This window comes from Pangasianodon hypophthalmus, chromosome 1 (genome assembly GCF_027358585.1).
Source record: "Pangasianodon hypophthalmus isolate fPanHyp1 chromosome 1, fPanHyp1.pri, whole genome shotgun sequence".
Classification (NCBI taxonomy): Eukaryota; Metazoa; Chordata; class Actinopteri; order Siluriformes; family Pangasiidae; genus Pangasianodon; species Pangasianodon hypophthalmus.
The window spans coordinates 21,303,129-21,374,616 of record NC_069710.1 but is presented as its reverse complement, the minus strand read 5'-3'; the positions used below and the strand labels follow the sequence as shown (position 1 = coordinate 21,374,616).

Here is a 71,488-nt window from a genome sequence, read left to right as displayed (position 1 = left end):
AAAAAATTACACTTTTGGCAATTTCATTTATTTTCCATCACGGTGTTTAAAATTGCATTAGGTAAGATTAGTTAATTTTTTTTCAAGATTACCTCTCTAATAGTCAAGTAGATGAGTTAGACATTTGAAAGATATATATATATATATATATATATATATATATATATATAAATTTTTTTTTAAAATCTTCCCTGAGCTGTCCTACGCTTCTTTATTATGTTCTACAAGCAGGTTATTTGTACAAGTAAGAAAAAAAAAAAAAAAAAAAATCAACTACTGCACCTTTAAATCAGGGAGCTTGAAAGTAGTTAAATTGTTTTAGTAGTGGGTTTTCTTAAGTCATATTATATATGTAAATTTAAATAATACTTTTTTTAAATTATATGAATAAGCATATTTAAGGCACATCTTATTATTTATTTTTTTTAAATCATTTTTAAAGAATGCCTTTCTCTCTTTAACTTCCAGCCATTTTCACTGATCCCTCCCCCCAAAAATGAATATTTATAAGGCAGAACCAAGGTGTTCATTAATATTCATTAGTAGAATTGAGTACCTGAGGGCATATGCCAGTATAGCGTGCTCATTGAGGAGAGAAGCATTTTGCTTGTCATTAGACCCAGTTGATGTCTTTGCCCATTATCAGTGTAGGAAAACAGATTCATTATTTATTGTCAGAAACCCAGAGCTAATTCAGCTGCATGTAGTCATATTGACCTGTGTGTTCTGAACACTGTCCTGAGAGAAAGTTCCCAGCTATAAAAAGATGAGAGCGCAGTTGGAGGATCAGAGAAAATGAAAACTTTTGTCGTGGGAGAATAAGTGAATGAATTTATTTGCAGCAGAAATAGCACACTAAACTAAAGGGGTTGGAAATAGGGCAGGACGATATGACAATATCAATATTGTGATAAATCATTTCACAGTATGCTTTTCTGAGATATCGTAGATATTGTGATATCTTTGTTTTTGTTTTTTTTTAAATTAAAAAACTGACTGGAAACAGATGATTTTGTTGTTAGAATTTTGTAATAAAAATGAATTTTTAAATATAAAAATTAATATAATAAATTTTGCATACATTAAATAAGGTATCATCAAACAGTTTTTTTAATGCAATGTTACTGTATTGCTAGGAAATTGTTTGCTAATCTGCAAGGCCAATTCTTTTGTTTGTGCTATACACTGGACAGATTTAGGTTTGAGATCAAAAGATGAATATGAGGTGATTATGATTGGAATTTCAGCTTTCATTTCCTAATATTTACATCTAGATGTGTTAAACAACTTAGAACATGGCACCTTTTGTTGGAAGTGATCAGAAATATGACATGTGACTGACAGGTGTTTCTTGTTGCCCAGGTATACCCTGTTAGACTGACTGTTTAAATAATTAATAGCTCTGAATGTCTCCTCTTGGTTTGACCCCTGGGTTTTTCCTGTGAAGACTGGATTTGTTGTTAAAAAGGATAAACATGAAGATCAGAAAGCTATCTATGGGAGAAAAGCAAGCCATTTTGTATCTGAGAAAAGATGGAAAATCAGTCAGAGCCTTTGCACAAGCATTGGGCATAGCCAAAACAACAATTTGGAATGTGGTGATAATGAAAGAAACCACTGGCGTACTAACAACCAGACATTGAACAGGTTGGCCAAGGAAACCACCAGCAGTTGATGACAAACATTGTGAGAGCTGTGAAGGGAAAAACCCACAAACAATAGTCAGTGACGATAAGGTATCACAATCCACCATTTGAAGAAGACTTCGAGAGCAGAAATATAGAAGCCATACCACAAGATGCAAACCACTCATCAGCAGTAAGAATCTGAAGGCCAGATTGGAATTCAAAAACAAATACAGAGATGAGCCACAAAAATTCTGGAACCAAGATTAACCTCTACCATAGTGATAGAAAGGCCAAAGTGTAGAGAAAGAAAGAATCTGCTCATGATCCAAAACATACAAACTCATGGGTCAAGCACGGTGAAGGTAGTGTCATGGCTTGGGCTTGCATGGCTGCTTCTGGAATGGGCTCACTAATCTTTACTTTGGCAGCAGAATGAATTCAGAAGTCTACAGAAACATTCTGTCTTATTTAAAGAGAAATGCATCCAATCTAATTCTCATTCAGCAAGATAATATGCCAAAACACACTGCTAACACAACAAAGGACTTCATCAGTGGGGAAAAAGTGGAAGGTGTTAGACTGACCAAGCCAATCAGTCAACCAGTCTTTAACCCAACTGAGCATGCATTTCACCTCCTGATGGGGAGACTGAAAGGAGAAACATCCAAAACAAACAACAAATGAAATAAATGAAGGTACAAACCTGGAAAAGCATCACAAAAGAAGAACGCAACAGTTTGGTGATGTCAGTGGGTTGTCGGCTTGATGCAGTTATTGCAAGCAAAGGATATGCAACCAAATATCGTTATTTACTTTGACTATTTGTTCTAATAATTTTGCTCTGCCACCAAAGGTGCCATGTTCTAAATTGTTTAACACATGATGTAACTGTCAGGAAATGAAAGCTGAATTTCTGATCTCTTGTATCACATTCATCTTTTGATCTCAAACTCAAATGTCTTCGGTGTATAGCAAAAACAAAAGAATTGGCCTTGCTGTTCCAATTCTTTCAGAGGGGACTGATATTTCTGTCATATCTCAGACCCCTAGTTGGATATATTTTTCCGATTGCATACTTGCATACTAAATAGTATGAAACTTAGTGCACCACCAGATGTTTCATATAGTGTAGTAGTATACTGTTAGGAATGATAGAATGCTGTTTGGGAGCCTGTGTTTCATATGTGTTGACTTGGAAGTGCCAGTGAGTTATTCAGATGCATAGCTCATGTGACGCTCTTGCTTTTATGTTAATTACAGACATGGGCCACTCATCGTGAGTGTTCACATAAATCTCTAGCTTCATGCTAGAGATTAATAAGTCTAAATTCACCAGAGATACCACTAAGCTGAAGATACATACATATATATATATATATATATACACACACATACACACTGGCTGGAAATAAATTCTCATTGAACATTTTGCTTCAAGATAGAAATGTAATGTGTGCACATGGAGAGAGGCCTATCCAGTCTCCACGCCACTCCTTTGGAGATGCAAGGAGACTGCAGAAAGTGACTCATTCTATAAAGTTCATTTCCCACCCACAGACTGACTCCTGGGGTCTAAACACACACAAAATACATGTACACATGTTTCATACATGCTTTCTGTTTGTTCTCTGCCTCTCAGCTAAATATGACCCACGTTCTTTGAGCTCCTCAGCCACTTTTTACGATGCAGCCCCAGCAGATTAATGAAGATTTATGTTTTCAGTCTCTTTCCTACTGCACTGTGATTAAAGCTGTCCATGCTTAAACTGACTGTTCTGTATTGTATTTAGGAACACCATGCTGCAATCTCTCTATTAACTCCTAATCTGAAATGCCGCCTGTGCAGACCTTCTGACATAAGCTGCAGTATCTCTAGACCAACAAGGGAATGAGTCCAAGGCTGCTCGCTCAGTTTTAAACCTTTCACGTCCACTTTGAGGGAGGTTACAGATTAATGGAAATAGTAAATCACAGTTTTTGGACTGTCACAGATATGCATGAGCCTCTGTTCTGTTTTCATCTTTGGCTACAAATATGTTAGACACCTGCAGTGACAGGCATAGGCCACAACAGCACTTCTAATCCACTCTCAGCATGCACAGGCATCAGTGCATACACAAATAAAATATACATTTTTAAATAATCCTGGCAGTTACTGTAGTACAACCTTCCTTTCCTATAGGCTTGGTTGAATTGCAATAGCTACCTCATGTTCTAAGACAGCCGGTTCTTATACTGAGCCAGCACCCACTCTGTGCTTTATGGCCCTTTTAATCAGGAAGTTGTTGCCTCTGGCTTTTCGGCACGTAAACAACAGCACGCTACTAGTTTTCTTTCCTTAAATTGTTGCCTCTCCCGACAAGACTGCGTCAGCATGGTTTGGCATGGGCGCCGCTGAAACGGCTTTTGGGTGCGAAACAGTCATAAGAATTCCACAAACCTGCTCGGTCTCTGTACTTAGCCCCTCCAGTAGACATTATTCTCAGCTCTACTCTTGTGCCTGTGAACCGGCCGTAATGAAAAGTGAGCCACAACAAAACTGAGCATGACGTCACTTTTGTCCGTGTGTGAAAGTAGATGGAACTGCACTGCTATAATTATAGAACTTTTTCCTGCCTGTATAATTAAGGCCCTGAGATGGAGTCAAAGTAAAGAGCCACACAAGCTCTCAGCCTCTTTATTCTTATCATGTTTCTTTTTATTTATTTATTTGCATACTGTACCATTAATGTTCATTGGACCTGCAGTGGCATCTACAGATTGGAATTTGCAGGTCTTTTAAAGTTGTATGAAGAGGTGTATTTTTTTTGTTTAGCTTAACATGCATTATTTTATTTCTTTGCTGGCAGCTTTCTTTGGAAAGACACTTGACTCAAAGTTACCAGTGCTAAGAGTTGGCTTCATTTGCTGAAATTAAAAGCCTGGTTGAAACAGGCACCCTTCACTCACTCACTGGGTTTTACATTATGCATGCAGCCATGTTATACAAATTTATTTAGCAGTGCTCTGCTACATCTAACCCATCATATAAAGGGCTTTGCTGGGTATTTTAGTGAGGAAACAGCAAACATTAATAGCCTGATTTAAGTATCTCTGTGGTAATATTAATACTGCACTCATACATGACCACTATAATACATTTACTCATCTCAGAAGTTAATTGTAATGCCCTTTACAAGCTCAGCTAGGTATGGCCTAATTAGGTACCACCTTCAGAAAGCAGTTTTCTGATTGGCGCAGGTGTTGGAGCCGCCACTTCTGGTAAGCTGACCTTCATGGTTGGAGGAGCGGAGGAGGAATTCACAGCAGCCAAGGAGTTACTAAGCTGCATGGGAGCCAATGTAGTGTACTGCGGTCAGGTTGGCACAGGACAGGTATGCCTCTGACTCTGCATTTTTTGTTGCTCTTTTACTTTTCTGTGTCAGAAACTATGAGTTATGTTGTATTTGTGTAACACTGTTTTTCTCTTCAAAGGCTGCTAAGATCTGTAACAACATGCTGTTGGCAATAGGAATGATTGGCACTGCTGAGACCATGAACTTAGGCATCAGGTATAGTTGGCCAATCTTAGATTTTATTGAAGGTGAGAGAGTAAAATATGACAGTGAAAATCCTCTATATCACTCTTACTCCACATGTGCATTCTGGTCAGATTTGGCCAAGTTATTTTATTATTACTTTTTATTTGCATATTTGTAGACACTGTTGATCTCTGTCACACTCAGTGTTGTAATTAGTCTCTGTTTTGGTCTCCTCTGACAGGCTGGGGCTCGATCCCAAACTACTGGCAAAAATACTCAACATGAGCTCAGGCCGCTGCTGGTCCAGTGATACCTATAATCCTGTTCCAGGAGTAATGGAGGGAGTGCCCTCAGCCAACAACTATCAAGGGGGCTTTGGAACCACACTAATGGCTAAAGTAGGATTTGTCTGTTTTGTTTCGCTGTTTTCTTTCTGTCTCCCTCTCTCTTGCTCTCATTCACACTCTCCCAGCTAACTTACACCCTCCAAAAAACCTTGATTCTCTCTTTTCTTAAAAGAAAATCTTGTGTTAAATTCATATGCAGTGTGAACACCAATAGTACTTTAAATGTTTAGCTTGTTCCAGTGACTAGATCTCTGACATCATTTTGGTTAAATAAGGTTTAACAAGCAATGATGTAAAATAATTCAATAAAATAAAATCATGTTTTACTGCAGGATCTGGGACTTGCACAGAACACGGCGACAAACACGAAGACTCCTGTTCCACTGGGTTCACTGGCTCATCAGGTCTATCGAATGATGTGTGCACGTGGTTATGCCAACAAGGACTTCTCCTCTGTCTTCCAGTTCCTGCGTGAGGAGGAGGGTCAGTAGGGGGTGACACTCACTACTGTGGCCTAATTCCACTCTCTTGCCTCACCAAGACCTGGCCAGAGTAATGGTTGCACATAGTGCAACACTGACCTGTGTGATCTCAAAGACAAGTCTATGAATGAAGGAGTAGAACAGAGGATGTGAATGTATATATTTAAAGATATTCAGTCCTAAAGAGTTCAGTCCTTCTTTTTGGAATCATGTTACCTGTTTGGGCCTGCCCTGTACAAACCATGTTCCCATGTTTAACTCTTGACACTGTCAACCTGAGGCAGTGGTTGCTTTTGTTTCTTTATCAGATTCTGTGGTGTTGTGTCCTGTAGACCGACTTTCAATTATATGTGTGGTCATGTTGGAATTGCTCTTATGGTTTCAGCTGAAGGAACTGGCAGCGGCTGCAATGAGGAAGTGACCCGTTTAGACTCTACTAAATATAAACACTCCTTTGCCTGAGCTAACTGCGACACAGCACACCTTATCTTACAGTTCTGTAGCACTTGTTACTTTTTTTCTCCTTTTTTCATTGGTAATGGGTTTTTTCTAGTTTTATTTTCAGAGTTATTGCTGTCATGTCTAACAGGTTTGCAGTGGTGTCATGTCATAAATCTTATGTCTCTACTCTGAAATTAAAGCAGAAAAAAAAATCTGACAATGAAAGCTGGTTTCCTCCAGGTGATGCTTAAATTCCTGGCTAACACACTCACTGATGAGCTCCAAATGATCTTTTTCTCTTTTCTCGTTTTCCTTTCGGTGCGGTTTGTGTAGGCAGGTAAGAACACAGCAATCGCACTGCGGGATTTCAGTCCGGTTCGTAGAAAGTGATGCGACTCTGAATCGACTCAGCTGCAGAAAGTGAATCAAACATGCCGTGTGTAATGGGGTGCGTGCTGAAGGACTGAGCTGAGCAGAAATGCGATGTGTTTTTGGATATTTCGACCGAGGAACCGAAAAGAAAAAGTGGATGTGATGCACAAAATGGTTTTAAACAGTTATTTATATAATTCTCGAATACTTTATTCAGCGCCGGCTCTGTCTCTGTATTTCAGACCAGTTAATGAAAACGTTTTACAAATCCGTTTACAGCCCTATATGTCCATCACCCAAAGCTGATTTGTTTATTATTGGTTTGTTTAATTATATGCAGTGTGAAACCGAACCAAACACATCAATTTCGTTTGATTCGGATTAGACAAATAGACTAAAGAGTGAACGCGCCCTCACATTATATGGTCTGTAATGGCACTGTCCTAAAATCAGGAATTTAAGGCATGACATGCCGCAGTCCTGAGATTAGAAATATGAAAACCAGAGAAGCCAGGAAATGCACAAAAAATAAGCAACAATTATCAATTGGCTTACGATTATTGCTGCAAATATAAACACTGGTTATTTTACATGTTTATTTCTTCTTCACCTATATGATGATCTTGAAAATTAAATGAAGTAAGCCTAAAGATTAAAACCCCTTCATTACTGAGCAGCCTGAGCATTGGGGTTCCAAGTGGCAGATAAACAGGCCTGCATTTTCCCCTGTAACACTGTTAGGGAATGTGGGGAAGATCAAGATGACTAAATTGTAACTGTGCAGACACTATAATTATAACTGTCTTCAACTATTTATAACCCTTTTTTTTTTTTGCTGTCGGGTTTTTTTTTTTTTTTTTAAGTGTCATGATAAATTTTACATGACAAATTAAAGTCAAGGCAAAAGTAGTATGCCATTAACTGTCATGCAGTTTACACAAACTTAACCATTCTTCCTGCACCCTCTCATTTGATGAGTTTCACTCACTTCTCTCATCAGAAGTATTAAATATTTAGATATTTAATATTGTAATATTATATATATAAAACAAAAATGTTACAATGTGCTTTTTAAAAAACGATTAAAATGGTTATATATATATATATATATATATATATATATATATATATATATATATATATATATATATATATATAACAATTTTGATATAAACAATAATTAAATCGTTTTTTAAAAAGCACACTAACATTTTTGTTGTAATAGGCTGCCAAATAAGAGCAGAATAAAAACCCTCTCGTGTTTGTATTTGAATAGAGTGAATCAGAGAAAATAATCACCCGTCTTAATTTATTTACCTAAACAAGAAAAAAAAAATACAGTAAGACACAAATATCATAAAACTGAAACAAATACATATTAAACACTAATTGTGTACAAAAATTCGGAGTTATTTTGCAACTCACTGGGTTTACCTTTGGGTCAGTGTGCGACAGAAAACAAATGACCTGCAGACTGCAAGAAAGTTATGTTTTGTTCTCATTAAACTTAATTTGCATCTTAGCTGAATCGATTTAAATGAGATTTCTCTAGACATTATGTAAGCAATACCGTTCTTTTAAGCCAATTAGCCAAATAACGCTGAAAAGAAGCCTAACGTTATTTGGGGGAAATATGACTGAAGTTAAGAAAAGTGTAAACATTAGATTAAATTCATACGCAGTTACATTTATGGTTAACATTGAGTATTTTTAGCTAGTTCTCTGTTACATTATCTCGCATTCAAGTTATTTTTAATCCTACATTTGATATTTAGTCATGATTTCAGTATGTACTCGGATATAATATTGAATTATTATGTTTCAGTCGGGTAAAGCTTCTTTCACACCAGGGGTTTTTGTACAGAAATGAGTTGTCTGATGTTTCTTTTGTGCTGATATGGGGATTGGGTTGTGTGTGTGTGTGTGTGTGTGTGTGTGTGTGTGTGTGTGTGTGTGTGTGTGTGTGTGTGTGTGTGTGAGGGGGGAGGGGGGGTTAGATGGGGAGCTGCTCACGCGACGCGCACACGGTTGGACTTATTTGGATTAGTCCATATTGCACCCATGGTTTCCAATCTGCCCCAATTTTCGGGTATAAATACATTATTAACTATACAGATTGAGCTATAATTAGCCTATATAAACAAGCAGCTTATACAAGTGGATATACTACAAAACAAGAATCCTGCACATTTACGTAAACGTTTATTTCACCCTGGTCGTAAATCAAACCAATGCAGATGAAAACGACAGAGCGCGCGCATGGAGGGCGCACTGCACTGAGACTGGCATTTCCATCATATTTTGTAGATGACATAACCATGTTTCCACTGAGTTTTGGGATGGAAAAGAGAATCCATCTGTGCGAGGAGCTGGCGTGTATTTATGCTTAACATTTTGGTCTGAGAAAGTTCTATAGAGCAAGTGCACTGTCAAGATAGGAATGAGAAACCCAAACAGGCTTAACGGGAACTCCTACTCTCCTTTCATTTTCTCACCTTTGCACTCCTTGCATACCACCAGTGTGCCACACACAAAGACAGACAGACAGGAGAGAGAGAGAGAGAGAGAGAGAGAGAGTTTTGTTGGAGCAACAATGAAGACTGACATAAACAAAATTACCTTTCATTCAATCGACTGCACAAACTGTGAACATATTTGTACAGGCACCAAAACATTTTCTACAAACTACAATAATAGATGAAATTAAGATGAGTGGCAACTAGTTATTTCTGCTTTGTTGTTTCGATTTTTTTTTTCACTTTTATACTCATTTCATCCATTTTTTAGATGCCCTTACAGAAAGGTCACATGGACTTCGCATTTGAATAATCACAAGATTCATTATGTGAATTTTACACATAAATCATGTTTCATACATTTCCACACTTCACAGATAGTGTCTGTATTTTTCTCACATTTCTGCATGGAATAAAGGAATGAAGTTTTATTTTTTCTTTTTAAGAAAACGTTTCCTTTTTAAGTTTCTTTTCACATTATTTTTTCACATGTTGGACATGAGGTTTTATTTTTCACTTGTGATCAAGTTACCATTTTCATGTCACGTTTTTCATGTTATTATTCACATGTCACGTGTTTCGCATGCGCAGTTTTAGGGCGTAAAATGGAGAAATGCACCTTAACACCTTTTTCACATATGATCTTGCATAATCATATGTAAAAATTATGATCGCATGTGAAATATGTGTATATGATTTTCCATAAAGGTGAGCACAAAAACGAGGATTTATTATTATTATTATTATTATTATTATTATTATGATTATCATCATCATCATCATCATCATCATCGTCGTCGTCGTCTTTGTTAGTTAGATAGTTAGTTAGTTTGTTATAATGCCAGTAGAAATTAGCAAGCCAGCTAGCCTTGCCACTATTTCCAGCATTTCCAGACAAAGTGTATGCTTCTAATTTTTGTCCCTTTCACACTGTCACCTTTGTCTCACATTGTGGAGCTTTCTCTTCACTTTTTTCCACAAAATGTTGGCCAGGCTCTCAGACCTCTAAAAGGATTGTAGTGGGGCTGGAAGGTTCCTTTTTTTTAGTGTTTAAGGTGGGCCTTCCTCTGGTTACTGCTCTTGTCCCCTTCCCAACACAGCAGCCATGGAATAACAAGTTCATTGGTCTGACTGTGGATAAAACAAGACAAACAAAATTGAAGCGACATTTACATCACACAGTACAAGTCTAGCCTTTTACTTTTTGCAAGACATTTCCAAATGAATCACTGACTGGAGCTCTGAATGGATTAAACAGTTTTTCTCCCGCATAGTGACTGTGACTGTGACAGTAGTGATGTTGGGTGAATTCAGTCGGTTGCAGGCTTGATGTAGATACTGTATGTAAAGGCTTAATGATTCGTTTCAAAATAATGTACTACTTATTCTGACAAATTGTAATTTAAAAAGTGGGGGTGTACTTTTGCCTTGAATTAATTTCAAATGAACGAGTTTAACTGATTAGTTAATTTGTTTAATTTAGATGCATAAACCCAATACTTATAGCAGATACCTCTTTACAAACACTGTACTTAGTAGGCTACCTGGCAACTTAGCTGTTTCAACTAGATTACTCTAATAAAGCACAAATAACTAGTTCCCACCTATCTCAATTCCACCAGTTTACGGGTGTGAGGGAAAAATGTTTTGGTACATGCAAAGACTCACAGTTTGTGCAATCGAAAGTTTTCAGTGTGATTTCGTTTATAAAGTCGAACTTCACTACTGCACTAACTAAACAAAACTCTCTCTCTCTCTCTCTCACACACACACACACACACACACACACACACATACACACACAATCTCTCTCTCTCTCTCTCTCTCTCTCTGTCTCTCTCTCTATCTCTCTCTCTCTCTCTCTCACACACACACACACACACACACTCACAATCTCTCTCTCTCTCTCTCTCAGGAAAAAGAACAGGAACATAAGTATCGGTGTGCTTAAGATCTAAGCCTGTAGAGAACCACACAGAGGTTCTAATGCCAGATGTCACATGATCACAAGGCAAACCCATAAAAAGTCCATTAAGCTAGGAGGCCTAAGTGCTGCCTTATCTAGCTGACAGTTCTTCCAAACAGAGCTTTGTGCTGGGGTTCGCCTACACTCAGCCTGCTTAACCACTGTTCACTTGAATTGCTTTACTTTACTTAATACTTTATGGTTAGCTTGTTTCTATATGACCTTCTTCATGCCATTCAGCATTGCCTATAGTATTTCAGCCCTCAGTGCTTTGATTCAGATAGGCCTATGAAATTAAATTCTCCAGAGGAATTCAAACGGAAAGGATAAAAAATGTCTGATGTTATCTAATCTCTTATCTTTAGGGCTCCTTTATGTTTGTCACTCAAAGCCACTTCATAATAACCAGCTTTGTAGAGGATTGGTAATTTTGCTGGGAATTTTGCTAAAACCCGAAAATCATGTTACTGAAATGCAATGTCATGTGCTGAGGATGATTAATCTCCATCCTCTCAAAAAGGCCAAACAAACAATACTACAATAAAAGGAATACATTTGAATCAATCTTGCTGTTGTTTACAATAATCACAGCTTTGCAATAACTTGATTCTTTTATAGAGTATTCGAGTCTGTAATGAAAAATGTCTTTTAGGACGAAATTATTTATTACTCTATTTCGATGATTGGTCAGATTTCAAGAAAATCGAACTAAATTAGACTAAAATGTGGGATGACAGTTGTGTACTTTTATAAAACTTTGATTATTTAGGAACTCCATTATTATTTTTTGCTTCGAGGGAGTGGATAGTAGTGAAAATGCCCCACGCATGTAGTGACATTAACACTGTAATCTTCCTCTTTTCTAATGTCTAGTCTAATATTCTGGCAACACTAACGAGTCTGAAAAACGAGGCGTAAATACGTATCATTTTTGTGCGTAAATGCATTTAATTTGTGCGGATGGACCAGTGTCCATGCTAAGCAGCTCTTCTTTAACGGTGTGTATTTTACCCACAGCTCAGGCTGCACGTGCACTAATAACTTGTGTGAATTATTGAGCTCTAGCTGCAGCTCGCTGGATTTAACTATTTTGCCGGAAAGTTCCACGTTATGTATTTTTATAGAGTAAAAATACGCATTCAGGGCAATCTTTTATTAATTGGTTGGCATACATGTTAGCAATTATTAACGAATGTTTTTTTCCACGAGAATACCCAGTTAAAGCGTCGTTGTGCTGGAATACAGCAGACACATTACTATCACGTTTAACCCTTAAAAGGGAAACTCAAGTAATTTAATGTTGAGTATATATACTTAACCTACTCTAAATATTTCCAGCGAATTATTTGGCCTAGGACCAATAACAAAAACTTACTGAGCATTTAGGCAATTGTTTGATAAACCTAAAAATCTAAACTCCAAGTTCATAATATCTTCCAATATTTATTAAACAAAAACCAGTGAGAACCCTCAGGTTACGGATAATTACCATTTTTGCACTGCATAATGTATCATATAGATTAATGCATTTATGATTATTAATATCAGTGTGCCATGTGCTTTGAGGGTGGTTGTAAATAGTGCATCAATAATGCTGGTGTTCTGTTCAGCTACTAGTTCACTTTCTCCTGTAGCTGATCATAAAACGCAAATAGTTGAATATACCTATTATTTAATAGTATAAGGTGTATAAGGTTCTCTCCGGGTTATAAATGAAATAGAAGCTTGTAATACTAAGGCCACGAAAAGGAGCTATTATTTGTTAATCAGTAATTCTTGTCACAGTTAATTCAGTATGAGCCCTAATTCATTTTCTGGTCTTAATAATCAAAGTCAGAAGAGTCTAGTATGGGCAAAGACGTATTTAGGATGTTTTCAGGAAAGATAAAAAATCATAAGCTATTGGAAATGCTTTAAATGCCTTTTTTCAGACAAAGAGAAAATGACTACAACGACAAATGTTAAACAAACAAATTAAAACAAGCTGTAATGTTTGATTTAGTACAGGTGCTGTTGCTCATAAATAACCTATTTCATAATAATAATAATAATAATAATAATAATAATAATAATTATTATTATTATTATTATTATTTTCTTTTTACTATTTATTATTATTATTATTATTATTATTATTATTTTCTTTTTACTATTTATTATTATTATTATTATTATTATTATTATTATTAGTAGTAGTAGTAGTAGTAGTAGTAGTAGTATTTTTGAAGTTTTGACTAATATAAGATTCTTAAGCACTACATTTACTCTGAGAGCTGCTGTGGATTTATCTGACCAAACATTATGCATTCAAATCTCTATCTATCTATCTATCTATCTATCTATCTTTAAAGAGAAAATATTGCTTAGTTGTTCATATTCATGCACACGGCAGCTCAAGAAAGTAAACTCGAAAAATGGCCTACTAGGAAAACTGTTTCCTTAAAACTATTTTCCATTACAATGTGTACTATAACAGTCTGCAAAGGGAATGGTCTCATTTGCAGGAGAAATTAGTAATGTCGTTAAAAAAAAGCAGGCTATAGGCCTACTAATCCGACTTAGACAAACGCAACCCTCGTCCTAAATGTAAAAGAAAATACCATTAATGTTATTAACCTGATTGCCTTAATTTTGAATTATTATATATTTGCCTTATTATTGTCATCTGACAGCAGGATTGCTGAAGCTATATGATGACGTCACAAAAAAGGAAACGTTATGACGAAACGTCTAAATCGTTTTATATTAGTATATATACTCAAGATTATATCAAGCTTTAGGAATAAAACCTGTCTAGTTTTCATTAGAGAGACAATAATTCCTCTGTTTTCTGGCTTTTAAACTTCTTTCAAAATCTATCATAAAGTCACCCAGTTATTTTTCCTCCATGTAGTAGCTTACACGCCTCTTCATGTTCATGCTGAGATGTCCTACAGTGTCTGCCCTTAAAGACAGATAAGTCATTGCTCCAATTTAATCGTTTCATTAAGAGTGTCTGACTATGACATCTATAGAAAAATGATCGAAATTTCGCTAACCCAAATCTATTACCTCTACAAATCTATCAAATCTACCCCAAATACATTACCATTATCTACTACTCTGGGTTACTTATAACTAACTGTACACACCTAACCAGAAGCAGAAGTAAAGTAACTCCTGAAGGCTTCAGTGCACATGTAGATCACGCCACGTCGAAACCCAAATGTTCTGAGGTGAATGCATGAGCTTACTTATTTGTAATACAGCAAATTAAAATTTCTCACTCTTGCTGTATTATATGAGAAAGACAGTGAAACATAAATGGAGTAAAAACCATATGACGTCTGTGTTCCAGATCGGGGTGGTCAGGAAAGTGTGGGCTTTGCCAACAAAACGGCTCTTAGCTCATGTTAAGAACAGCTTGAAAAAACGGAACCAGGGTTTTTATTATTTTTTTTACTCATAACTCTAAATAGGTTTATGGTCCAAACAGTATTCGGCCAATTCTGCAGCACATTTTAGGAGGCAAAGAAGTGCAATGTATATTCTGGCTTTAATATGTAATCTTTCGAAGTATTATTATTATTATTATTATTATTATTATTATTATTATTATTATTATTATTATTATTGTTAACAGTAGTAGCACGACAATTCCTGCTTTAATAATAATAATAATAATAATAATAATAATAATAATAATAATAATAATAATAATAATAATAATAGCTGTTAATTAGTAGGCCTGCATATGCTATGCTAAAATGGGAATTTAATTGAATTGTGTTCTTAGCACTGCTCGTATTCAATCTCGTAACAAATATTACAGTGTAGTTTCAGTGAAAGTGTTACAGGGTAACTTACTGTAATCCTCTTCTCTTCAGTTTCTCTTCAAAGTTCTGATAAAGAACGAGAGTGGCAGTCGTGAACTTGATGTCTGTGTGCTTCTGATAAATAAGTCTTTTCTTTTTGTTACATTTACCTTGGAACACCAACAGACTGTTTCACTTACAGCTGGCTTCAAAATAAAATTATTTGTTCATTTGCGTCGATTTGCTTTCAGGCGACTGTAATTAAACTGCTATTTATCAGACCCAGACTGAACCTCGTCTCCTGTGTCTCGCTGCAATTGCTATAGTGCTTCTGACACCTCAACAAAGTTGGCTCATTGGTCAGAATAGAAAAAAATCCAGTAAAGAAAACCAAACACATCAGTACCTGTTTTCATCCTCCTGTTTTTTTTTTTTTTTTTTTTTTTACAATGCTGAGAGAGATGTGTGGTCGTTTCCTGTCAGACGGTCAAAGGCTTCAGTGACACGGAAAGTGCCTTGGCTAGACTGCAACTTTCAACTTGACCTTGGCCTCCAGCCGTGCCTAAACTCTTACAGAGTCTGGCCCTGCCAAATTCTGGCCAGAATACCGCAGATTCTTACAACGCACACTTCACTAGGTGAGTATGATTTGCTGTAGCCTATGTGACAATTTTATGGAGGGCTTCGTCGCTTTCTTTGATTCGCTGTCACTGGCCATATCTTTTCTGCCCCAAACTTCGACTCATCATAGTGGGATTAACTGGAACCCGCTTTAGGTGGCCATTATAATTTTCATTAGTAGATATCAAGTTTCATCCCTGCATTTCAAAGGAAATTATCCCATGGACTTCTTAAAAACTAGGCGTATAACAAAGTGCAAAATGTATAACAGTGGTGTAAATTTGTCATCCACCAGCATTTAATGCTGCAAGACTTAAAAGTCGTCAACATTTTTCTTTATTGACTGAAAGTACATTAGCATCTAACCGTCAGTGCGCTGAAGAAACAACGAAAATCCGACTTTACCCATGAACCTGCACTGCTGCTCATTTGTACAGGTTCAGGAGGTCTAGGTTTCAGAAATAATTTTCACAAATAGAAATAGCCAAAATTTAATTCACTAAAAATATCTTTCATATTTGTTTGATTTATTCTGGCTGTCAATCAATAAGAGAAATTAGTTTTGAATTGTAACAGAACTCCACTTTGTTCCCAATCAAACCCTAAACTCTACAGATAATTAATCTCTCTTCTTTATCTCAGTTCAGTGGTGAAAAAAAAAATCTTGCCCGTGCTTTGCATTATCTTCTGCCTTGCACGCTTATCGTCTTATTTTGCATATCACGTGCTTCCCTTCGTCCAATAAGCGTTCGCGTTTAGTCTGCACGGGCGCGTGAGCGTCGCTTTACCCTCTCAAGTTCACTGTCGCATTTTTTCAGTCGTGGGGATTCCTGAAAGAGCTGGAAAAGGCTCAATGTTGGTCGTGCTATGACAGCGTCTCTGCTCCTCCATTCCCGCTGGATCGAGCCGGTGATGTTTCTCTGTGACAGCGGCTGCTCAGACGACGTGAGCAAGAACATGGAGGGATTCGCGGGAGGCAATTTCTCCGCCAACCAGTGCCGGAATCTCGTGGCCCACCCGACTTCTCTCGCTCCCGGTGCGCCCTATGGATCGAGTGAAGTGCCCGTGTCTGGCGTGACGGAACCTGTCAAGCAGTGCAGCCCGTGCTCGGCGGCGCAGAACTCCCCCGGTGCTGCTTCTTTGCCCTATGGATATTTCGGTAGTGGCTATTATCCGTGCCGAGTGTCACATCACGGCGCAGTCAAGTCCTGCGCGCAGCCTGCCGCTTACGCAGACAAGTACATGGAGACGTCTGTCTCCGGAGAGGAGTTCTCTTCTCGAGCTAAGGAGTTCACTTTCTATCAGGGCTACTCGTCCGGACCTTACCAACCCGTCCCCAGTTATCTGGACGTGCCAGTCGTGCCTGCTCTGAGCTCTGCTCCGGAACCCAGACACGAGTCAATTTTGCCCGTGGAAACTTACCACCAGCCTTGGGCCATCACGAACAGCTGGAACAGCCCTGTGTACTGCCCGAAGGAGCAGACTCAGTCCAGTCATCTCTGGAAATCGTCTCTTCAAGGTATTAGGCCTGCGGAGCTAGTGCATCCATTTAACCTGTCGTTCATCACTGTAACATTTCTGCGTAAAATGTGGTGACCAGTGAATCAATATTTATCAGTATTCTGGGAATATGGGCAAAATATTATTAACCTACCTACCTTAATTATATACAGTGTTTTTGCAAGGTTAGGGTTAAACTATATATCAGATAAAGCTTTTATGGCTCAATACGCAATCTGATTTAGATAAATATATTTTACACATCAATTTATTCATACATATTTATCAGCTCAACTTGACCTCGACTTCTATCTTCTTTACTCCATTTGTAATATTTTATATGTATGTTCTTTGGATGAGTTAACGAATACTTGCAGATAAGATGTTATCTGGATGATAATCCACAGTAAATATTTTCCTATGAATTTCTGTCATCGATTTAACCATGATTGTGTGTGTGTGTTTTTTTTTTTTTTATTTCTTTCTCGGCCCCTAGACAATGTGTCAGGAAGTGATGGCGCTTCCATTCGCCGCGGGAGGAAGAAGCGCGTCCCTTATACCAAAGTCCAGCTGAAAGAACTGGAGCGCGAATATGCGGCCAATAAGTTCATCACGAAGGATAAACGGAGACGGATATCTGCTCACACAAACCTGACCGAGCGCCAGGTCACCATCTGGTTTCAGAACAGGAGGGTAAAGGAGAAGAAGGTGGTCAACAAATTCAAGAGCATCACTTAAGGGGGGACAGAATTTGAGACGGACAGAGAGAAGGAGCCACTTGGTTATTTATTATGTTCCTCTGGGAGTGACTGTGCTGAGATGTGTAACCTATAGCTTCCATGCAAGAAAAAAATACATTCTGCTTAACTCTGAAGGCCGTATATGTTACACGGTGATCGTGATGAGGGGGCAAATAAACTGGCAAAACATTCGTATACACACTTTTTTTTTGTTTTTGTTTTTGTGGCAGTGCTTCCCGCCACATAAACCCTGTTTCTTACTGAAACACCAAACCATTGTGTTAATTGTAATTGCGCGGGAGACAAATGCTGTGTCTAGGTTCAGTAACATGAAGCTACAATTTACCCAATGATGCAAGAACACGCTGTTAAGGCTACAGACCAGAGGTCATCTGCTCCAGTCCTGGAGGTCCGGAGTCCAGCTCAGTTTGGTGATTTTCAGGCTCAGAGACACCTGATTCAACTTGCATCCAATACTGCAACTGATGACCCCAGCTACAGACCGCCATTACATTACTACTTTATGTAAATAAATAAACATCCTCTTAGATATGACTACATGGTATCTTAAAGATTTTAGATAGAAAATAGAATTATTCACAGTTTGTTCAATGTTTGTACCCCGCTAGGTCTCTAGTCCAGGTTGTTTATGGAGCAAGCTCCTATTTGTTACTGCAAACAATATTCCAATAAAACTCCCAAATTTAATATTTCCAGTAAGGACTGAAAAATGCTCGTCGCTATGCCTAGATTGTTTGAGCATTGTAAAGGTGGTTTTTTTTTCTCGATATATACCTATATTCAAAATACAGGTAGAAAAAAATAGACAAAAAGACGGCATTTAGGTGACAATGTTACAAGCAGGGTTAAAAAAAAGGAAACTTGAATGAACACCACAATGTTGCCATCTAGTGGTAGAGTTGAGTCGTTGCATCTGTGTAGGCAGAATAGGGAGAAACATGGAGCTTCCAGGATTAAGGTGAAATCTAAAATGAAAAGACAACACGGGGACTTTGTACACAGGACAAGGTGTACATGGAGTGCAGATAGTACGATAAGTGTAATATCAGAGCCGTGTACGAAAGTACATTTTAAGTACAACGACATGCGCAACACAATAGAATAAATGAGCAGGTATTACACACAACAGGATAAGACTCAGGACAAACCAGACAAACGGGGAATTACACAAATTACTATTATTGTAGAATTTTTTTTTTTTTCTGTAGAACACGTAAATTGCACTTTTACCAGCAGACACTGTGTGTGTGTGTTGGGAGGGAGATGCATAATGAATAATGTTCGGCATCCCTCAAAGTAGGGAACAAAAGCTGGTTTTACAGAACATTTTCACTCCAGTGTTGAGGCAGATAATTCTTGCATACTGCGAATATCATATTAAAGTCAATTAGTTACACTTAGGAGTGGTTGCGTTGTCATTTTGCGAGGCCCTGAAGTCTTTGTAATGGCGTAGAGATTTACTAAGTGCTCGATTTGGTTATTTAATTATAGATGACTATATTTCAGCAATAAAGAAATGATTAGTGTGTGAAAAAATGCGTAACATGAGTTGATGGGCCTACCAACGTCAGTAATATAAATCAGCCAGTCTTTTTTTGATATCTCGTGAAATAAATGCGCTAAATGAAAATGTATTACGTGATTAGCTTCCCGTATTGGCCTGGAAAAGCACGTGGACCTGGGAAAATATTATAACCAGCTAGGCGATCACGCTTTTACAAAACATAACATTATTTTCGACTTTTTAACTAAACGTATTTTAAGAGAGTTTCTGCACAAACTCCACAGTCAGTTGCTGTTTCTTAAGCTTTTAATATTTCTAACAGTGAAAAGAAATTTGAAAGGGATGAGTAAGATAAAAGCCAGCCAGATACATAAAACTAAACAAGATTAAGATTTGCTTTAAAATAAAATGGTATAATTAAAATCATTATTAATCATTTTTAAATCATTAAAAAATTTTCAATCCTTTTTTTAAATTCAATATAAAATCATTTATCTGCAATATTATCACCAAAGAGAAGAGAAATTTCAGAGACTGTCAAACATGTATATGTGTAATTTTTGTAAGGAAATTCCTATGATTACCTGCTAAATTTATTAATAAATTAATTTTTGAGAACTTGCACCTTGGTCTTACCATATAACACATATTTCCAAATAAATTTTTTTTTTAAAGACTAAAATCTTAATCGAAATCATAAGATATCTAGTACCTGACAATTCCATTTTAAGATCTTTATTAAAGCTGTGACGTTTTGACCCTCAATAATTTTGATACGAATTTTAAACTTTATATCTGTATATATTCAGGCAAGATTTTGTTTGTTTAAAACTTCTTATTTTTATTCTGTGACATTGACTAAAGTCTCAGTTCCAGGGGCACGAAATGTAAGCCAGAAACTAATTATAGAACAGTAAGATGAAGATGAATCAACATTTACAAGGCACTGAATATGAAACATGGTTTAGAGGAAAGCAGTTATGTGGCAGAGAGTAATCTAGTCTCTTAAGTCGGAAGTGAATGTGGTTAAACAAAAAAATAATAATAATAAAATAAAACTATGGGCAAGCAGGGCGAAGATGACAACATTACATTTTTATTCATTATTTTACTCCTTGTATTACATTTTACAAAAATCGTAAAACTGCTCAAAGTAACGTAGAACCTTCAAACACATAGACGCAGGAAATAAAAAAAAAAGAAATTGGGGCCGTATGTTTTCATGGTAACTTAAATGAACGTGGGCAGCTTTTGAAGTGGTGAATAAAAAGCGACTTAAAAGCCAAAACACTGCAAAAAAAAATTCCCACACTTGTCTACTCAAATATATGTGTGCCAAATGTACCTATTTATACTCGGCAATTCCCACAGTGGGTTAAACAGTGTGTATTATATGATCCCGTCAGTGATGTGTCATCAGAACTACAATTCAATATACAGCTATATATAACTACATCTATATATAATAAATATATCAGATGATGGAAAATTTCGAGTGCATTTAGTGCAAAAAACCAAAACGAAAAACCAAAACACACCAAAATGCGTTTCAGTTGTAAGCCAGCAAGCAAATATTGCAAGAGGAAAATAAGTTCACTGTCATTTTTTTTTTTTTTACTCTTCTAGAGATTTATTCCATGGGGCTCCAAGTGTGCACATAAGTTTCTTCTCCAAGCTGTTTGTCACAAAGCTACTGTATGTCTTAATCTAAAAGTTTAATCAACCTAAACTGGGGACGCTAAAGATAGAAACATTCCTCATTGATCCGATGTTGCACATGAGCTCTCAGTGAAAACACGCGGATGTTCCCCTCCATGGCCCCCGCACTGCAGCAGGAACAGAGCACAGAAAATGAGCCAATAAGCAATGCTGCAGGAAAGTACCCGGATGGACAGAAACAGGGCGTTTGCTGCCACCCAAAGGCGGAATGAAAAACAGCATTGTAAAAGAGTAACCGTGCAGCTGTCCTTAACTGACTGTTAGACATTTCTTTTAGGGTGATTAAAATAATAAAATAAATAATATAAGCTGATCTTCTATTATCAACTTTATTAAGAAGACAGAAAACAAACACATCCAACATTAAGGAATTATTGATCTATATGCGTGCATAACTATTTGAGCTACTCAGAGAATTCCCCATTCTGTTATTCATTGCACATCGTTTATTTCTAACAGTTTGACAGTACGCTTAATTATGTTGCTTCTTCTCCTGCCTGTAGCACATCAGCATCTTCTTCTGTAATACTCCTCCCATTAAATCCCTACCAATAACTATTATTAGTCTACTACTTCATAGTTTACTAAAAATATGCTGTCGTGACAAGAAGGTACACTTTGACGCCAGACTCCTGAGAAAATGGTAAAATTGTTAAATGAAACTATCAGCACCTGATATGACCTCATCACACATAATTTAAAATATTTCAGATGTAATGTAAAAAAAGGTTTTTTAGAAGTTAAATTAAACGTTGTTACATGTTGTCCTATAAAATAAAATGGTATTAGTTGAAGTCGGTTTTTACACTTCTCACACTTTTTTTTACACTTGGCATTAAATAGTGGCATATTTATAATCTTTAATCTAATTATTTTATATGATAATCAGACGCAGCAAAGCAAAGAAGAAAAAAAAAAACATTAGCGAACCAACATTCAGACAAAATCCAAACTATTTGAATGTAATATGAATAGAATCAAATAATGAACCTTTAACCAGTATATCAGTAAACTCATATAATATTATATAATATATAATATATTAATCAGTAAACCCATATAATATTAGTAAATAGTTTTACTTGATATACTTTATATATACTTGATATACTTAATTTTTTTTTTTTTACAAAGTTTTTGTTACTGGATGTTTGGTTGGCACCTGTTGTACAAATGTCTTTGAATTGTAGCTGATACGATGATTATTAATGCTTTTATAATGCGACATTATTTCTTCTGCATTTGTTAACCCATTTAGAAATAACTAATTCTGTGAGAGCCCTAAGCGTATGAACATGTTATTTATAGTTTTGCCCAAAATAATAACAGTAATAATAATAGTAAATTATTACTGTACTATATATATATACATATATATATATATATACACACAAAGACAAACAAGGGCATATATTCCAGCGCGCGTTCTTTTCAAACCAAGTAATTATGGAATTACAAGAAATATTCCCAAAACTGGGAGACTGATCTATCACATCCATGCAGCTCCTGACACCTTGCACATGAGAAGACAATAAATTGATATCTTACATACACTCAGGATCCGGTTTGAATGATTTCAGGTATTCCTAAATGGATTTGCAGACACAAAGATGCGCACAGAAACTGGTGGAGACATTTAACTAATTCAGTCGGTATGCTGAAAGTGTTACTCATGCGCACTATCGGTATATTCTGAACATTAATCATTGTGTTGATAATTCTATTAGGTTTGAAAATTTGAGAAAACTTCAGTGTGCAGTATTTGTGCATATTTTGCGACGTGTTCAGAATCATGTAAGAGTGCGTTTTTGGTGCATATGGTATAATATGTTTTTATTCTGCTTTCCTGCAATACAGAACAGTCTAACAGTTCACGCGTATTGAATGCGCTTCACGTTTATTATAAGAACATGAATTGTTTTATCGTTGCGCAGGCTGATCATCGCAGCTGACGACGTGGTCACCTGCAGAGAAAAATAAAAAAGTAACAGAAACAGATGTATTTGTTATAAAGATATCAACTTTGAAAATATTAGTCGTCAGAATTAGTAGGTTGTCTACCAACTGGAGCGGGAACAAGTGCAAGGCAAAGGTTGGCTTTGGGTTCAGACAGTGCCCATGGCCCCCAAACCCACCACTAACATCAGCAAAAGCCCCACTCCACTGCTGCACACACTACACGAGCCATCGCAGGGCAGTCTGGCTGAAAGGTTTAAAACCTTCGTTTGATTACACATTTAAATACTTGTTTTGATCTTTGATGATTAGTATTCAAATTGTGCATGGCAAAGTTTTTCCCCCCTGATTAAACACTGTTTCTGTCATGAGAATTAAAATAATAAATAAAGCGAATAAATGAATAAATAAATAATAAATACTAAACTGCACTGCACCGTTCAATCCCCAGAAATATAACGCCATTTAATAATCAAAAGGAAATACACACGCGTCTGAGCTTTTCCTTTAACGAATATAAGGAAACAATCGCATTTTTATTAAAAAATTAATTTTACATTTTACATTACATTTTTTAATTTACATTTTTATTTATATTTGTATGTTTGAATCTATCTACAATTAAACTATACCAAAAACAAAAATATTTAACAAATCCAGTTCAAATATTATTAATTCAATCAGTGCAAAAATTGTGAAAAATGAACAGCTTCAAATATGAAAAATTAACCCCAAAAAAATAAATAAATAAATAAAGAAAGAAGGAAGTAATAACAAAGAAGTAATCGTTTGTTATTTAAATCCTTTGAAAAAATATTTGCATAATTATCAAATAAATTTCAGTCACCTCTGCCTGACTATATGACTGACTTTTATTATTCCATTTTTGTGAAAGGTTGTACATGTTTATACATGAATATATACATGTTTATAGGCTAAGTATTTTTTTCTTGCGTGTGTGTGTGTAAGCGCATACGTTAACTATTTTAATCACACACACTACAGGACATGCAAACAGTCTAGTACAAAGAAATATAGTATATAGTGTAATATAAAAGTAATGAAGCATCTACATGAAATAGTCGATTGAAGAAATAAGTAGGCGTATTCGAGCGCCCCTGGCGTATGTCTTTGGTGATGGGCGCTTTGAAAATGTAGACTACTTCTTCGATCTTCATTTCCTTGAACCGAGGACAAATTAGTCTGGACTATAGAGAATGCCAATTAGTATAGACCATTCAAAAATACTGCTCCATTAGGCTTAAACAAAAATGCGCACAATTAAAGTAGCTATAATAAGAAGAAACAACAACGAGTCGGCAGGCTATTTTTTTTTCCAGAGAGAGAGAATGGCTCTTTCTAGTGTAAACATGTGCTTTATTCCGCGCACAGGACATTTCTAGGCTCCGTCTACTTCAGTTTCACAGCGGAACATGAGTTATTCCCATATCAACATGAACATGAGCTCTCATACAAACCGGGCTGGCTCGCGTGCTGGAGCCGTTCTATTGAAGAGTTTTGCGAATTAGCTTCACACCACTCAGTAAAAAGACTAAAATATCTAATCAGTTCAGTTTACTCAATTTTAATAGATCATTGCTCACCATTAGTTTGCATCTGATTTTTAAAGATAAATGTTAAAAACGCGTGCGTATCCTACCAGATCTGTTAGACGAAGCTGAAGGCTCTGGTTAATCTCCCTTTACCCGTGACTTCAGGTCTAATTGAAGTTCACGAAGCCCATGTAGGTGGTGTCTCCTAGTCGCACTCGGCTTGTCTGTGCAGACAATAAGCTACTGCAGCTAAAACCCGCCATAAAAAGAGCCTATATCTCCGGCTGCCTTTAGTGTTGGTTCCCACCCTGCCCTCATTTAAGCTTTAAAAGTCGCAATAGCGTAAAATAAATTTGGCCGTGAATATTACTACTTAGTGGATACCTGGAGGAGAAAGTCTAACAAACCTATACTTATAGTAGGACATTGGGCTTATTGAACAGACCAGACTGAAGTTTGTTTTTCGCCTCCTTTTTTCAGGGTATTGTGTTTAAAGCAACCCACATTTCTCCCCATAGGCCTAAACGCCTACATAAGGATACCATCAGCCGTCCTTCTCTATGGAGGCCAATGTAATTTTAACAGGGCCGCAGTCCAAGTTAAAACTTTATGGCCCTAAACCGTGTTTAGACCACTCGGTTTCTCCACTACTGCTTGAGGCCAGACACGACAAGACAGCTCTTTCGGTAGTTCTTCCCGGAAAATTCATAGAACAAAAGATAACATTTTTAATTTTAAATAAACGTGCTGATTTGAGCACGCGCTGCTCGGTGCATGATGGACACGGCTAGCCTGAAGAATGGCAGCATTATGCTCCTGAATTCAGCTGCATTTACACCTCCGTCTGATGCACGACCTGCATTTGCACGGATAAGTGTAGTGAATTAACTTCTGTAGCCTATGACTAATCGACCGTGTTACACATGCTGTATAAGAGCAAATAACTGCACACGGGCGCATAGAAGTAAACCAGGATTTACTAACAACCCCTAAAACTGCAACGAGTGTAGGCAAACTCCATGAACATTTTTCCCTTAACCCTTTGAAAATATACCCGAGTGGCCAACCATATACTATTGCGTTGTATGATAAACTGGTCTGAATAAATTAATTCCCGTAACTGAGTCATAAAACCAAATAAGAGGGTGGCAAATTGGGATTGGATTTAATGACAGAATTTGCCTTTCAGCAAATAATACCCTATAAAGGTGAAGCTGGGGTACACAATATTTACAGTAATTCTGGGCATGGTTGAAAAAGGACGAAGATGTAAAATCACATCAATTGAAAGGTTCGAGCAATCAGCTCATAGTTTTTACAGAGCACATAACATTTACAGAGACGTGGCGTCGTTCTGCTTCTAACTAGCTTATATGGATGCGTAAACAAAACAAAAGTCTGCGCAGGGAAATGCAAATAGACTGTATTACGTTTGCTTGGCTATTGATAATGTTTCTTCTTACAGCACATTTACAAATGCTGGCACAATATAGCCTACACTTAGGAGTAGATGTCAAAATCTGCTCCTGGTCACATGACTTTCTGCTCTCTGCAATGGATGGAGATGGATCTCCACGTCACCTCACTGCTCAAAATTTCTACTCGGCGATTGCGCTCCAAACCCACTAGAGCTCTGCTCGGCACAACGATGTGAAGCAGGACCGGCGCTTTGGTACGGGCCATTAGATGATGGATTATGATGAGCGCGTGCCCGTTGGGTCTAATATGTATTTGCCTAACTGCACTTACTACGTTTCCGGAACGGACTTTTCCAGCCTTCCTCCTTTTCTGCCCCAGACCCCGTCTACTTGCCCCATGACATACTCTTACTCATCGTCTAGTCTGCCCCAGGTTCAGTCCGTCCGAGAGGTAGCTTTCAGAGACTATGCCATTGACTCTGCCAGCAAGTGGCACCACCGGGCCAATCTGCCACACTGCTACGCGCCAGAAGACATGGTGCACCGAGACTGTCTGCCCAACCCGGGGACTTTAGGGGACATGTTCTCAAAAAACAGCTCGGCTGTTTACCACTCGGGTTCCGGCCATGCTTCCGGCGTGTATGGCAGCGTTGGAAGGAACGGGGTTTTGCCCCAAGCTTTTGATCAGTTTTTCGAAACGGCTTACGGCAACGTGGAGAATCAAACCAGCGAGCAGGCAGCGAGCAGATCTACCAGCAGTAAAGCGCCTCCAGCAGCTGCGGCAGCCCTGAGCTCGGGGACAGAGCCATGCCGGGACGTCGAGGAGGCAGACCGCCGCGAGGAGACCAGCAGCCCCGAATCGTCTTCCGGCAACAACGAGGAAAAATACGCGAGCACAAGTACGTATGAACACTTGAGTCGGTTATGGGAGAAAGTTTGTAATCTCGCGCGCCCCTGTTAAACATTTTATGTGCTGTTTTATAAGCATATAAGGTTTATGGAGGGCCTGTAGATTTACTCTAACAAAACTTTGTTATAAACGCAAGATCACGTGTTTTAAGGTTGAAATTGGCCGTGAATGATAGGGCATTTCCCCTCTAAAGTCTTTTAAGTCTTCTTTAGAACTGTGATTTTTCAAAACCTAGCTGCAAGCACTGCTAATACTGTAGGTGAAGTGAGTCCGCAGCTGTGATTAGCGTTCAGATTTCAGGCAGGCTGCAAGTGTATTTTGATTTCAGTGTAATGTAACATTTACGCATGAAATGGTAGGATACTCATCACAAAACTAAATGAGCAGTCTTTTCTTTCTAAATAAAACTGCAGTCAGAACTACTCAGATTTTTACCTTGTGTTTTGCATAGTGTTTTTCTTTTTTTAAACTATGGCTTTTACAACATTCGTGACGGGGTTGGATGTGATTTGTTTGAATGTTACTCATCCATAGGAGCAAAGTACACCTTTCTCTACTGTAAACTACAGACAACTCAGCAGCCTGAAGTTAATTTAAAACGTGAACTTTGTTTTTTTCGAGGTTCACTTTACTGATCAATAATTGCCTGTTCTATATTTATGTTTTATATGTTTTTTTTTTTCCCCACTCAGATGGACAAAAAACCCGAAAGAAGAGATGCCCCTACTCCAAGTATCAAATAAGGGAACTGGAAAGAGAATTTTTCTTTAGCGTTTACATAAACAAAGAGAAGAGGCTGCAGCTCTCCAGGATGCTTAACCTCACCGACCGTCAAGTAAAAATCTGGTTTCAAAACAGGAGAATGAAGGAAAAAAAGTTGAACAGAGACCGTTTACAGTACTACTCGGCAAATCCTTTGCTGTAGAGGTTGTGTGTGTGTATGTGTGTGTGTGTGTGTGTGTGTGTGTGAGAGAGAGAGAGAGAGAGAGAGAGAGAGAGATAGGGTGAACTTCAAGGTCGCAGCGCCTGCACATTCCAGGAGCTGATCTGAAGGTCCAGAAACCTCATTTCACCATCTATAGGCTATGCAATATCGGCGATTTTATTATTATTATTATTATTATTATTATTATTATTATTATTATTATTATTATTATGATTATTATTATGATTATGATTATGATTATTATTAATGTTATTGTTATTAATATTATTATTATTATTATTATTATTATTATTGCATCGCCTTTCAGTGTCAGATACATTTTACAGGGTTTTTTTTTAATCTTTAATTGTTTTATGGCTTTATTTTCTGACGATCGTGTGTACTTTATATTTATAAATGTGATATGTATACCTGTTCAAAACCATGTATAGGGGAGAAGTCGCTCTACAGAAGGAAATTCACTTAAAGAAAGGATCATTAATTCGATTGTCTTTATATTGACATCATTTTTTTTTCTTTCTTTTTCTTTTTTTTTTTGTTTTGACAAAGCAAATGAATTGGTTTGTACAGATTGTCTTCTACTTGAATTTTGTCTTTTTTTGTGCTAGACTTTCATCTAGGCCTAAATGACCTGACTTAATGAATACGAAAGTGTACGAACTCTAAGACGTGTATGAAGAACAACTTAAGAGCAATATCCAAGTGGACAAGGACACTGCTTAACATGTTACCATTTCACTACAAATGTTAAGCTAATATCTTCCAATTGTCATACTGTAATTTTTTTCCAACTTGTGATACATTATGGACTATGCATTCAGAACTCGTTATATAAATCGATTCGTGAAAAGAAACAGTCTGTTTTCCTTTCTCTTCTTTTTCCCCCCTTATGTAGGATCAAATGTTTGATTGATATTTTTTTTATTGCCGAGGAAGTTCAAATTGATTCGGGGATCAAATAGCTGCCATTATTAATGCCTCGTATCCATTACGGAACTGCCCCAAAACACTGCAGTGGATGTCTCGGTGAATCAAATGGGCTTTAAAACCCCTCGCTCCAGTTTCGACCTCCCAGACGCCTGAATGTATGCTGACAAAGCTTTGATGCAAATGTAGCCTATACAGTTGTTCTTTAAATAATCAAGAAAACAATACAGTTCAAGCGCGTCAATCAAAAAGTGACGACTTTCATCGCAAATACTTAGCTTGTAACCTATATTTTACAGTTTCAATGTGACCTATCAAAATACAATATAGGAGATGGTCGGAAAGCCAATAAGGGCTTCATGCCACTCTCAGGTCTAATAAATAAAGACGAGCGTGAAGTAATAGCGAGTTCCTCGCGCATCCTTTGAGGCTCTGTGGAATTTGGACGTCCCTCCCCCACCGGCGTTGCTGTAGCAACTTGGCCATAAAACCCATCTTAGTCTGGAGCATTTGTACAATTGGGGTGCGGTGCAATAAACTGTCTGAGAACCAAGGTTATTAACTGTGACTAAGAGCGCGAAAAACAGCGACTGCAATCACTGAAAGCTTGCGTTCACCGACTCTTCCGGCATTTGTCTCAGGCTCGTGGCCGGAGTCCTCAGCGATTAGCCTTCCTGAGCGCCGGAGTTTTCTCCACAAGGTGGCGCCATTCAGCTCAATGTCATTGCCGAGGATTTTAAAATATACTGCAGAAAAACAATTTACGTCCGGTTCTGAAGATGGACCATGTCCTGATGATATAACAAGGTATTCCAGGTAGGCTAAATATCGAGTTCGTGTTTATCTATAAGTGTTTGGAGGTAGAGAAACTAGTAAAGAGATTCTCTCCATGATAACTAGCTATGCTACACTATGCTGCTCATATATCTGAGACAGTGCTGGAATATGTCTATGACTGACTTTTTTTAAACTACAGTGTAACTTTTACAATATAAGGAATTTTTATTTTACCTAAAAACAAGGGGGAAAGAGTGATAAACAGAATAAAGGTAACTAAGTCGTCAGATACAGGACACATGAGCAAGGCCCGAGCCAGCAGGCCAGGCTGAGTTTCCTAGTGTCAAAATCTTCTCAATATTTACAATATTAGGACATGAAATATTATTTCCTTATTTTGCTTAAAAAAAAAAGTTTAGCAGCAGGATGCTTCAAGTCACTTAATAAGAATTATCTGCTAAACTAAAGGTGCAAAAGTCATTCGCGCCACGTCGAGATAGAAAGAGCAAAAACAGTGTTGGTTTCGTCTTAGATGAAAAAGAAAACATTCCATGGCTATCGAAAAATAATAATATAAGTAATCCATGAAAATGACCATGTAGCGAATATAGCTTCTTGTTATATAAGCAGGCCTTTCTCTCTCTCTCTCTCTCTCTCTCTCTCTCTCTCTCTCTGTGTGTGTGTGTGTTAGTATTTTCCAACCAAACATACCAAACACTGTGTATGACTAATGGCATAATTTTGTTCTCAGTAAAACTGAGAGGCGTAAGATGTGGTCTAAGTTTATGTAACTGACTCTGTTGCAAGTTTAGTATTTGTAAGGTATTTGCTCTGAGATTTCATAAAGCTATTACAAATAGCTACTATGCAGTTTAAATATCAAACATCACTCAGGAGTTTTTAGAATAAATTTAGTATTAAAAAAGTATTTAGCATATAGGTTATACTGTTATCCTTCAGGTTGCATTGTATATCTAATTACTGGCGGCTTTAAATCTATAAAAAGAAGGTTATTTTATTGTAACTTTGAAGGTCATTTAGCGACACAATAATTTGCTTAAATAGGTTGTATGAATATATATTTGATTTGATTTATATTTGTCTAGTGTTTTTTTTTAAATTCAATATAGCCTAGTACAAATGGTAAGGGTAGGAGATAGATAGATAGATAGATAAGAGGACAAAAAAGATAAAAAAGCTAACTATAAATAATAAATAAATAAATTTAATTCACTGTATATAAATTAAAATGAGTAAACTGAATTTATTGTCTTTTTGTATTCATATGTGATAGCACTTTCGAATTGATACAGTCAGCAAAACATGACAAAAAAATTCCTTTTGAACTTGAATGCGGTTGAAACGGTTCTTCGTAACCCAAGTAGATCGAAATCTCGGAAGATCAATTGTAATTCGCTTTATTTTATTACTTTGCTTGATTAGTTAGTAAGGTTTACCATTTTAACCCAAGCTGTTTTATAGACACATTGTTTTTTATTGTGCTTTTTAAAAAATCTGGGGTGCTCTGGCTGCCATACCAGTGATAATGAATGTGATGATCGTGTTAAATTCCCTGTACATGTGCTCATACAATAAGGAAAACACGAATGCAGTAAATACCTATTTCACTTTCTTGTTAAAAAAAAAATAGTAGCCCAAAGTGGAAGCAGTACACAACAGTTAGCCGACGTATTGGCGGTGGGAGGAGCCTTTAGCTCCGATGCGTTTTAATTGGTTGTTAGCTCGCACTGAGTTGTACGGTTATCAGTAATTATATTCAGCATGTTTTACCCAAGAAATGACATCCAGAAAGGGTTATCTTCTTCGACCGTCAAATTATACTACGAAGATGGCGTGCTCCAACAGCCCATCTGCAAATTCGTTTTTGGTAGACTCTCTGATAAGCGGGAGAAGCGAAGGGAGTGCTCACTACTACCAAAACGGTGGCGTGTACTTGCCACCCAGCTCCGACTATTCCTATGGACTGTCTAATTGTGGCTATTTTCCCGGACCCAAACGGACTGAGAACCAAAATATGGTACCTACAACTGGCCCGTACATGCAAGGAATGGAATCATGGCTGGAGACTTCGAGGTCGTGTCGCACTGAACAGCTCAGCAGCCACAGCGTTTCCCGGTCCTTCTCCCCTGCCATAAAAGAAGAAAACTCGTTTTGCTTCTACGAGTCAGGGAAGTGTCTAAAAAGCACGGGGACTGAAGACATATCTTATTCCCGGGTGACGGCGAGCGCATGTCCAGCAGGGAGTAACAGCAGCGTTCCTGTACCTGGTTACTTTCGCCTGTCACAAACTTGTTCATCGTCCAAAGGTTATTATCCAGCCGACCTGTCCGATTCGGGCCATTTTGCCCGTTTTGAGAAATCGTGTGCAACCCTTTCTGCAGAAACAAACAGGACAGAAATCGAAGAGCCGGCCGCTCAGACAGACGAGGAGAGCCGGAGATCACCGAGCGGCCCCTCTTCATCTCCACAAGCACCAGAAAGTGAAGCAGAAAACCCGCAAAAAGCGAATGAAGGTTTGTTATTTTTTTTATTTTAAATGTGTAGGTTGCAATTTCCGCAATCCTGCAGTCCAACTACAGCACCAGCTGCAGTCATACACTATCTCTAAATGTAAAATAATCTGCTGGATGATATGACTTTAATTGTCAAAGCTCCCACGCCCTGCGTGTTGTCATATTGTCCACTCAAGTTTTACTGTACATTCCTGAACCAGCTTATGCTTTAACAGTTTTTTTTTATTATGTGACAAGGCATTGTATGCTTAGTCTACTTTATTTGTTCATTGCAGGATGTCTAAAAGTCATCCCTTAAACCTTTACACCATCAGACTGCTGTATGCTATAGCTTTGCTGTAATCAGAAGAAAGATAGAAAGATATAGGTATGCATTAACATATGTTAACAGTATGTAAAGATCAGGATGTGGTTGACTTTGTCAGCAGGCCTATAGGCCACGAAAGCTAATTCAGTGCAATACAGATTGTGCCATTTGATAAGCTTAGAATATTATTAGAATGTGTGATTAGAATATTATTGTGTTTTTAACCTTGCACTTTTGTTTAATATACTCACCAAATACGTCATATTCCAGGTAGCCTATTATACACTTCTGAACTCGTAGGTCCACCAAAAAAATTAGTTTTTCAGCTTTTGGCTCTTTTTTAAGGATTGTCCATAGACATTTATGAGATCTTGATAGAGAAATATAAGAAGCACCTCTACCAAAGTTTTGCAATAACATTAACTAAGCATTAACTAGAGAAGAATTTATTTTTGAACATTTAAAGGTGGATAAATAAACAGTGCACATTACATCCTGTATTGCAACTGTGTCACATACATTACATACTAGTGTTTTTGTACATACTAGTGTACAAAACATTATTGTGTGTGTTTTGTACACTATTTAACAGGAGAGTGTAAAAGTGACAGTACGGCCAACTGGCTGACGGCGAAGAGCGGGCGAAAGAAGCGCTGTCCCTACACCAAGCACCAGACTCTAGAGCTGGAGAAAGAATTCCTCTTCAACATGTACCTGACCCGAGAAAGACGTCTGGAGATCAGCCGCAGTGTTCACCTAACGGACAGACAAGTAAAGATCTGGTTTCAAAACCGCCGCATGAAGTTAAAGAAAATGACTCGAGAAAACCGCATTCGCGAGCTGTCGGCGAACTTCAGCTTCGCCTGAGGAAGGAGCTCTGGCGCCCTCACGCAGCTGAAGCGCTGCTCAGATTCCTCTCAAAGCGCGCACTTCTGACCTGTACATAATATCACTGATAACTTATTGTCTCGTATATACTACTGTCTGAATCCTTTTTTTTTTTTTTTTTTTTTGAATATCCGTTTTATTTCACATTTTTGTCCCGGTACTACATCATCATTATTTATGAACTCTGCCAAGTGCATTGGATGTAGTCTACAAATTGAAGAAAATAATGTTGTTTTATTGACAGTTGTATATAAACAGACAGTAGTATATATTAACTGTATATAGTATGGCAACATTTGCATGATGTAATATTAATTGCAGTTACAATCATCGTTTGAAGTTATTGATTGTTAAGTCCATGTTAAGAATATGCTGGTGACTGTTTTTGAATTAGCTGAAGTGTTGATGTGACAGATCTAGCCTAAATTCACCTCTTCACATAGAAAGTAGCTGCAGCTTACTTAGGGAATTCATGCAGTTTTAAGAGTCCAGTTCCCATTCATCTAAGCCTAGATGAAAGCATTTTTATCACGGATAATTTTACCTGTGGCGTGCTATTGTAACTTTACAGTATGCCTATGGTTTGGAGCGGCCACGAAGAAATGTCCTGCTTGTACATATCACAAACTGTAGGTCACTGAGGTGCAATATGATTTTCGTTTTCAGCGAGGGAACAGTTGCTCGATACCATTTATAATTCGCTGCCAAAGAATTGTGTGAACAGGCTGTTTGGGCAAAACCTAACAGCTTATCTCTGACACCGCATTCTCCCAATCTTGTGGCAATCTGCGAATTCTTCTGAAACTAGCAAGTATTTGAAAACATACCTAAAACACGTTTATAACACTTTTTTCCCCCAAGATGCCTGTGTGTCTGAATTAAAAATAAATAGTTTGCAAATGTGATACTTGATGATTTGGTACTTTTATTATTATTATTGTTATTTTTATTTATTTATTTATTTATTTATTTATTTATTCATTCATTCATTCATTCATTTATTTATTGAATTTTTAAACAGTCTTTTTTGTAGTTATATTTGCTCCAGGGGAAACGAGAGGACTGCTGAGTGATTTAGGTAGTTTTATGTTGTTGGGCTCCATTTCGTACCCCCACAACACGAAACTGTCTTAATTGCCTTGCAGTGAATTTCGCCTCAGCATCTACCTCATCTGTTTGAAATACATTTTATAAACTGAACATTATACGCCAATATTTGCTAAAGTGTTTCCAGACAGACTGTGTGTATGCCGATCACGTTGTGCGTAATTTGGTGATAGAATCATTGGACTAACGGTGATTTCTTTTGGTGCCATGTGTTAAATGGAGACTTTATAGGTATCCGTGTATAAACACTAGCTTCACCCTTAAGATCGACTAAAGAAGGAGTGTCCTGTAACTGAATTTTCCGTGGAGTGCAGTAAAGTAACCGCAAGGCCTAGGTTACGATCAATGCACTTTGGCCAAAGCCGTGTGTTTTTGCGTGTGTGCGTGTGTGTACGTTTGTGTGTGTGTGTGTGTGTGTGTGTGTAGTACTACAGGACTGTATGCCACGCCTACACCGCCGGATGCTTCCGCCGCACTGTAGAAGCAGCACAAAAGCTTTATTGGTGATATTCAGGCCAGACAGCCAAATAACCTGCAGGAAAACAGCGTAATAGCCCTATTATAAACGCAGTCTGTTATAGTACCCAGCAATCCGCACTCTCAGTGGGACAATGTCAGTAAGGAAAAATTATGCTGTGACCAAACCGAATAGAAAGCTTGACTATACCAAGGGCCTTTTTCCAGTTGTTGGGTTATATTCTCCAATTTCATCTCCACATAAATGAGGATCATCTGAAATCTTTTCTCAGTTACATCAGAATAAAAGTTTCTTATTCTTTATGATAGTGACAAATGTACGTTTGATCAACATTGCTTGTTCTACATGTTGTAATGTAAGATTGCTGGTTATTATTTGAAATAGAAGTGCACTCCTAAGCCAGACTTCCAAAAAAAAAAAAAAAAAAAGGCATCTCAGTAGTGTTAAAATGCTAAGGTAATCTTAAAAAAAAATTAAAGTAGATGCTACTATTTCCTGTTAAGAGGTGGCTTTCATATATAGGCTACATTACATTATCATGAATAAATCTAGATAAATAGCTACACTTTAATCACGGTATGACAATTGATACATGTGTCAGTTTCAAAGCTTTACACTATTCAAGCAGCCTGTTAGGTACATTACCAACAGCAACATATATTAAACTAATAGTTGTGATCAATAAGGTTTTTTTTTGTGTTGAAATCGAACAGTCTACTTGGATCTATTCGTGAGGCATATCTACCAACTCACGAAACCGACATTTCAAAATAATTTGCTAATAAATTTCACTATATTTTAAACATGACAAATTAAACAGCTAATTAAATTTATTTGAAATGCGCTGCAGTAGAAGTACACACGCCTTCTGAGCCCGCATTGTTGAAAGACTGCGGTCACTGGCTAGTAGATCATATCTCAACTATTCCATGGCACTTATTGCCGTATAAAACTTACATATGGCTCACGTAATGATTGTCTTTATTTCTTAAACATGTCTGTAATATTTTATGTCACCTTGTGCTACTATAAACATTACGTGTTGGCTACATGCAACGTGTGAAGCCTGAAGATATCTTTTTCTTATCGCATGAGCACTAGCAGCCTGGGGTTATTTTGACTTGGAATTTTTTTGTTTTATGTAGACGCATTCCTTTTTTTTATGATAATAAACCTTAAATCTGTATTTTCTTGTTACTGTAGAGTAATGTTGATACATAAATTAGGGCCGTGATCGTTTAAATCAGATAGCTTATAGATTTATTATTATAAAGAAAAATAAACCCTAATTGCACAAATAAAACCAAATTCCCGCTCATAGAAGCACACAGCCCTGCCATTAACAATTTTACTGCAAAATGGAGGCTATGTGAAGCTCTGGTTTAGGCGACCCCTTTATTGTTCTCTCCCATGGTCACGTGTCCGTGTCATCCAATCCTGCCTCGGCCGCCGTTCAACTTATCAAAGGTCTGTAGTTCACAGTGAAGTCGAGCGTTCCTAGATTTGCAGATTCCGCGCTTGTGTCTATTCCGTGGTGAGGAGTGTACGCACGGTCGCGCCTGTGTGCGTCTTTTTTTTTTTTTGTTATGTCGACCCTGGGCACTCTGGGTTACTACGCCGAATCGCACATTCCTCACGATGACGATGATCATTTGGCGCCGCGGTTCCCAGCTGCACCGGCGATACAGAGCCAGGCTCGAGAGCCATCTCTGTCTGAATATGGTGAACCCGACTCGTACCCTTTCCAAAGCAAGTCGGCTATTTTTGGCGCGTCGTGGAGCCCCGTGCCCGTGCAGCCGCCGGGCGGTACATCTATCGCATACCATCCTTACATACATCAGCCGTGTCCGACAGCCGAGCCGGATGGAGCTTCTGCGCGCGCCTGGGCGCTCGAGTCGCTTTCTGCGTCTGTGCCTTTCGCCGGATTATCCACAGATGTGCATCACGATATCAAGCTCGAGCCGCTGGTCGGGAGCGGTGAGTGCACCACGCTGGATGCACGGACTCTAATGGCTCCTGATGCTCAAAACAACGCGAACCCTGCGGTGAAGGAGGCGGATCTGAGCCATGCGGATGTGACAGAGCCAAGCGACGAGAAAACGTTAACGGAGAATAAGCCGGAGCTGGACCCGAGTAAGTGCAGCTCTATTCCATTTTTTTTTTGTTACCCATCTGCACAATTTTACTTCAAGGCTAACTTCAGCGGCGCATAGTGTAAATTAGAAATCAGTGGTGTGTCTGCAGCCAGCACGGTGGTCACTCGGCCATTGGGAGCATCTGTTTCCTAAATTATAGCTAGACTATTGCAATTTATACCTATCGGATGATTTCTTTTTTTTTTTTTTTTTTTTTTTTTTTTGAGAAAGCCAGATTACTTTTACAAAATATGCAGTTTATTGCATGCAAGTCTAAATTCGGTTGTTCCCTAGTGCTTGCTGAATTTATTTAGTTTCAAATGTGTTAGTATTTTAATTATCCTCCATTATATTATAAGCTCAGTGTAACAAATTGGTGATCTGGGTGCCACAATTTTTTGACAACAACGAGCTATGCAGTGATTGCTGTCTTCAAATGTTCCCTGTTTTCGTGTAACGGCTTTCGACCATATCACATCCCATCCTCTTGCTCCAGACAAAAAGTTTAATTAGTGCCATAAAGCATACTGGACACGATTATTCGCCCACAGATAGCAAAGGCCTCATTTTCACATATGTTTGACGCTAAAAAAAAAAACAAAAAAAAAAATACAAAAAAATGATGCCCTCGCAAAATATTTTGCTCAGATAAAATACTTATTGTGTCATTTAAATACTAAATAAAATAAAAGAAAATGCTGGAAACAGCAAGGAGTCTGCATACACTGAGCAGGCATTTATTAGGCTGTACATCTTTCCTGTAGGCTAAACGCGCACCAGCAGCCACAGGTCATAAAATGGCCGCAGTCTTTTCCTGAGGGCAATATCACTACCTCTGTTTTTCCTTTTCCGACCCTTCTTTCAGATAACCCTGCGTCCAACTGGCTACACGCGAGGTCCACGAGAAAAAAACGCTGTCCATACACTAAGCATCAGACTCTCGAGCTGGAGAAGGAGTTTCTCTTTAATATGTACCTGTCTCGTGACCGTAGATACGAAGTGGCAAGACTGCTAAATCTCACCGAGAGACAAGTTAAAATATGGTTCCAAAATCGTAGGATGAAGATGAAGAAATGCAACAAAAATCGCCCCAAAGACATCTGAAGTTAAGGAATACTGATGAATGCACACTGCAGTGGGTTGGACAGCTCTCTTTCCTGCGCACACCGGTTTTGTGTTATGCCTCTACAACAACAGCAACAACAACAGAAAAAAAAAAAATCTTTTGCACCAATTTGTGGTGTGAGAATGTGCCGGTGTAATGATTGCGTTTTTGTTACAAGGCTGTTTGTTAGTCCTCTTGTGTCGTGTTTGCTTGTTGTAGGTCCAAGTGTTTATAATAGTGTACATTTTGAGCCTCTTTCTGATTGGAGGAACCTTCCATGTAGGCTACTGATTTCAGGGACATATACTAAATGCTCGATATATTTAATATTGTTGATTTGCATGAGTGTCAGTTGCTTTTTAAAATGCCAGAATGACTTGTGTCCAGATATTTAATGTTTAATGTAATGTTTAATGTAACTACCTAGATGTATTTGAACTACCTATTTGCATTATGAAAAATAAGTGTTTTGTCATTGAAACGTCGGTGAATTTTGTATCATAAACATGCTTGAATTTTTTTGTGACTGGAAAAAAAAGCCTGTACACGTAAATACCTCAAATCATCAGTTAGCTTAGCAATTTTCAACTCAAAGTTCATCTGTGCAGATGACAAATAAAGTTCAGAAAATTTATTATTTTGTTAGTGCTCTATTTCCGATTGAAAAACGTCATATTACTGAACTTTTAACTTTTTATATTTTTTAACATCTACAACAATTAATAATATACACTGGTATTAGTGATATTAGTGATAGAACAATCCATAAGAATATATATATATATATATATATATATATATATATATATATATATATATATATATAATATTTAATAATTATATGTATAATAATAGACATAATATAACCTTATTATATATATATATATAAAAGAATATATATATAAAGAATTTATATAAGAAAATTCTTGGTTATAATCTAGGATATAAGGGTCAAGGATTTAAATATAAAGTCTGAAACCAAAATGGAAAAAAAAGGATCTTAGTTAAAACGGCTCCATGTCACGTGTACCGTCCCATATTCAACTTTTCACCGTTTATATATCATAACAAATTCCCTGCTTCGTGTCTCGTTTGCGTCACATAAATCAGGTTTAGTTTGTTGTCCGTAGACAGGCTTGAGTGTGTTATGTGTACGTGCATTCGCAAATGATATTGGTGACCATACCGACAATAAACCACAATCACAGCCTTAACAGTTTATGGGGTGCAAAGTGATTGAAGGCCGACCTGGAGGAATTTTTCAAACGCCACTTCCTTATCGTCATCAATATAATAACACACACAGCCTATATTGTGTGACAAACATGGGATGTGTGCAATTATAGAAGCAGCGGTCTACCGCATATAGCCTGCATCATAAAACTTTAACACACAAAACGTTCTTAAACACAAAGTCTCGCGCGCCCATGCAAACACACGCGCGAGCTTTTTCTTTGAAGGCATAGGAAGGGATATTAGGTCACACTGAGGTATAGTAGGAAAGGTTATCGTTTTATCTGTTCTAACAGCTGTTAAGCAACAATGATTTGGGGACATTCTCTTGATTATTGCACTACAGGCTGTGCCTTCAAAGCTGTAGGCACAGACAGCACCATAAAACCCGAGGCTTTCCGCACTGTCTGGCTTTTTCTCTCCTAATTACTTTATTACGGTAACAATGACGACACTCCTGATCGAGTCGTCCATTTGGTAACACTGAACACAAAAGCACAGACAAAAAAAAACAAAAAACATTTTGACTCATCGGTCCTGAGAGACTTGCATTTGGCTCAGAGCCTGTGTTCACTACTCTTCACTGTTTTGCCAAGAACAATTTGAAAATTATTCAGAGCCAATGGAAAATCAAGGGATAACCTATCCAATTAATTAAAAAACCCAAAGCTAAGGCACTACATGTACGCCCATACAGGAATTGTGAAAAGACACATTTAAAGCTTATTAGACGTATTAGATACTGCTAACGAACTAACAGCAATCAAGATTAGATTTATTCCCCTCTAGATTTATTCCCCTCTATTTAATTCACAAAAAAAAAAAAAAAAAAAAAGTAGACGTTCCAATTGCGTTAGATTTTATTCTAATGGCACGCTAACTACGTCCAAATCCGGATGCTGTCTCACTAAATATGTGTATTAGTAGACTATGCGGTTTGTATGACAGACTACAGAGTATAACATAGGCTACATCTAAGCTACAATTAACAGTTAAAAAGAAGTTGCACTGTCACAATGGAAGCCATTGCTGTTCCCCATAATAACCACCAGGTGGAGACAACGTCCAGGCCAAAACTTACAACAAGGCTTAAATTTGCCTTTGAGCAGGCCTAATGAATCTAATCAATGGCAACTGACTGACCCAAAGGATGCATTTTGTAACTAGGAAAGTTTTACTTATACGATGTCTTGTCTATACAGGCAAATTACTTCAAAGCTATTCGGACTACAGGGGTAGGCCTACAGCCTAGCCAGGTTGTGAAACTTATAGTCACACGGTTAAATATTAGAGAAATATACAAACCTGATAAGAACAGTGATTACAACGGGTCAAATAGACCTACATAAACATGCATTACACAGGCTGCTTTACACAGTCTGTACCACACACTGACCTAATCATGAGGGGCCAAACTTCTTGCTGCCTGCACGTCAGCGTCAACCGTCACGTGACATATGACTGACGATCACATGACTGAAATGACGGAAATGACTGAACTCCACTGAATGATGCTTGACTATATATATTTTTAGGAATGACAAAAACTCATTATAGGCTATTTAGATAACTACACCCTTAACTTCTAAACAGCCTAACACATACTGTCGTAAGCTGTTACATTTTCTGGTTATACTCTAAATACTCTATAGCTGATTATACAAATGCTTCACTGTCTTTCATATGATCTCAAAAGACCTTATAGCCTATATTACTGTATACCTTATCTCAGCTTATCTTTACTGAACAGGAAAAAAAAGAGATCTGAAAGATGTTTACCAGGTTATCTGCTAGTAACGTGGTGAATCATTTATTAAAGCTCTAAGTTGATTTTATTCATGGCATCACTGTTTGTAGACAGTGAAAACCTTTAGGTCTATATTCGTGCAAAACAGTTCCCAGAAATAACTTCATATCGAAATGAGGAAAAATGTCTTGTGCAAAACTGGGGGGTCGAATAGCTCTGCAACTACCGCTAGAGGCAGTGTTGAGCTTTTCAGCTCAGATTCACAGCCCATGGGCTCAGCTTCCGCATATCTTATAGGTATGTTGCCCTATGGAAATTAATTACAATGGAAACAATTCAGTACTGCATTAAAGCACGTTAATAGTGGGCATAATCGCAATGTCTCGCTTTATGACAAGGAATAAGCTAGCGTAGTGTTGCTGGCCCTATATAGGCTGCACGTTTGTTTAGTGAGTTTTAAGGGTTTACTGATATTTACTTAGAATTAAACTAGAATATGGATGTATTATTCTATTTCAGGATTAAATAGCGCGCCCCAAATATGCAAGTCACATGTTTTCAAGTCAAACCTTACAAAGGAGCTTACATTTAAAAGCCTCCCAGCATCCATGAGACTTCCGTGAGGGCTAGTTTTCAGTGCTCTTTCCTGACCCTACGACCCGCAATACATCAAACTGGAGGTCAGCTCCAGACAAGCAGGGTCTTTTCTGCTGCGTTCTGGTGCAAGATGTTCAAGTGTTGGCTGTACGGTTCAGCACCTGGTTTCAGCAGGGCTTCAGTGACATGGCCACAACATCACATTCTACAGAGCCATGGTCATGTTCTGGCCACGATAACTGAACGATTAGATAAGAGAAGAAAAGATTATGAGTATCGTCTTCTAATCATATTAATATTAATAACTAGCAACAATGGTTTTTACTATATTCATAATTCAAAATGCCTCACAATGCTCTAGCCACTATTACTATTTTTACTGTGCATTGTAGGCCAGTATATGGTGAATAATAGCTAGGAGGAATGTTCGGTTAAAATAAAGAAGACAAGACTCTAACTGTTTCATAGCAAGCATTAGTCAAAAGTGGTTTTAACATATTTTAATGCATATAGTTACATAGAAGACATAGGCCTATACATAGGCATTACAGTATCCAATATGGTGGGCTATTTTTTTCCATACTTGGCAGCCCAACTGATTAGCAATGTGTCATTATGAATAACATAGATCTAAATATGAAGAATGTCAATGTCAGCAGAGATGCAAGCATGTGAACAAATAAAAAGGACCACAACAAAACGGTATGAAAACACAAACTTGGCTAAATTAAAATGCAGCAATAGGGACCCAGTTAAAATTACGCGATGCTTTAGTCCTTGAATTGATTTTTTCTGCTAACTGTCCATTTACCTGCACATGATTAGCCTTTGGCTGCGAGTATTTTCCTGTTCTTGAAAAAGCCTACACATAATATACCTAAAGAATTATGGTGGTATTTCACTTCCAAATGTCAGCGTTCTAGTCTAAGGTTCTCAAACACGTGACATTAAATACTAACATGTAAGATCTAAGATTTAACACACACACACACACACACACACAAATATATGTATGTATATGTACTTTCAGCATGCAGTATGATGATGTAGACTACTCATTAATCCGAATGAATAATCAGAATTAACCCATTGGACTAATTATTAGTAGAAGTCTAAAAAATATCATTAAATTATACTGTGTAATGTGAACACCCCTTCCAGGCTCAGATGTACCAGAAGAATGTTGATGTTAATGGCAGTCACATGACACAACAAATATAGACAAATATGTTAAAAATAATGCAGGACACTATCAATAATTTAATCAAGTAATACTAAATACGATAGATGTATAAGTTAGAAGGCACAACGTAACGCAGCGATTTGATCACAGTATAATATTTAGTTCATATTATTCCCTGGATTATGGCGTAGAAAAAGTGCACTTTACAACGTCATAATCTGTAAAAACCTATTATGGTCTATATTGCCGGAAATGACAGACACCTCCAGAAGAACAATGGTGGTATGGATCTCATTTACAGCCTTGTGTGTGTGTGTGTGTGTGTGTGTGTGTGTAAGTGAGTGAGTGGGCTGAGGGTCATCCATCAAGCCCTACTGTCGAGCGCTGCCTCTGCACACACTATAAACAGCCCATATACGCCTCAGCCGCACTCATTTACACAGCATCCACGCTGAGGAAGAAATAAACAATAAGAATATCGAATTGCATTAAAGAATATATAAACAAATAAGCAAAAAATGGATATGAAGTTGTAGAATAGGTACCAGGCGCTTCTGCATGAAGTTTATTAGTGGTCTTACCTTGGTGGTGTTTTTCCAGCTTGGAAATGTTTTTGGATAGACTACAGCAACCGTATGAAGCCAAATGAAACATTCTCGTGGGTAATACTTATTAAGAATTATTTCTGTACCTATGGTTGTCTTTTCGTGGCGAAGATGTGGCGAGTTAAAATGTAGCAGTAATGGGTTATAGCGATTTTAACAACAGTGTCAGCAATAACAACAATAACGACAACAACAACAACAACAACAGCAGCAATAATAATAATAATAATAACAATAATAATAATAATAATAATAATAATAATAATAATAATAATAATAATAATAATGAAGAGGAAGAAGAAGAAGAAGAAGAAAAACAACAATAATAAACAAAACTGTGCTGTATTCAATAATACATAATTATTTAACGAGCAAATTCAAGATGTTTTATACAACATTATTCCGTTCATTTGCTATATGACGAAGTTTTCCCCGTTAATTTTGATGGGTTTTGCAAATATCTAGGATCAGCACTGACTGTTTCGTGTAACAGACGGTGAGCGAGCCTGATCACCGTGCCAGACCCTCACAAAGAGATTGCACAGGAAAACCTTCATTAAAGAGAAAGGCGAATAATATTATAGCTAAGAATCAGCATAAAGCTGTTTACTCAACATCTCAATGAAAAAAAAATTCAAAGAATTATCTTTTTGATAAATGGATGCATGAAAATATAAACGGTAGAATATGAGGGAAACCCTTAGACTAACTGATAACTTCTGATAAGGCTCTGAGTGATTTAAAATAGGGGCTTTAATATATTTGGACGTTGTATATTTGTATATAACGATGTATATTTTATTACAACAACAACAACAACAACCACAATAATAATAATAATAATAATAATAATAATAATAATAATAATAATAATAATAATAATAATAATAGAAGAAGAAGAAGAAGAAGAAGAAGAAGAAGATTGTAGCTAACTGTATGCTTCCAAAACATTTCCATACAGTTAGCAGTATTAAAGCAACTGGAATTCATGCAATACAGTTTCAGTGTTCATGTTACATACATAAAACACAACCTATAAAGCACACAGTGTAACGTGAACGAAAATCTCTATTAGATATATAATTTATACAACTAAAAACCTTACTAGACCTGAAAACTGAAACCAAATGCAGTTTAATGAAGCAATCTGTTAATGTGTAGTGGATAGAAATATTATATGGAGGAAATTTAACTGTGTCCATTTTGTAGTGTTATTGCTCATATCGTGAGAAAGCACGCCAGCTTTGCCTCTTGGTAGAAAATGTGTAGGAAGGAGTGGGGATTTTTTTGAAGAATGCCAACACCCACTTCTTTCCCACACAATACATCCAGTGTAATTGCAGAAAAAATCCTTTTTTTTCTTCTCACAGTCTATGGTAAAACCTATCCATTTTTAAATCCTTTTTCCCATCCTCTCTTTTCCAACAGCAAAATGAAGCAGGACGAACGAATATTTGATCCACAAATATGAAAATGTCGTTCTTGGGTATATCCGGTTTGAAATTAGAATTCAGATCAATCCATTTTTAGATAAAAAATATTTTAGGAACGAATGTGCAAGAGAGAGACTCACATCGCGATCCCTATGCTGTTTCCTTCTTCCTGAGCACATATGATCTAAGAGAGGGCTAGATGGTTTAAATGTGTTTCTTAGGGCACGAAGCTGTCAGACCTTTTGGCGAGCAAGATTGATAGCGCGCAGGCTTCCAGGGCTCTTTGTTTGGAATATAAGCAATAAAGAGCTCGTGGCCCACTGCCACTTACAGCTGAAGACAACATAGGTAAAAAGTCACATTCTGAACATTCTGACTTCCACATTTATGCGTTTATTTTGCATTCATATATTTAAAATATCATCCTGATCGAGTATCCTTGAGCCTTATTCAAATCCTCAATGTCATCGTGAGGTCAGACAAGGCAACAACATATACCTTCATAATTGCAAATAGATTATGTGGAACATATTGCTAGAGATGTAGTACACTTTGCATTTTGTGTTTAAATGCAATGCAAAATATTTTTTAAATCTTGTAAAAATCTTATTACGATAGCTATATATTAACGAACTCAGACCATTCTTGATAAAAGACCACCATGATAAAACTACCCAACTACAAGAGCGCAAAAGTTTTATTATACAATTTAATAACTGAAGCTTACGAATTTAAGATCATTAAGCTGGGACAATACCCATGTAAATGCACGTGTAACACCTTCATGAACGCGCTCGCACGCCCCTGTGCGCGTGAACTGCAGACTGAAAGTCTACTCACCCTTGTGAACGCGCACTCAAGAGCGCGCGTGCAAGGGTTCTTACGCATGCGTGTATTTGGGAACGCGCGTTGTCTCACAAAAGTTGGTGGTAAAACTCGGTCGCAAGATTAATGGGTTTCTTTTGAGCATGACGGTTGGTGGATCTTATGTGGTGAGTGTTTTTTTTTTTTAATGTGGTGTGGCCTATAGTCCAATTTGAGTCGGAAAAATACGTCGAAGAAACTAGGCGGCGAGCATTTTCTATTTCAGATTGATGTATATATATATTTTAGAAATATGTATACTTATCAGCTAGCGCGCATGTGGACAAAGTGTTCACAAACATGCGCAAATAAACTAGCCCGTCCCAGAGAATGAGGCGTTCCTCTTCGACTTTTCTCGATCAATCACGCGGACAGTGGCTCCTTTTGATTAAACCCCAAATTGTCATTGGACAGAGGTAATCATGTGACAAGCAATACGGTCCAATTTCAACCTTGTCTCCATGAAAGCAGTTTAATGGTATCGCGGTCCCCATACGGCCGTAATCAGCAAAATAGTGATTTTTTTTTTTTTTTTACACCAGGCACAATATTTCATTATTTCTTCTTAGGTCCCAAATCTGTGCGCGGGGAATTCCTTTAAGACTCGGAGGAGATGAATTACGAATTCGAGCGAGAGACGGGCTTTATCAATAGTCAGCCGTCGCTCGCTGAGTGCCTGACATCTTTTCCCCCTGTCGCTGATGCATTTCAAAGTTCATCAATCAAGAGCTCGACGCTTTCACGCTCGACACTGATTCCTCCTCCTTTCGAGCAGACCATTCCCAGGCTGAACCCGGGCAGCCACCCTCGCCACAGCCGCCCCAAGCAGAACCCGAACGGCGTGTGCCCGCTGCCCGCCGCCTCGTTACCCCCGGAGTACCCGTGGATGAAGGAGAAAAAAGCTTCAAAGAAAAACCAGACCTCAGCTGCAGCCACAACCGACCCTGCACCACTCTACTTCTCTCCTGAAGGTAAAAAAAATTGTAAATCTCATTCTAACACTCCAAGTTTCATTTTTACACCATGTTCTGCATATATTTAAGTTATATTTCAGGAATTATGGGCAAAAGTCGGTCGAAATTGCTCTCGCCTCGGTGCATCTGAACTCAATAGTGTATGCAATATTTAATATGTGAAAGCATGACAAATTATTAGGGAGGGTGTTTTTGCACAACTCCTAAACTCCGTGTGCGCTACTTGTAGCGCAGGGCGTGAATTTTAATATTTGACAGTAATGAAGAGTGATAGATTGGTATTACTCAAGTCGGCAGCTGGCGTGTTCATTAATCTTCTCGCGGGCTCGTCCGCACTCACACCGCACACATCACACTCACACACTCTCTCTCACTCACACACACACACACACACACACACTGCTTTCTGGCACCGGGGCCGAGGACACAAATTATTCTCGTGCCGTGGCTTCATTCCCACCGACGATTTATGCCCCTTGCGAACCGCAATATATTGGACAAGTTTTGTGAGGTCAGCTGTATAGCCCTAGAGCGCGTTGTTAACAAAGGACGTGTGGTAATTAGTGGCATATTGATAATATATAACGTTGCAATGCGCGTGCAGGTTCGCCGGAGGTTTCTGACGGTGGCGGAGGTGGCGGCGGCGGCACGCGCAGGCTGAGAACGGCCTACACCAACACACAGCTCCTGGAGCTCGAGAAGGAGTTCCACTTCAACAAGTACCTGTGCCGACCACGGAGGGTGGAGATCGCCGCGTTGCTGGACCTCACGGAGAGGCAAGTGAAAGTGTGGTTTCAGAACCGGCGCATGAAGCATAAACGCCAGACGCAGTGCAAGGAGAACCAGAACGGCGAGACCAGAACTGTGAGCCTGGAGGACAACACCGCCCATGGCAAGGTTTTTTATGAACAATCAGGAACCAACGCCGTTTCCGGGGCTCTCTTGGAGAACGAGAGTTACGCGTTCCAGCAGAACACTACGCAGAATGGACACAATGGAGAGTCTCCGAGCTCTACTGTTTCGCCCCTGAACAGTAATGACAAAAATCTGAAACATTTTCCCAACCCGTCACCCACTGTTCCCGTGTGCGCCTCGACAATAGCTGTGGACGGCGCAGCTGCTCGGGACAATAGCACTCCACCAGGCCTCGACGGCCCCATGCACGACTTTCACGTTTTCTCCACAGATTCCTGCCTGCATCTCTCGGATGCCATCTCTCCGAGTGTGTCTGAGACGGTGGACAGCCCCATGGGTTTAGGCACGGACTCATTTGATTTCTTCTCGGAGACGCTCACGACCATCGACTTGCAACACTTGAACTACTAACAGTTTCTGAGCACAAGGAAGCCCCGTTATCTTTCTCTACGTTGACGGATGGTCAGTCTGTTTTAATTATAACGTTTGAAAATTAGGCCTAGACCATTAGTCTGCGAGGGGTTAAGTTTAATATGAGTGATTGAATGATTATTTGTGTTTACAACGCAAAAACAAAAAAGGAAAGTGATATTTTTCGTTTTATTTTTGTATAATCTTTGCGGCAGTGTGCCATATTTTCCTAAAATAAAATTTTTACATTGCTGAAGATAAAGCAAGGCCGCTGTGTTTTGCATAAATTTGCACAATTTTTGTGATACTTTGCTCCGCGCCAAAAGTGAATTCATGCCATCAAACAGAAAAAAAAAAAAAATCAAATGATAATGTGAAATAAATAAAAAGTAGCTATATGCTGTGGGATAACATGATATTCGGTCTACTGCGATGTAAAAAAAAATAAATAAATAAAAAATAATAATAATCTTTTTTTAACCTAGTAGACCCCAGAATTTCTGAATTGCTATAAATATTGTAGTACATACACATCTAAAATCTCTGGAGCATACTAAATCTTAACAAATGCAAGCTTATTGTAAATAACCACCGCATGGGCTGCGTAGTTTAATATGAGCAAAACATAGGCAGAAAACTATATTGCTTGTTTTTAACGAAAATGGTATCAGCCGTCGGCCCTAACTGTTGCATATTACATTCCATTAGGCCTAAATGTGCAGCAAAATAATAAAAAAAACAACGTACATAATGAAAGAGATGTATGTCCCTGCTGGTGCATGGCTGAGAAAACAAACTCTCACTGTATCGGAAAACACTGGTAGCACCCTGTCCAAGAGCTGTAGCGTTCAAGAGTTTAGCAATTAAATTTTATAGCCTATTAAACCTTCGACAGCGGGGTTAGTGTCGAAGCCGCAGTACGAGTAATTCAATCTGGAGCTAGGGACGCTCATTTAACTCCACTCCCCATTAGTCACTAGAAGGAAATTCAACTTGTTTTAGATTCAGTTCGGAATATTTATTTATTTATTTATTGATCAGAAAGGTCATTTTTGGCACTATTTATCAGAGCATGCAATGGACCTACACCACAATAAAAGAACAGAAATACTGCATGGGCTACAGATCATGATCGTGGTGTACACAATAAATCTGAGGTATTTATATATATATATATATATATATATATATATATATATATATATATATATATATATATATATAGCTGAGCTCAGTTTGTATAATGTTAAAGCATATAAGAAAGCCACTTTCCTTTACAGCCAACTCTTGCATGAGGCCCAAACATAAGCCGACTTCCTGTAATGGTGGACTGCATAACCATACAACCGAAATTCATAGCAAATGCTTCCACATACAACTTTTTTCCTTAAATATTTTACAGAAACCTTTTTCACTTCACACTTGTTTGAGTTTGAGTTTAGTGCTGTTGGCAGTAATGCGGGTTTTCCTTTAAAGTTTTATATTATTTTTTTTGCTGCGAGCTCTGCATAATTAAAAAAGTAAAGCTACTTTTATACTGCTTTACATTTGCTGCTTGATAATTCCTGGTTTAATTCACGACTCTGCATTGAAAAGAGGATGCAACACCACGCTTAACTACATGTAGGATCTATAGTTTACTATGTAGTTTTATAGAATTTGAGAAAATTTAACTAAAAGCAGTCACGTGGGGTTTTACAAACTATTAATAGCCCATACATCACTTTAACTATGAATTTATTTGCATGTCGTGTTTATCAGTGGGCCGTCGAGCTAATACTTTCCAAACAGCTGAAGGGTTGCACTCCCGAAGTGGGTATTAAAATGGAAATGAGTTCCCTCTACTCTCTGGGGTCTGGACACAGGTTTTATCCACAGATAATGGAGCTAGTAAAGACTGTTGACGGCATAAGAACTTCTACAAGGAACTTTTCCTGCTTTTCCAAATTAGTGCTACAGGTCAGATTCAAGATTTTACTTTCAATAAGTGATCAGTGATCTAACAGTACTTTCACAAATAATGAAATTCAATTCAAATTTAATAGTGTTTTTAAAAATATTCATGACTATACATTAACAGACAATTAAAGGCCGGGTGTTACTGGAAGCTGACCAGGAATAAATGTGATACACTGTGATACACTGACCTTAATTTTGCAACTTTCTGAAACAGAGGTAGCAAAGTGAGGCTTTAATCCAGTATAGTGATATTGACATGGCACATTTAAATAATACCTGGAACAGCAGTCTAGACTTTTGTTAGTCATATTTACACACTAACACTTTCCAACAGTTTTCGGTCAGTGACACAAACTTCACTCAAGTATAGAGAAATAAATACACTGCACAATAGATGGTATTTAAAGTTCTCTCGCAGATTATTCTGTAGTAAAGTGGAATAATCACAAGCAATACAATCTTACACCCACTGGGCATAGAGCCACAATGAAGCAGAACAACAACTTGACTGATGTATTTGGACTGCAGAAGACACAAGATCGACATGCTGTAGTTAGGTTACAGACCGGTGTTACTCTGGGTAGGAAGTTGGGATAAGAGTTGATTTGCAACGAGTTTATTTACACATAAGCATTACCCCGGAAAGTCGTTATTTGACGACCTATAAAGCAGACTAACTGAACATTTTCTTTTTGTGTTTTATCATTGCCATCTGATGTTATGAGTAAAATCAAGTCTTCCTGTATAATATAATAATTAAGTGAACTTTAGACAACAGTCATAAAGCAGATTTTATATATATTATACCAGCATCTCCAGTTGATGATAATAGTATTGGCTTGTACAACTAAAAAACTTTAAGAATAACATTCCTTATTCTTGGTCTGTTTTCCCTATCAAAAGTTTATTATAGCAATTGCAGTAACACAATCCAGTAACACAAGAAGAAAATACTTTAAAAATTTCACAGCCACTTTTTCACTGTTTAATGCCCTTCTCATGCCTATTAGCTGGCCATAAAGTTTGATGGTCAGATCTCATGCCGCATATCCTTTGGATGAACGAATAACTGTGATGCAGTGCAAGATAGCGACTTTGTAAAAAGTCACTATGAGTGACACAGTTAACATTTTTATCTTGAAACATTTGAGCAGTCAATATGAAATATATATACCCCGTGCCGTTTGACTACCTATAAGTGTTGAGCTGACCTAATGATCTGTTTTTGAAGGAGCTTTTTAATGTCCATGTAACCATGCCTTGTTTGCAGCTGTAAGAGTATTTGATATCAGAAAAGCCTCCATTAAAAAGACCTTGCTCTATTTGCAGAAGATATAAAAACGGAAATGTGCATAGTTGCATACTGATGACAGAAAGGAAAACCCCATGGCTCCTCCACTAGCATTGAAACTTATGCCTATGCAGCCATTTAAAGCCATGGTGTTGGACATTCAGTGGTTTCCATGGAAACACAGCATTGGCTTTTTTTTTCTTTTTTTGCAGTCTATACATCATTCCCATGCAGGGCTTTGCTTCCCAAAGGCATCACAGAAAACAACCTTCATTAAATGGTAGAGCGAGTCTCACTTTGCACCTTCGATCTACTATAGGGACTGTTATGCAGTAAAGCTTCTGGGTAGCACAGATTGGCTGGGGCTTTTCCTGTATTTCAGGTTAATTCTACGAAATATGAAGGCAAGCAAAAAAAAAGTAGTATGAGGTACAATGTATGAATCACAGCCATGGTAAGTATTGGTAATAGCATTAGGTGGATGAATTTACACCTCAACCTTGGGCAGTGGTGCAGTGGGTATTGTAGCTGCCTCATAGCTCTAGGGTCCCTGATTTGAGCCTTGGGTTAATGTCTGTGCAGACTTTTGCCTGTTCTCCCTGTGTTCACATGAGTTTCCTCTGGGTTCTCTGGTTTCCTTCCACTGTACAAAAACAGGCAGGTAGGCAGAGTGACTACACTAAATTGCTCCTAGGTACAAATGAGTGTTTGAAGATGTGTGTGCATGGTGCCCTGTGATGGCCTGGAGTCCCATCTGGGGTGAAATCTCCTGCCTCGCACACAGATTTTCCTGGGATAGGCTCCGGATCCGCTGCAACCCTGACCAGGATAAAGCCATTACTGAAGATGAATGAATGTTTAGACTTCCTTACCTAAGTCATATATTAAGCAAAGACCAGCCACAAAACATTCAAAAACAAACCTCCTTGATGAAATTTACAATACAAATCAGCAACGGCTGAAGTGTTGCTTTCTTTGGGTTAACAGTACTATTGTGGACAAACCGCATGTTATTACATGTTATTGTTTTGATTCGATTGTAGCTTATGTTACCCTGTATATAATGTGAAAGAATTCATTTCTGGGACTGCAGAGTTCAACAGCTGGATGGAAGTGCCTCACAGCTGCGTACCCTGCAGGTCTGAGCCAAGTTCATGAGCACTCTCTGAAGAGGTGTTGTAAGCAAAACCAGACAGTGAGGGGGTGTAAAGCTCAAAGCAACTGCATGCACATTTCTCTTACTACAGAAGCAAACAAAAGGGATTTCTAAGCTTGAATGCATTAATAATAAATATAATGTCCATCAAATGTGACCTTTTGTCTTTCTTTATCTGGCAATTCACATTGTTTTTTTTCCCAAGATGTTAGCATCAAAAGAAAAAGTTGAGGTTTCCATGTAAGCTAATTCTAAGCTATTTAAAAACAACACCTGAGCAGCTTAATCCTTTGAAGGCCAAAGGGTAAAAGTGCCTTCCCTTCCACCACAGAGTTTTCACTTCACACGTTTCACTGTACCCTCCAGACAGGCTGAATTACAGTGGTAAGTGCAGATTGTCACGTGTTTGGCCTCCAGGCTTCAGAGGCTGCTTAGATGTTCTGATAGTGAGATGAGCTATCTGCAGCATACTGTAACTCATCTTAGTGACCTCATCCCTCTCAGCCAAGGGCTTGAAGCCTGCAGTAATCCTGATGTTGTTGTGATGTTTTAAATGCATTAATGTAAACATGCAAAATCACTTATAGTTTTTATATTCATAGCACAGCTTTAAATCCAGAGACTGAGATGTCATTGTAAAACACCAAATTTGTGTTCCTATAATCATTTTTGTGTTAATGTCAATGTTTGCATGGGACATAATCTTGTTGAAACCTCTATCTATGGCTACATTTTAACCTCCAGGCAGGAGCAACCAGGCTTTGGGCTTAAATACCCTGGTACGTAGCAGAATTCATGATACAATCAATCTTCCACACAGCAGACACATCAATGATTGGCCACCATATTTCACAATGAGTTTGGGGGCTTTTCCATGTATGTGGCCCTCTTTTTCCTCAAACATTTTTCATCAAACAATTTTGATTTTGTTGCTGTCGCCCGACCAAAACACAATTCAAATAAAAAAAAAAAAATTAAGTTTAGTGATGTTGAATTTTGTGGTTCCTTTTGTGCATACATTTCCAACATTAAAACTTAAAAAAAAACCAAATAAATAAAAATGAATAATAATAATAATAATAATAAAATAAAGTGTGCAATTTTGAATCTTCTTCCCCTCCCTCCTTACTCCAGGAGGCTCCTGGATCCAATTCCTGACAAATGTCCAACCGTTCTAGATTAAAGGTTTGTATTATAGCCCAGGTCATACCTAATGATATTTTAACTGCATGTATTTTTTCAAATATTTATGAACTTAATATCCACAACTGTAAAAAAAAAAAAAAATGTCAGAAGCATTTTTTGTTTCAATTTATTTTTCCCCAGAGTGATGTATGACAAATGGATTTATTTGTGTGTGACCTCATATTTATACCCCAGGGAAACAGGAAAAGGCAACAGCAGTGATCTTGGAATGTGGGAGAAAAGTAAAAATAATACATATTTTTCAAGGATGCCAACTGGTGTATTGAACATAGTTCTCGTGTCAAAGATTTTGCACATATATTTTGAAAGAAATGTAATAAAAAACATTGTAATAAAAAGTTTTTGTTATAACAAAGGAGAGTAGTTTCTTATTGAATTTATTATATAGAATCATTTCTATCATTGGTCAATTAAAAAAGTGTGCAAATAATTCTGGATGGAAATACATATATAGAATATGTAATTAAATTAAATGGGTTCTAAGAAAATAGGAAAAAAAAACACATCACTTATACTGTACATATTTTAACAAAACCATATCTCACAATTATTGACAGTGGAGACCTCTCCTCAATACAGAATCTTTCTGGATCCTCCAGGAAATCTGACGTCGTCACTTGTGGACCTCTTTAGCTCACACCACAGCTTTATAATGGGGTTTAAATCAGTGAATTTGGCCATGTCAAAAGCCATGTTATGTGTATGTTGCACTGTTATTTGTCCTACTGGAAGATCCAACCACAACCCGGTTGTGGGTTCTTGCTAGAGGTAGCCAGATTTTCATTTAAAGTCTACTGATACTTTATAGAGTCCATGATGGCATGAATACCTAATGAGGTTTCCAGTTCCTTTAGAGGAAAAACAGCCCCACAAAATCACAGATCCTCCACCATATTTAACAGTGAAGATTAGGTTCATTTCTGTATATCTATTTTTGGGTCGTATGACCGTGGAACTTGGCTTTAGTCAAAGTTCCAGTAGCGTCTAGTCAACTCCAGATGCTTACAAATGTGGTTCGATGAAAGTTTGTACATTTGGTGACTTGATTATATATATATATATATATATATATATATATATATATATATATATATATATATATATATATATATATGTGTGTGTGTGTGTGTGTGTGTGTGTGTGTTTGTGTGTGTTTAATTTAAAATGGATTAAATGGACATATTTGACACAATAACCCATAATGTCAAAAGAAACAAGTTTATGATTATTATTATTATTATTATTTACAAATGCATTAAAAAAAATGTGTGCCTGCTGCTGAGAAGTACCCCCATAGCATGATGCTGGCACCACCCTGCTTCACAATAGAGATGGTATTACCAGTTCAGGAGCAGTGCCTGGTTTTGCCAGACATAGTTCACAAGTTCAGCCCAAAGAGTAAAATTTTTGTCTCATCAGACCAGACTATATCTGAAATGGCTGTCTTTCTGGCAGGCTCATCTCTGGAATGGACTTCTGAAGTTCTTTTAGTGTGGCTATCAGGTTCTTGACCAAAGCCCCTCTAGCCTGGTTACTGAGCTTGGCCACACAGGCAGCTCTAGGAAGAGTCCTGATTGTTCCAAATGTCTTCCATTTTGCAATGATGGTGTGCTCCTGGAAGCATTCAAAGTGTTAGAAACGGTTTATACCCTTGCCCAGATCTACTGTATATCCTGATATTATTTTAGGTCTATGGATAGTTCCTTGGACTTCATGGCTTGTTTTCTGGTCTGACATGCACTGTGAATTGTGGGACAGAATTTATACACACAGATGTGTGCCTTTCAAAATTATATACGAATTTGCCACAGGTGGAATCCAGTTAAGTTGGAGAGATATCTCAAGATAATCAAAGCAAACAGGATGCACAGCTCATTTTGGAGTGCCTTAGCGTTGGGTCTGAATACTCGTATAAATCATATAGCTTTTATTTTTTTAATTAAACATGTTTTGGCAGTAGATTAATGAAAAAAAGCAATTTTATAACATGATAAAATATGCAAAAACTGAAGGAGTCTGAATACACACACACTTGAATAGGTCCACCTGTAGCCATGCTCATTCATTTATGCAATTACCCAATCAGCCAATCATGTGGTAACACATGCATAAAATGCAGATACAGGACAAGAGCTTCAGATAATGTTCACATCAAACACCAGATTTGGAGAAAGTGTGTATACACACACACACACACACACACACATATATGTATATGTGTATGTGTATATATTATATTATATTATATTATATTATATTATATTATACAAAATTTTTCATACTTAGTTTATATTATATATTTTTTTTCAGATAGCCTTTAAGAATGCCTTTGACAAAAGAAGAACGTACTGAAATCATTCTCATGGCTGGATCAGGAAGTTGTTGCAAAGGACATGCAATTACATCAGATTAATATGAGTAATATGAGTTAACATGAGTTCATCATGAATGGGAGAGATGACTTTGTCTTATATATATATATATATATATATATGTATATATATATACACACACACACACACACACACACACACACACACACACACACACACACATATATATATATATATATATATATATATATATATATATATATATATGTACATGTATATGTGTGTGTGTGTGTGCAGAGAGAGAGGTCACAAGTAAGAAAAACAAAGCTACCCACAAGATTAAGTTAATTACCCATGTTTTTCTATACCCAAATCTGGAATTACACACACACACACATAATTTTCAGGAAAAAGCAGCTGGCAGCTTCATTGTGCCTTTGCATTCTATACTATTCACTCAACTGGTGTTTTGATGATGGAGAGCACTGTCTAACACGTCAGTCCATCGCTGTCTAACACGTCAGTCCATAATCTCCCACAGGTGTTCAACTGGGTTAAAATCTGGTTACTGTGAAGGCCTTAGTATATGATTTACATCATTTTCATACTCAACCAACCATTCTTGAGCCTTTGTGCCTTGTGTGGATGAGGACATTGTCATCCCGGAAGAGACCACTCCCATCAGGATAGAAATGTTTCATCGAAGGATAAAGTTGATCAGTCAGAATAATTTTGTGTTGATTTGCAGTGGCCCTTCTCTCAAAGGGGACAAGTGGAACACAGTAGCAAAATGGCCTATCTGTAGGTCTATCTATCTATCTATCTATCTATCCATCTATATGCTTTTTGCTGTAGTTGTACAGATATTATTTCCAAGGGGTGACACATTGCTGTATATATGCTGCAATACTACATGCCATCATATATTCCTATTCTAGTAGTAATACAATTTCATATGATTTTTGTCCTTCAAAAAGAACACTATTTTTTTAAATGATCAGTTTAAAATATAACATATTTTCAGGGATCTACTGTATGGGGAAATAATATCTGTACCAGCATAGCATAAAAGTCACAGTGTAACTACCTTCTCACACCGTGTAGTGCCAGGCAAGATATAAAATCCTGTGACGCCCACGAGAAATCTACCTGGTGTAATACTGCACACATAACAAATTTGTATACCACTCAGTCACATGTTCAGAAAAACAATATAAATATTTCCTTTTCCACAACTCAGCAAAACAAGCAGGAAAATATTTTATATAATCAAAACATCAATGTTGTTTATAACAATATTCCTGGAATACTACACACACACACACACACACACAAAACCCCACACATTCCTCCCCTGTAGGTTGGTGCCAGAAGCTAAGATGTGTGAACTGAGGTGAGTCCAGATCAAACAAGGCTGTCTGAGAGGAGATGAGATACGAATGTGCTGCCCTCTTCTTTTAAAGGTCAAAGGTCACTCCATCTCTCCTCTCCCCCTGTGTGCCGGATGGAGCTGTGGCCAGGTCAGCTGTAGTTCAAGCACTGCTGAGCAGTTTTTAAAAGAGATAGTGTACCGACTTTCAGTACGTATTGCACATGTAACATTCTACTGTAAATTCGAAGTCATTCCACATAGACAGACTGCCCAAATTAGCTATTATTTTGACTTCAGCTTGGAATAAGTTAGTTTGTGCTCTGATAGGATTCTCTTTAAAAGTATATGGCAGCAACACAAGTTTATATCCAAACCCATTCCCTCTGCTATCAGACTTTTCAGTGATGAATGAAACCTGATTGTTTCATGATGTTTGTTCCTTACAAAATGTACAGTATATGTTCACGAACAAAGTCAGACAGTAATTCAAATTGTTCTGCTTCCTGAGAGGTAGGGAGGGAATGAGAGCGCAGGAGATGGGGATGTGACACAATGCAGGTCTCCTGGCAGGTCATCAGAAGACTGTACACTGAAGTGATCTGTGTGAAAAAGTGCAGGACCAAGGAGTGGAGAGAATGAGAGAGAGAGAGAGAGAGAGAGAGAGAGAAAGAGAGAGAGAGAGAAGCATAATAGCTAATGTTGGATGGTTGTGTGTTTTGTGGAAGCCCTGCATCATCTTCACCTACTTCTCTTTTTGGAACAGCAGGCCCCTTCATCAGGTCTTCAGCTTTTTGATCAGGCACCTCATATTGCTGTAACACAAAATTTGTGAATATAACATGCAAAAACATGCTAATAATAATATGTGATAAAGTCTTACTAGGGTTGCCTGAGGGGTGGCCATGGTTCACGCTAGGGTCACCAAAGATCACTGACACTAAAGAAAAACAATATATTCTGCCAAATATTGATCATCATTTGTCACCATCACTAATCTTTACACAGTGATGAATTCATGAATGGATGAAACGCGTCCATGATAGCTACCAAACACCGAAATGAGCGCGTGCAGTCGTTCCACACTAAAAATATACATTCTCGGCACCTTTTTTCTTTTTTCACCCATAGATTCTACCCTACATATGGCTACTTCCGTGTTCCTCAAACAGATAACTTTCAAACTTCCGTGTTTCGAAGGCTACTGCGGCCGGAGTCGTTATAGTCATTGTCCTACCCGTATTCCTATGACCCCCCCCCCGCCTGCGTGTGGTAGGATTGGCTAACATTTCATACATGCAATCAGATCAAACGTACAGACTACCCGTGAGTATGACCTAATAGCCAATGGCAGGGCAGGAGGCGGGATTTGTCGGAATACGGGTGAAAAACTAAAAGTAAGGCTGACCGGAGAGTGAAGAGCGCACAGAGTCAGAATGAAGTCCATACCGGAGGATTTAACCACACTCGTCTCAGGTAGCAGATTGTCTCAATGAACGACAACAACATTTACAAATATAGTCATATTTCAAATCCTTTAATATCATAGCGGCACAGAAATATCACAGAAACATTGAGCTCTAGATTATTAGCTGCGGTTATTTGGCAGAAAAGAGGAAGTTGATGGACGATATGTGTTAGAGAACTGACAGAACACAAACCAGTGAATGAAAGTACATAAATTCATGAAATGGTCTATTTTCTATTTTAAAGATTTGTTGTTCCAACTTATAAGTGAACTGCTGTAGACACATAAGAGTAAAATGAATTTGTTATATTATTGTTTATTATTGTTTATTTGGTTGACTCTGAGAGTAGTGTACTTTCAGTTCTTCACTGACATTTGGATACACTTCCACAGACCTGCATAGATGTGAAGATATATTGTTTGATGATAAATAAGTAAGTAAAGTATATATTTAAATATATAAGGCTAATCTGGATTTTCAGATTTGGAAGCATTTCTGAACGAGGTTCTGAAAGGGGAAAATCTGAGCAAGAAGGCAAAGGAAAAAAGAGATGCTTTTATAAAAAGGATAAAGGAGGTCAAAGCCAGGTATGAAAGAATGTATTTGCTGTATGCCATGTCATATGGCTGTCCATAAAGAATTCCTTCACATATGTTTGCACTGTAGTCATTAAATGACAAAATGTGTCTTTTTTTCAGTTACCCTCAGGATTTCAAGGAAAAACGTAAGTTTTTAGATTGTATGTCTTTGTTCCTGATAGATGGAGGAGAGTTACATTCACATTACTGAAACAGGGAAGTCTACATTTAGCACACTACTGCAGCTTCTTCCTGGCATACAACACACTAAATATACTGCATATGCAGACTTTCAGACTCAGCGGAGGAAGCTGGCTGCACTGGTTTGTGCTCACAAAAAGAAATTTATATTCTAACATCTAACATCACCAAACCTGGCCTTTGAAATCTGATTGATTTTAGAGTATAATGATATATTTACTATTTTTACTATGTGAGCATTTTCTCCTATTTGTATGCCTGTAGACTGTAGGATGTTAAGCATATGACAAAGGCCACAAGCAGTTTCCCATTATGCCATTTGCACATATTTCCCTAAACAGGACATCATAGTGTCCTGAAATGTTCTTTTATTGTAAAGGCATGAAAAGGTTGGGGTAACAGGTGCACTATTCAATCTCATTTTGCATCTGGCTATCCAAAATTTATGCAAAGTAATGTGTCTTTTGTATGTCCATATGTTTTAGTTGATTGCCATTCTCTGTGCAGTGCCAGTTTAAGAAAATTAGTACTGTGTGCCTTTCAGGCATGACAACGAATCCTGATTGCAATCATGTAACTAAGTTTACATCTTGCTCATGTAATGTTAATAAAGAGACCTCAGTTTGCTGACATCCATTTGATGGGTTGATGATGTGGCAAATCAATGATGAAAACATTGTCATGTAGGAGATGAAGAGTGGGATGAGATTGAGGAAGCGGACAGCAACAATGATGGCAGTTCACTGCACTCTGAGCGCACGGATAGAGACGAGGAGCCGGCATATGATGGTAAGTGAAACAGGAATGGCCTTGTACACAAGTTGTAAGTGTAAGGGTAAACACTGTATTGCACAACTGTGACTCAAAAACTTACTTTAAGCACTTTTCTTTGTATGAGGCTATTGTTAGAAGCAGACTGGACTTTGGTGCACAGGTTACACTGCTGTGTTGGTATTAAGGCATTGTTCACCAACAGAAAATGATCCACTAATGTAAAACTAAAGACACAAGCTCTGTTTTGGTCAATATCACCTTTTCACACAATTAAACCTAGAGTGAAGAAGTGGACAAAGTTCTGTATTCCAGTATAATGCTTAATTATCTACACTGCCTGCTTGTGTCTCAACTAATGTTTCTCTGTCTTTTTTGGGAATTGCTGTAGATCAGTACATGAGTTGAAATGACTGTTTGAATGGTTGCTGTAGCCTAGCAACAGGCCCAGGAATGACTAAAAAGCACAGGCGGCAGAGACTAAGCGTTCCTTTGTCTTGGCACAAATGCTTTATGACATGGACCTCAGACAATGCCGCCCACAGCCAATGTCATTTCAGACTACCATTTTCATTGGGCACAGCGAAGAACATCCTATTGGATGAAGCTAAACCAAAGAAAACCTGTAAATCTCCCTCATTTCGAATCATGGTGCATATCTTGTCACATGAGCCGCGCATAAGCTCTGGCAGCACTGCAGATAGAAATTAATGTGTGTGAGTGTGGTTTCCCTGTGTCTATTTTAGGTATGTATGTTTGTGTTTGTGTTTGTCTCATGTTGTGCGGATGTGTGTTAGCGTTGTGAGAGTTTTTATTGCCTTGAAACATGGGGGTGTTTTATAGGCCCTTTTGCCCCCTGATAGCACAGCTGTTCCTGCACCCAGGAGAAAGTGCTCCGAGCCAACACTGCTTTTCAGGAATGAGATTAAGAAAACTTTGAGGTTAGACCTAGGGGTGGTTTATTTTTACTTGGTTCCATTTCAATCAAGGCATACCATCTTTTTTTTGATAAAATGACATGTTCAGTGAACATAAATGAAAGTGTTTTGGGAAATAGGGATGATCACAACTGACAAGAGTAGTCACATAAATAATGTGTATCACAAAGATGCTTTTCATTTGACAAGGGTTTTTTTTTGTTCTTGCAGAATGCAGTTTACATTCTCACATGTTACTTTTGATGTGGTATAGATGCAGCTACTGTAAGATTATCACAGAATTTTGCTCAAAAGTATCACCTTTATAACTGATGATCTGAAGAGACTCGTTGGAAAAATTAACCATGGATTTACATTTGGAAATAATAAAGTTATTCAGAAGGCTTTTTTCTTATTCATTGTCTGTATTTAGCATTTCCATGCCTCTTTGTCAACAGTAGTGATTGTGGTAAGGGATTTTTGACTTGAAGGAGGTCATTCATTCATCTGGACTCCCACTCTCATTCAGCCATGCAAATAGTGGAATATAAACAAATAGGTTAGGTGGGTTGTTCAGCTTTGCAATGCAAACAAGGGCTGCATATGCGGTGCATTCTGATGATCCTTGGATTGTAGAGTGTAGCCCTATGTAAACCAGTGTACATGATTGAGTAAACATAATTTCATTCTATTATTCATCTACAAAGCTTGATAACAGCTACATGACTTTGCCGGGTTCAGTGATAGGCTATGAGGCTAGTACAAACTGTATTCTAAGCCCTGTATACTGGGTTTCTTCAGGAATTCAGCATGCCCCTCCAGTAGCAGCTCAAGATCTTCAAGCCGTGTTCAAGAGTGGTTATCTGGAAAAACGAAGAAAAGGTGGGCAGCCCTTCACACCTTCTAAACAGATGTATTTTAGATTGTGTTTTTTAACATACCGTAACCTGTAAACATGTGTCTTCTGGCAGATCACAGCTTCTTTGGCACAGAGTGGCAAAAGAGATGGTGTGCTCTGAGCAACCACACATTCTATTATTATGGCAGTGAGAAAGGTATGATCATTTCTATTCCTAATGGGTTCCTGTGTATTTCAATTGGTAAAGCACAGAGAATTAAATTTGGATTGTTTAATGGACTGTGGACCTAGTATGAACATTTACATGCTTATCAAACATCATAATTCTGATAAATCTCATCAGATAAACAGCAGAAGGGAGAGTTTAATATCAGTGGTTACACTGTCAAAATGAACAACAATTTGCGCAAAGATTCCAAGAAAGACTGCTGCTTTGAAATATCTGCTCCTGACAAGCGTGTTTATCAGGTAAATGTTATCATCAATGTTCTATTCATATCAAATTCTCTATACTTCTGTAAACACTGAAATATACACTTATCTAAACTGTATTTGGGGCTACGATGACAGCTAATTCTTACCTCCCTCTTTCTCTTTCTAGTTCTGTGCCTCCTCACAGAAAGAGGCAGAGGAATGGGTAGAGCAGATTAGCTTTGTGATAAAAGGTGGGAGTGTTTTTTTTTAAATTATTGTTTGGTGTTTGCTATCACAGTACATTGTGAACTAACATTACTGCACTCATACACAGACATGGAAGGCGTCATTCCTTTGGAGGAGGAACAGGACACCTATGATGACTGCTTACCTTTGAATGCAGCATCCATGCCTGCACCCATTGATGACGATATCTATGAGGAGCTTCCTGGTTTGGCATCTTAATCTAATATAAACCCTAAAGTTAAAACCTAACACTGTCATGTATAATGTTTCAAGACTATGAACCCATAATGAAATTTAAGGACTACTTCAATTTTGAATACTTTTTGAGGTTCGGAATATAAGATACAAATTACCTCCATAGATCCCCTTAGCATATTTCTTATGCCAAATGAAAGACTTAAGGGAAAAAAAACTTAGCCTCTTCAATTAACTAATTTCTTTTATTTAACTTGTGTTTCTTTACTTACCCTTTTCTGTCTCAGAGGAGGACATGCCTCCCACTAATAAACCAGCACCGGAGCCAGTCAGCAAACCCCCTGTAGCACTTCCAGTGACAGGTAATTGCACTGAGGGCACCAGGCCTCTTCATACTCTTTCTGCCCTGTAAATCTTCACTTCTCTGCTGACTCTGTGCTGACCAGCAGAAGAGCCCTGGCCCTTGCCTTCTCTCCTGTGATTCTGGGGATTTTAATACAATGATGCATTAAAAGTTAGAGAGAGATATTGGGAAAGGTTGATGGATGAGTGCTGGTTCTGCAAAAGAGAGACAGAACCAAAGGATGAGTGTTTGAGTTGGTTGAGGGAAATTTTTAGGGGACAAGTGAAAAAAGGTCAATCAGAATAAAGATGGATGGATAGATGGATGAAGAGTTACAAGAATCAGAGAGAGGAAGACACAAAAGGTATTTTAGGTTCAACCATACTGGACTGTTATAAGCACTGTAAATGTGTTCACTTAAACTCTTCACCTGTACAGGTTTGCAGAGCTGCACATTTTCTCTCTCTCTCTCTCTCTCTCACTCGTGCTCTCTCTCTCTTTACATTTACATACTAGTATACTTTATTTGCATTTACATTTACCATTTCATGTACTCATTTGGCAGACACTCTTATCCAAAGTCATTTACATGTGAGGTAAAATATAATGCAACAATATAGTTGTTAAAGGAGCTGACTGTATCACAATTGCTGCATGTTTTCACCAACAGAGCAGAAATAAGGACAAGATACAGTAGTTTTTAGAAGAATCTAAAAGGTCTCAGTTAAGCATGTAGCAAGTGACAGTATTCAGATGTGCTAGTCCACATGCACAAAAACTTAGGAATTACAAAGGACTAGTAATAGTCTGCATAGTCTGAGGAGGCTCCGCTACAAGTGTCTGTAGTTTTGTTAGATCTTACAAGAAATGTAAAAGGTTAAAAAAAAAAAAAAGCTAAAATAAACTTATGCAGCATAGTTATATGTTTCAATCTCAAAATCTCACTTTGTATTGCTCATTTTCAGAGAGTACCCATAATTCTGGAGTTGACTAATCATAAAATCATACTAATAAACTTTGAAGTTGTTTCATATTCACTGTGTTACCTGAAATATATGTAGTTCTTGGGAGCACTGTGTTGTGCTGTGGGACTGTTTTGATTTATGTGTGGTTTATGAAGGGTTTTGTGTCCCTGCTTGAGTGCAGTGTGTGCCCTGGTGAGTTTTGGCCACTGGGCAGGATTTGGTAGGCACTGGCAGGAAGTGGAGTGGAGAGGCTGCCAGCGGCGCTGTGGCCCTCCCCGGCCCTCTGCTCTCAGCTCACAGCACAGGAAGTCCTGCTGACAAGAGCCATGGCTCAGGCAGGATCTCATGACAGATGCTTAGGAAAAGGGGCCAGCAGTAGAGACAAGCATGGTGTGGGTAAAACAAAAGCTATAGCCGTAAACCCTTTATGTTGGGATAAATATGAATTCACATTAATCAGTTTGATATGGCTCAGAATATGGCAGCAAGATGCATAATCTAAAACTTGGGGATCAATTTGGATTTTTAATATATTTTTAATAATAATTTTAATATTATTATATCAGGGCATCATGGCACCAATGTGCACATGAATACTGTATGTTAACTCTCTTTCAAAACACAAACTGAAGATAATTGTCTTCCTTGACATGATTTGATATGAAAGGAAATACTTCACTCTTGTTGCTGAATGAACTGTGATCTCTGTTATTCTATAATTGTTGTGTTTTTGCTCTGAGATAATTACTAACATTTAAGGTCATTCCTAAATTCCTCAAAAAAAAAAAAATTGTTGTAGTAGATGACCTAATACCTCTGGAAAATGTTATTTTGGATCTGGGAATCCTCTGCTTGGCAGACTTTTCCTTACTGCAGACACAACAGCTAATTATTAGGCCCTGTATAAGTTAGGTCAGGTGTGTCAGCAGTAAGGAAAACCTCTAACTGTGCGGGGTTGCAAGTCCCCAGGACAAGAATTAAGAGCCCTGCTTTGGACCCTTATTTAGGCTATTTGTGCTCTCTGCTGCCCACTGCTGGTCTCTTGATGTGATGGAAAAATGGAGTAACAATGCAGCTGCACATATTCTTCCTGAATTGTATCTTCTGTAGTAGTAAACTGAGCTAAATTAGAATTCATAAACCACCTATATTTAAACAAAAATCAGTGATTGTGACAGTGTACCAGCTTATATTGAAAATGAATCATCTGCATTAGAGCTGATATTTATCCTCCAACATGCCTGATACTCTGTAAAAGTTCTTCCTTTTTTTCACACAGCAGTAAATAAGAGCACAGACTACAAGAACTACTTCCAGGGTTTGTGGGACTGCACTGGAGACCTACCTGATGAACTGTCCTTCAAGAGAGGAGACAGCATCTACATCCTCAGCAAGGTATGAGAACAACTGGAATATTCAGGAGACTTTAAACTTTATACTCCAGATTCAGAATAGCACATGAGACTTCATGAACTTGTGTTGTAGTGTACAAATAGCTAATAGATTTGCACACACAGGGTTTAGTAAGTGGTAATGTCTGTGTAGCATTTGATGATGTGATGATAGTGACTGTTAACAGGTCAACAGTGCTTCCTGTCAGTGGCAGTATTGTACTCTGAATGTTAAACTGAGATGAACCTTCTCTTGGAGTGCAGTGATGGGATTAGTCTTGTCACTCAGGAAACTGTTTTAGTGATTTTGGCCCGGGGCGTCGTGTGACCTGGCAGCCCTCAGCATTCTGCCACCTCCACTTCATCCTTATCCACAAGAGTGTGTGTGTGTTTCAACAGAGTCCTTCTGGGAGGCTTGATGCCATGTTTGGTTAGGTCTGCCATCCGCTTACCGTCAGCATGGCTCTGTCACTCCTTGTAACTGTTTATGCCTTTAATGCCAGTTTGTGTTCTGTGGAAGCTCTGAATCCAACTCAGAGATTTGCACCAGGTGTGCTGGAGAATAAGTTCCTGTACCTGTCAACTGGGATGTGCAGGCCAGCTGTGAAGAGCCAAGCTTTGAAGTTTGTACCTAGCTAAAAGAATTAGCTAGATAAACCATCAGGTTAATTTAAGACAGGGTTGGCTTTTTCTGTTCCTGGAAATGTGGCCCTTCTGGCTTTAAAAGCTTGGACTGACATTTTCATATCATATTTTATCATATTTTTTCCTTAATTAGACTTGATCATGGATACACTGGTCTTTTTGTCTTCATATCTCCTGAGAACACATAAAAATAAACGTAACAACTTGGACTGATATGTTCATTGGCTACTGTAAATTGCCCCTAGGTGGGAATGAGTGTGTGAATGTATGTGTGCATGGTACCTTGAGATGGACTGGTGTCCCATTAATGGAATTCTCCCACCTTGCACCCAGTATTCCAGGGGTAGGCTACCACAACTCTGACCAGGTTAAAGTGCTTACTGAAGAAAAATGAATGAACTTGGACTGATTTCTAATTTATTGTCTTTTAGCAATGGGTGAACAAACCTGGGAAAAAATACTTAATGTGAAATGCTGAATGTTTCTTAAATTCATTTACAATGTCAAATGCAGGACAGTTCCAGAAACATCAGCCGAATCAGGGGCAACACTGTGCATTTTTTAGAACAAGTCTGCCACCTGGTGGCTTTAAATGGTATTGAGCTATTTCACCAAACTGAGAAAGTTCAGGAATACATTTAGTAATTTTAGTCATTTTCAACACAACAATAATGTTTTATTTAACACAGAAGATATATAATAGGCTGTGATGATACACATAATTTTTTAGTTATTGTAATATTAATGTAGATTGAATATTTATAATATAGGCCTGAAGGCATTTGTATTTCCATTAATACACCATTTTATAATAACACAAATGTTATTATTTGCTGGCTGTTGCTGTGGTTTGTTAGTACTGTTTTTATTTTAGTGTCTGTGTGTGCTTGTTGCTTTGGCTCTTTGTACTGAAGACCCTTCCCCCTCTTCTCCAGCCGCAGTGACCATAAAGCTGGTTGGGTTTTAGTGTCCAGCTGCGGCTTATGGCCAATTCAGTGCAGTCTGGAGAGCAGACTAGTGGGGCTATTAGTGTCCAGGCTCCTTCCCCTTGGCCATGCAGCAGCTGCAGGACTTCCCCTGCCCCCTTCCTCACTATTGCCCAGGCAGACCCAAAGCCACTCTTAAAGGGTATTGACCATCAGACCAGGGGGAGGTGTCAGGGCCCTAAATCTCTCTCTCTCTCTCTCTCTCTCTCTCTCTCTCTCTCTCTCTCTCTCTCACACACACACACACACACACACACACACACACACACACACACACACACACGTCTTTTCAAAGCTAGACCAAAGTAAGTTTGATGACCAGTTATGTTGCACAGTATGTCAGTCTCTACAGGGTGCATATTTTAACAGTAATCATTGTAAAGCCATCTCTTAAATGATTTGAATAAAAATTAAATATACACAGTATACATGAAAGCTTTAGACATTCTTTATATTTAAACAGTTGGAAATTATTCTGTGAATGGTGTTCACCTTATTGGCAGCACACTGTGCATTGTCCAATTCTTGACCTTTTTATAGGGTTTGCTGAAGCACTGTAAATCTCCCTCTGTGATATGAATTTTAAGCATTTTGTTAATATTTTCTTATCCTATTCTACTTATATATGCATGCACATACCATGCATTAGCTAATGAGGTTCCATCCATGCTTAAATCACTTGGTACTATGAATTAGACATTAGCCACAGACCCATATGCATTAAGCAAATCATGTGGTCCAGGCTCATACATGTTCCATGAGCTGCAAAACAATGGAGCCGCTCCATGCACTTGCAATAAGCCATAGTCCCATTAGAGTTAGTTCCTACTGAAATAACAATTCAGCTTTAGCAAGCATCTTGGTGTGTGTGTGTGTGTGGTGGCATCTGTGTGCATTTGTCTGAAGTTGTTTTCACAGAGTGTGAGGTCTTTTCCTTTTGCTGTTTCACATGTCACACATGCCTGCTAATCTGTGAGTGTGGCCATTCCTGCACACACAAACACTCTCTGACACCATGCGAGCCTTGATCAGTAGGTCGGCCTACGGCACCAGGCAATACCCCTGTAAATGAAGTGTGGCTGTTTCAAAGGACAGCAACAGGAAGCATACCTTTCACATGGTGGACATTTACTTTCTTAGCCAACTCGCACAACCTGGACAACTGTTGTGCTGTTATGTATATGACAGTCTGTATAAAGTTTGCCTCATGCCCTTGAGATAACATTTAACAGTTAACAAACCTAAAAAATTGTTTAGGACACACTTCAGACGTGATTTTAATATCACAAATATGATTAAAAAAAGAGCAGCTTATTAGGTATTGCTTCTCTCATGTTCTTTTCTGCTATTTATACACCCTTGTTTTATGCTCATAAAGAAAGGAGAACACAGGTCTAGACTGTTGTGGGCCACTGTCTGTTTCTCCATTACAGTTTATATCTGTGGGAGCTGTCAGCAGCAGCATTAAGTTGCCTGGAGTTTTATAGGTCGATATGTGCTCATATGCACTAAGAGCTTGGCTATCTAGAAGCAGACATTTTACATCTGCCCCTACTGCACACCCGGAATCACTTAAGTTCCTGTGGGTCAAGTGGAGGACCGCAAAAAGTTCATATTTAACTTCTGCACTGCTATGATACAAACCACATCTCTTGTTTCGTTCCACGTGGAGAGACGTTGTCTCTTGCAATGAACCAGTGAAAGAGGAAGGATGGATGGAGGGTATCTGGTCTGCTCTGTGGAGATCAAAGCCTGGTGTGTCAGAGAGAAGAGAGGCTATAAAAGTCACTCCACACCATGAAGAATCGGCTGCTGTAGGATGGAGTATGCTAGATAGAGATGTTTGAGGCCAGACCAGTTTTAGCTCTTGTAAGGCTGGATTTTTCGATTTAAACCTGGTTATGGATATTCTGTTACTGGACATTCTGCTTTAAAAACCTTAAATAGTGAACACGGAAGGGGGAGAAGGCACATTTGAGCTCCAAACATGTACAAACTTTCTGGATTAGACCTTTATTTTTACTAAATCTGAAATGGAAGTTTGTAAGTATTGGAAATGGAAAACATGTTTTGCATCTTTTAACCTCACAGACATTTAGGATCTGAAGAATTGGAAAAAAAGATAATAGGCCAAAAATTGGCAAGCCCACCCACTGTGTTATTTTCCATTGTTCTCTCTGATCAACTGTTTAAATGATTCAAAGCAAAGTTCATCCAAATATAATTTATTCTACATGGTGTCCCAAAAGTCTCCATACACAGGGGAACTTAACACTTTTTAGCAAAACATTATTTACAAAACATTCTCTACATGATTGCCATTTCTACGTCAACACACATGGAGTTGTCTCTCCCAGCTTGCCATGTTTCCTGTAAAAGTCCATCGCAACCTTGGGACAGCTTCCCGATCCAGCCATGAGAATGATTTCAATATTTTCTTTTTTTTTTGTAAAAAAAAAAAATAATAAAAAAATATATATATATATATATATATATATATATATATATATATATATATATATATATATAAACTAAGTATGAAAATTTTGGAAGACCTTTTGCTAAAAAGTATTAATTTCCCCTGTGGAGACTTTTGGAACACTCTGTATTAATCTCTTTATTTCTGTGGAACATTTAATTTTTAATTGCTTGTAAGTGGTTTTCTTTCCATTTCAAGAACTCACTGGCAGAGAACAAACATGAGCTGCTCTGCCCTGAGAATGTTTGTTGTCTACTATGGAAAACCCCAAACACCCCAAATCCCCCTTGTGGCAGACATTTATGAATGACATTTGGAGATGTACCAGTGCCTATGACTTAAGTCTTTTACATAATTGATTATAATCTGTTCTCGGTGTTGTGTTATTGCGTGTTTAGGATGTGCAAATGCGCGCTCTGTCACAAACAGATTGGTTCACTCCATATATCCTGACCATTTAAACATAATATAACCTTCTCTATGCATCCACTATACTGGCTGCAAAGTCCCTGACAGTCTGTATTTAATGCAATTGATACTGAGCAGCAACCCCAAAGATTCATGTCCAAGCCTTCACACATAGGTCAGACTACCTCAGTAGTAAGGCAGAGCTGGTCCTCCATTCCTCTTCCCTTAGATCCTCCACTTCATCTACTGCTATTTCACTTCTTTTTTGGCACTGAACATTTCTGACATCATTTCTTTCTGCCTCACTGTTCTTTGTCAGGCAGCAATACATTTGTCAGAAAATTGGGCTTATGATGTCAGCCTACAATCTGTTTTAACAGCGTCCATGTTGTTACTGGAAGATCAAGTTTCTCCTCAAATCCGGAAATATGCACAAAAAATATAATCATGCTGTTAGTGATGCATCTGTAAGAATTGTCTTGTAAAGATGGAACTGGGGCATTAGGATGACAGGAGAAGAGACAGAAATTTGAGGTGAATAAAGCTGTGAACTCTAAAAATTGACAGCTGCTTACCTTCTGACTACTTTAAGGTTTGCCCTTGTCTTGTGTCACAGCACTGATGGTTGAAGCGTTAATGAAGATGTGGAAACTGGCATCAGTCAGGTGAAGTGATTGGAATTTTTTTGTGTTCTCTCCCTCAGGAGTACGATACTTTTGGCTGGTGGGTTGGGGAGATGAAAGGTGTCATTGGCATAGTGCCTAAAAGCTACTTGACAGAGCTTTACATTCTGTAAAGGCCTTAAAGTAAGTATGTGACAGGAGGACTTGTGTTAGTCGCAGCATTACTACCTTTGTCCTTCAGTACTGAAAACATTTCAGCTTTCTCCCATTTTACCACCACCAGTTTGTATTATAACTCTTTCTTTGTGTTATTTATAGGGTCATCTGAAGTTCCTTTAACTCTGCCTCCTTGAGGTAATGCATTTCGCATTAATTCCAGTCTTTTTCTTGCCAGGATGATGGATGGTTACTATTTCTGTCAGGTGTAAAGTGTACCGCAAAAGACAAATATGTTTAAAATATGTGTATGTGAAAAATGTTTGCTTAAAATTGTTGCTCTCTAAGTTAAT

At 37.9% G+C, this 71,488-nt stretch overlaps 7 protein-coding genes and 1 long non-coding RNA gene across 11 annotated transcripts in view; 7 read left to right on the top strand and 1 right to left on the bottom strand.

Annotated features, from left to right (window-relative positions):
* hibadhb (3-hydroxyisobutyrate dehydrogenase b) overlaps positions 1-6,644 on the top strand; it is a 9,496-nt gene extending 2,852 nt beyond the window's left edge. Inside the window, exons 5-8 of the mRNA XM_026940219.3 lie at positions 4,869-5,002; positions 5,103-5,179; positions 5,391-5,547; positions 5,829-6,644. Coding sequence (XP_026796020.1) covers positions 4,869-5,002; positions 5,103-5,179; positions 5,391-5,547; positions 5,829-5,987 — 527 coding nt within the window. The 3' untranslated portion in view covers positions 5,988-6,644. The remainder of the gene's footprint in view (positions 1-4,868; positions 5,003-5,102; positions 5,180-5,390; positions 5,548-5,828) is intronic.
* A 9,216-nt stretch (positions 6,645-15,860) lies between these two features.
* hoxa13b (homeobox A13b) lies at positions 15,861-20,019 on the top strand. The gene is made up of 2 exons (XM_026940027.3): positions 15,861-17,207; positions 17,685-20,019. Exons 1-2 carry the CDS (start codon positions 16,556-16,558, stop codon positions 17,924-17,926), a joined length of 894 nt encoding a protein of 297 aa, XP_026795828.1. The 5' UTR covers positions 15,861-16,555; the 3' UTR covers positions 17,927-20,019.
* Positions 20,020-26,221: 6,202 nt separating this feature from the next.
* hoxa11b (homeobox A11b) lies at positions 26,222-28,809 on the top strand. Its single transcript, XM_026939743.3, has 2 exons — positions 26,222-26,998; positions 27,702-28,809. Exons 1-2 carry the CDS (start codon positions 26,368-26,370, stop codon positions 27,932-27,934), a joined length of 864 nt encoding a protein of 287 aa, XP_026795544.3. The 5' UTR covers positions 26,222-26,367; the 3' UTR covers positions 27,935-28,809.
* Positions 28,810-28,941: 132 nt separating this feature from the next.
* hoxa10b (homeobox A10b) lies at positions 28,942-34,300 on the top strand. Its single transcript, XM_026939742.3, has 2 exons — positions 28,942-32,193; positions 33,093-34,300. The coding sequence occupies exons 1-2, from the start codon at positions 31,458-31,460 to the stop codon at positions 33,365-33,367; spliced, it is 1,011 nt and encodes a 336-aa protein (XP_026795543.2). The 5' UTR covers positions 28,942-31,457; the 3' UTR covers positions 33,368-34,300.
* A 194-nt stretch (positions 34,301-34,494) lies between these two features.
* hoxa9b (homeobox A9b) lies at positions 34,495-38,847 on the top strand. The gene is made up of 2 exons (XM_026939744.3): positions 34,495-37,106; positions 37,974-38,847. The coding sequence occupies exons 1-2, from the start codon at positions 36,560-36,562 to the stop codon at positions 38,210-38,212; spliced, it is 786 nt and encodes a 261-aa protein (XP_026795545.1). The 5' UTR covers positions 34,495-36,559; the 3' UTR covers positions 38,213-38,847.
* Positions 38,848-44,829: 5,982 nt separating this feature from the next.
* hoxa2b (homeobox A2b) lies at positions 44,830-49,312 on the top strand. Of its 3 annotated transcripts, none has more exons than XM_026939741.3 (3): positions 44,830-46,003; positions 46,651-46,846; positions 47,454-49,312. In XM_026939741.3, exons 1-3 carry the CDS (start codon positions 45,980-45,982, stop codon positions 48,173-48,175), a joined length of 942 nt encoding a protein of 313 aa, XP_026795542.1. In that variant the 5' UTR covers positions 44,830-45,979; the 3' UTR covers positions 48,176-49,312. The 3 variants fall into 3 exon arrangements, with proteins under 3 accessions (XP_026795542.1, XP_026795539.1, XP_034159338.1); XM_026939738.3 differs by having other exon boundaries at positions 46,445-46,846; XM_034303447.2 differs by lacking the exon at positions 44,830-46,003 and having other exon boundaries at positions 46,026-46,846.
* Positions 49,313-56,431: 7,119 nt separating this feature from the next.
* Positions 56,432-58,814, bottom strand: LOC117598261 (uncharacterized). Its single transcript, XR_004578954.2, has 3 exons — positions 58,373-58,814; positions 58,239-58,304; positions 56,432-58,091 (listed from the first exon to the last, which is right to left on the bottom strand). It is a non-coding gene; the product is annotated as an uncharacterized LOC117598261 (long non-coding RNA).
* Positions 58,815-58,826: 12 nt separating this feature from the next.
* Positions 58,827-71,488, top strand: part of skap2 (src kinase associated phosphoprotein 2) — a 12,807-nt gene continuing 145 nt past the window's right edge. The window contains exons 1-13 of one of the 2 annotated variants that reach the window (XM_026940186.3): positions 58,827-58,965; positions 59,440-59,545; positions 59,657-59,682; positions 60,425-60,526; positions 62,227-62,307; positions 62,397-62,480; positions 62,628-62,752; positions 62,886-62,949; positions 63,033-63,149; positions 63,427-63,501; positions 65,730-65,842; positions 71,060-71,162; positions 71,298-71,488. The exon at positions 71,298-71,488 is cut by the window's right edge and continues 145 nt beyond it. In XM_026940186.3, coding sequence (XP_026795987.1) covers positions 58,926-58,965; positions 59,440-59,545; positions 59,657-59,682; positions 60,425-60,526; positions 62,227-62,307; positions 62,397-62,480; positions 62,628-62,752; positions 62,886-62,949; positions 63,033-63,149; positions 63,427-63,501; positions 65,730-65,842; positions 71,060-71,152 — 1,026 coding nt within the window. In that variant the 5' untranslated portion in view covers positions 58,827-58,925 and the 3' untranslated portion in view covers positions 71,153-71,162; positions 71,298-71,488. Of the gene's footprint in view, positions 58,966-59,439; positions 59,546-59,656; positions 59,683-60,424; positions 60,527-62,226; positions 62,308-62,396; positions 62,481-62,627; positions 62,753-62,885; positions 62,950-63,032; positions 63,150-63,426; positions 63,502-65,726; positions 65,843-71,059; positions 71,163-71,297 lie in introns of both variants that reach the window. The other variant, XM_026940184.3, reaches the window with a different exon arrangement.

Coding starts and splice junctions, on each gene's coding strand:
- hoxa13b (XM_026940027.3), top strand. CDS start 16,556: ATGACAGCGTCTCTGCTCCTCCATTCCCGCTGGATCGAGCCGGTGATG. Junction 17,208..17,684: donor CTGGAAATCGTCTCTTCAAG/GTATTAGGCCTG, acceptor CTCGGCCCCTAG/ACAATGTGTCAGGAAGTGAT.
- hoxa10b (XM_026939742.3), top strand. CDS start 31,458: ATGACATCCAGAAAGGGTTATCTTCTTCGACCGTCAAATTATACTACG. Junction 32,194..33,092: donor CCCGCAAAAAGCGAATGAAG/GTTTGTTATTTT, acceptor ACTATTTAACAG/GAGAGTGTAAAAGTGACAGT.
- hoxa9b (XM_026939744.3), top strand. CDS start 36,560: ATGTCGACCCTGGGCACTCTGGGTTACTACGCCGAATCGCACATTCCT. Junction 37,107..37,973: donor TAAGCCGGAGCTGGACCCGA/GTAAGTGCAGCT, acceptor CCCTTCTTTCAG/ATAACCCTGCGTCCAACTGG.
- hoxa11b (XM_026939743.3), top strand. CDS start 26,368: ATGATGGATTATGATGAGCGCGTGCCCGTTGGGTCTAATATGTATTTG. Junction 26,999..27,701: donor GGAAAAATACGCGAGCACAA/GTACGTATGAAC, acceptor TTCCCCACTCAG/ATGGACAAAAAACCCGAAAG.
- hoxa2b (XM_026939738.3), top strand. CDS start 46,489: ATGAATTACGAATTCGAGCGAGAGACGGGCTTTATCAATAGTCAGCCG. Junction 46,847..47,453: donor ACTCTACTTCTCTCCTGAAG/GTAAAAAAAATT, acceptor ATGCGCGTGCAG/GTTCGCCGGAGGTTTCTGAC.